Below are 72,089 nucleotides of genomic sequence, written 5' to 3'. Positions count from 1 at the left end.
ACAGAAGGTTATTCCTGGTTAGGTGATAAATCAAAATATAATTTACAATAAGCTTGTGACATGGTGTACAGAAACATATATAGAGAACTCTGTGTGGTACAGAAGGCCACAATGAGTTATGCAGTTAAATCCTTATGAATTTAAGAGGTCCCCCATAGACTTCTGCAAAATGCCATGCTGTCCTTCACAATTTGCATGAGAGGTCACTGGATCAAGCTACATGGAGAGATAATATTTGACATCATAGTTACAGAGCTGTTGCCCAGTTGTAGCTCCCCACCATTTCAGGCCCCACAAAGTTACAGAAAGAGGTGTTCTCAGTGACTACTTCTTAACTTTGGAGATTTCTCCCCCTGGCTGGTTGCCAAAAGCCAGAGCGCTTGACGCCATAGACACCAAGATGTTGCCCAGTTGTAACTTAAACCAAACTGAGCCCCACAAGGGCTTGCAGAGAGGTGTTCTCAGCCGCTGCCTCTTAACTTAATAGATTTCTTCCCTAGCTGCTTGCCAAAGCCAGAGATTGCTCTGGAATTAAATATGTTCATTTAAACAAATTGTGATGGCTAGAGAAAAGTTAGAAGAGAAGTAGCCAACCTGACACTCCACAAATGATATTTTGACTGCGATTCTCAACATCGTTTACTACTGAATATGTTGGCATGGGCGGGTGGAAAATATAAATCAACAATATTTGCCTCCCACTGGAGTAAATTAGTATAATTACCACATCCCAGATCTTTGGGATCTAATCTCTAATCTAATCCACCCCACACATCACTCTTCATGTCCTTGGGGACTAGGGGAGAAGGGAGTTTGTCACAGTAGGACAGGAAGACTCCCAGGATTCTTCTGCAGCCTCTTGCCCCCTCTCTGCTTCAGCATCTGAGTCTGAATTGCTCTCTGTCACAGGCTCTCCCTGCTCACTAAATCCTGTTGCCCCTACAGCATCCAACAACTCCTCCCACTCTTCTCCCTCTGACCTCTCCTCGGTGTCCCACCACCAATCCCCAGTTTCTGAGACTTCCTCCTCTGGTGTTTCCCTTGGGGGTTCCCTGGCTGGTCCCCTCCCATCATCCAGTTGGTCCCTGAAATCACCTCAGATGAATCTTGTGCATTTCAGGATAATTTCTTTTTACAAAAAGGCAAGCCAATAAATTCAGGACTCCGACTTACCTGAACATAATCCAAAGCAGAAATTGATAAAGAGTCTGTATCCATAGGTTCTTATCAAGTGTGAGAGACCCAATAGTACATAACAAATAATGTACAAAATGTCAGCTATCATCAAAGCACCTTTCCTGAAAAAAAACAGGCGGGGTTGAGGGAGAAGATGCCAATGAATATAAGATGCTATCAAAAGAGGAAGAGGGGAGTTATGGAGCTTCCTAGTTCAATTGTTTGGACTGAATTTGGGATGTCACATCACTCATTCCATCTCTCAAATCAGGAGAACTCTACTGATATTTTGAGAGTAAATGACTGGGATGCACGAAACATCTCAAGCATGGCTAAACAGGGTTTCCCTTCTTTTTATATTGGACCTGGAACCATTAGAAACTACCCAAATATTAAAAGCATCATAATAAAAAGTAAGGAACATCTGGCTAACTTAAATGCTGATTATGACATGGTCCTGATGCTAGCAGATGCTTTAGACACACCACCTTATTTACACCAGGAACTGAATGGACATAACAGGGCTGAAATAAATTAATCAAAATCAATTTTAAGGGTTTTCAACATCCCACCCAAGATTCAGATTCTAATTCCAATGGTACTTAAGAGTCCCACGTAGATATAAAAGCTTCCAATATTTGGAAGTTTGGGGAACCATGAGCCTAAAGAAACTATTTCTAGAAGGGCTCCTATAATCTCTGGACAGCTTTGTCCTACTGGTTAAAAATAATAATAATGAAAAGTGATTTTGAAAGGTTGTCTTCCTTTGATCTTGCCACACTGAGAAAAATGTTTCTGTAAAAAAAAATCTTGTTGTTACATTCAGTGGCGTAGCGTGGGTTGTCAGCACCCGGGGCAAGGCAAGTAATTTGCGCCCCCTAACCCGCGGATTTGCGTCCCCTAACCTGTGGATTTGCCCTAACCCCAGATGTTGCGCCCGGTGTGGCCGGCCCCCCCTGCACCCCCCATGCTACGCCACTGGTTACATTGCCTAAGTTGTAGCTTTTCCAAGTTCTTCCCGTGGATATATCACCCTAAATTTTGGCTGCTTGGCAAAAACTTTTTGAAACATTTATATTTGAATCTAAAGAGGCTTGGGTGAAGAAATTTTACCTATACAGAACAGTTTAAAAAGTGCTTGGATAAATTAAACTATATTATGAAGCTAACCAGTCAAAAGCAGGCTATACCCCTAATATCGAGTAACACAGCAAAAGCCTAGAAACAAACTGAACAAATGCACAATACGGGAAATTCAATGGATGTTGTTCTTTTAGTGGGGATCTGGTTAAAGAATTTAGATTGGGTAACTACCCTAAAGGTGACACTTAAGATATGCAAATCCAGGATGAAATGTTTACCCCTTCCGAAATCTCAGTTATCCAAATTGTGTGCAATCTACTTCCTTTTAATAATAAGAATACTTAAATATTGTTCTGTCTGTAGTGTTAGTGTAGTGAGAGATAAACCTACCAATGTGGTTTCAACTAATTTTGTGTCTATAGGATTATAATGCGTTTGGAGAGCATGTTCCCACCACCCTAAAACAAAGTTCAATTAGCTAGCTAAAAGTGATCAGATAAGATTCCAGGACACTGTCCCTCCCTGCCATACAACACTCCCTGAAATGTTTAGTGAAAGATAAAAATTAGCTGACATCCTCCCCTTTGCCTTTCTCTGAAATACCATTCCATTTGGTTGAATGCCTTGGGTAGGTGGAATGAAACTAACAAAGGTGACGACATTTTATCTTTTATTAGACGTTACTGGGGAATGTAGGTCAGCAGCAACGACCCATTCTCGCATCCCCTCAGCATGCTAGGAAATGCACTTCACCACTTAAAGGGTTATATCGATACCTGCCAAATCTATCCATCAGCCAAGCGACAGGAAAGGACCCACAGATAGCTCCGAATGGAAATAAAGCCACAGGGATAGTGGCCAGGATCCGCTTAGAATCTACTCTATTTCCAAGCTCTTCCAACATAGTTGTGTTATACAAGTCATGCAGGAACTAGGAGAGAAGCACATAACATTCAACATTAGGACCTTTCTGCAGAGTGTATGGCAGCAAAAGCCGAGAGGCTGAGACCTGGCTGAAAGCCTGGAGAGTCATGACTAGTTAGTGTGAACACTGAGGAAGCTTCCATCATCATTATCATCCTCATCAATATGCTGCCCATCTGACTGGGTTACCCCAGCCACTCTGGGCAGCATCCAACAAACTAAAGTAGAGTAAGACATCAAACACTAAAAACTTCCTGATACAGGGCTGCCTTCAGATGTCTTCTAAAAGTTGTATAGTCCTTTATCTCCTTGTCATCTGATGGGAGGGCGTTCCACAGGGAGGGCGCCTCTGCCAAGAAGGCCCTCTGCCTGGTTCCATGTAGCTTCACTTCTTGCAGTGAGGGAACTGCCAGAAGGCCCTCAGAGCTGAGTGATGGGGGGTGGAGACACTCCTTCAGGTATACACGGCCAAGGCCCCTGAAGGATTTAAAGGTCAGCACCAACACTTTGAATTGTGCTCGGAAACGTACTGGGAGCCAGTGTAGATCCTTTAAGACTTTTGTCCTATGTTTAAAAAACAAACAAAACAACAAATTCTTGCCAGGGAGCTGCAGCCAATGCTGGATGGACAGTGGGAATGTCGGGATGAGGAATGACTCTGCCTCATTCACAGTGAAAAAGTTAGTTTCTTGCACAAGGTGAGCATCTGCGATGTCCCAGAAATCACAAAAGCTGTCCCCACCTTTATGTCATTCTGTCATTTATCAAACTTCTCAATAATTCAGGCATGTTTGGGGTACCTGCTTGTGAAGCAGCTTGCATTAGTAACATAACAACCCCCTTTTGCAAAACTTAAGATTTTTTTTAAAAAAATGCTAAGACTCAAAATGGGTGTAGTTTCTGAATTATGGATCAGCTGCAAGACAAACAAATTCAGTGGTGTTTACAACCCAGCAAGATGGGTGGGGTATAAATGATAAAGTTGTTGTTGTTGTTACATTATTGTGCAGCAGTTAGAAAGGAAATGGGCTGAAGTGGAAGAGATGCTGTGCGTTCTCACTGTGCATCCATGTGTGTGCATATTCACATGCCACATGCGTGCCCAAGAGGGTCACGACTGATATGGAAATTTTGACATTAGATTCTTGCCTTAGATGTTCCATGTATTTTTCCAATAGTAATTAAAGAAGTCTATATAGGATTATATCTCAATGTGCCAATGAATAATTTGATTCTTGTGTTTCTGCATTTTGCAACGCTCATGCTACACTGTGTAAACACCGAATCATTGCATTCCATGCTTATCCGACCCTAAAAAGGCACAAATAACCAGCCTGGGAATTCATGAAGATTTTTAAACAGAAAATAAGCATCTTGCTACAGAAATGTGGGGGACCAAATTTAAGACTGGGGTGTGTGAGAAACCGAGAGAACCAAAACAGGCAGATCCTTCCATCCCTACTGCCAGTATGTGGCCCCCCTCAAATTACCCTAGGTGGAATGTGGCCCTCAACAGTGTAAAAGCCCTATAATAACTGCTGATTTAATAAGCCAGCTACACTGCAGCACCATCTTACCACATTTGGAGAGTAGAGTAGCCACATGTTGTAACCATCACACTGTGATAGGAGGCAGGAAGCAACTGAGACCCAAATAAGCAACTTTGACGACTCCTGCAGGAAGGATAAGCAGGTACTGTGATGAAACTGCACAAGGTCAGATACATGAGAGCAGCTGCTCATGTGTAGATGTTCCATGAGATCATGAGTGAACTTTCTGAGCAGTTCAGTTTCCTGACAGTGTATGTGCTTCTTTTCTGATGTCCACGCTCAGTGCATGGAAAGCAGGGTGACAGTGTGTCAAGGAGCTGTCAGGGAGCCAGGTCAACCACAGGGCAGGCACACACACAGAAGGCACACAGCAGAGCCCTCTGGTTTGCCTTAATCCAGCAAAGACATAGCTGAAACTGACCACTAGCTCTGTCCATCCCCCTCTAACCTATCAGTCTGGATCCCTTCCAAGCAGACAGAGGCTATGTAGAGAGGCTGAGCTCCTCCTCTGGGCCTGTCTGGCCTGTTGCTCAGCAATGTGCAGGACTTTCCTTGAGAGGAGTGTCAGAGTGGGAGGAGAGCCAGCAGGACTGGGACCGTCCTGCTGCTGTGGAGCAGGGTCAACCTCTGACTCCTCTCTGTCCAAGTCTGCTCACACACTGTGACTCTCAGCCTCTCCTCCTGTCCTGGAAGGGCCTCCTTCTCCTGTCCTTACTCCCCTTTGATCGCTCAAACCTCCTGCTTCTAGCACCTCCCAGCTCATCCCTTCTGCAGACTGCTCTTCAGTGTCACACCACCAGGATCCAGGATCTAAGTTGTCTTCTTCTGTGCCCTCCCTGGAGGGCATCTTGGGTGGTTGGCTCCCACCACTCTTCCTCATCCAGCTAGTGGGCAGAGCACACTAGCACTCCCTGCTGCAGCTGTGATGGATGTACTTCTAACTACTCCTGCCACATCTTCTCCATCTTAAGAAGGAGAGCACATTGTTTCTGGTGCCTTGTTGGAAGTAAACCAAGTCATGATCAGCATATTAACAATTAATTTCTAGTACCCATTTCATTCTGCAACCAATCCAAGAGTTGAGAAACTGGACTGTTACAGTCCAATCAGGAGATGAAAACCCATCACAGGCCCCAGGTGCAAGATATCACTGATTAGAAATGGATGAGTGTCATTAATAACTTCAGTACCAGCCTTGAAATGAGGGTTGTAAATCCCAGGGGCCCTGGAACTTCCCCCCAAACCCAGCTTACCAGTTTTGGCCCATCACACTGAAACAACTCAAAGGGGGGGGGGGAGGTTCAGTTTTGAACTTAATCCTCCCAAGAAATAAATTTATCCATCACAGGATTTTACTAAATCCGGACAACCAAATTCCTGGAAATATTCATAAATACAATGCGAATAAGGGCAAGATTCAGATCTAAACTGGGCAATGTTTAGGGAATAATCTTATGCAGATGAAGCATGCAGCTGCCTAAATCTGGCAGATGGAGAATGTGCCTTTAAAATAGTATTTTGTGCTAGGGAACCAGGTCGTGTAACTAAGTTTAACAGGCTTCAAACCCAGCTGGTATGCTAAATTATTTTATCAATTGTTTTTATTATACCAAACTAACATATTAATCATATAGATTTAGAACAACCCATAATATCTTTCCTTTCTACATTGGGACTACCCTAAGAATGCCTAATTCAAACCGAATGTATTATGGGTTGTTCTACCTATAAGAATCTGGAAAACATTTACACATCAGTTTGGATTGATAGGACTCACCTGTGTCTTGGGTGTTTCCTCCAAACTCACCTGGGTGTTGGTTGTTCCCTCCGAACTCACCCGGGTATTGGTTGTTTCCTCCGAACTTGCCCGGGTGTTGGTTGTTTCCTCCAATCTTACCCGGGTGTTGGTTGTTCCCTCCGATCTCACCCGGGTGTTGGTTGTTTCCTCCGAACTCACCCGGATGTTGGTTGTTTCCTCTGAACTCACCCGGATGTTGGTTGTTTCCTCCGAACTCACCCGGATGTTGGTTGTTTTCTCCGAACTCATCTGGGTGTTGATTGTTTCATTGTCTACCTCCTCTATTTCATCCATAGTTTCTTGTGTAGGAGCCCAGAAAGAAGGCTCACCTGTCAAGAAGTAAGAGAGTTCTTTTCATTTGGACCTACCATCTCTTTCACAGATACAGATCCATAAGTTTTGAGGCTCTTCCATTTAGTTAGTATGTCTAACAGTCATGCCTGGGATTTTATCCTACAGAGATCACCAGGATTGTAGAGGGACCGGAGGCACAGGGCATTGGAATTCAAGGATTTGTTTTCAGAGCAGGAGTGATTATGTCATCTGTTGGCGTGAGGCGGTAGCTAACTTGTGTGCTAGATTAGGCTAGCTAAAGTCCAAATATGGAAAATGATCAAGCAGAAGCTGGATACTTCCTTCTTTTTCTTTGATGGAATTCCATCTTCACCTTGGACTCCTAGATTGTGACACCATTTAAATAACCACTGAACTGGATAGATATGGAATCTAACTGTAGGCAGCCTCCTCATCTTATGCAGGACATGAATGGAGAGGATGAATAGGCAAAGAACACATGGACTTACTGTAGCTTTCTCTTACTGGCGAGGAGTGGAGTATTGAGTCAAGCCTTCTTTTATTCTGAAGTAAAGCTCTCAGAACTCTGTGTTGTGAGAGCCAATCAGAGGAAGGAGGCCAGAAGGTTCCAGGAAGCTGTTGACAATTGGGTTCTGAGATCATCCCTGCTTACAAGTCTGGTTTAGAATCACATTGTCACAGCAATTTAATATGGGTTGGTTGCTGGTTGGAGCTAGAATAGCATTGTGGCGAGCTGACTCAATAGGGAAGTCCCCTGCACAGAATTTCCATAGTGCAACCACATTCTTTTGCAGCCTTACTTCTTCCTTCTGCAACGTGAGGTTAACAACATTGACCTTTCTTGCAGGGTCGTCATTTGGACTCCAGTATAATTCCCAGGAAACATTTGAAAATGTTTTAGGCAAATGCTGTGTTTCATTTAGCTTCCAGCATTTCACATTTCAAAATAGCTGTTTTTAGAATGCTTCAGTTGTCATGCCAGACAATGTTCCATATTCCATGCTCCATGTTTCATATTCCAGCCCCCAATTGTTGAAGGCTCTTGGAACCACTCGCATATATTACAATGGTTTACTCTACAATAGTTTCTCCTTCACTGATTTAAAAGCCAATATGGTTTGTGTGTGTTTAAAAAGAATAATTAATCTTTCAATTTTTGAATACATGCATATATCCTTACAAACAAAACAATATCAAGAGTTTCCTGCGAGATTTTTTTTAAAAAGTTATGTGCTTTAAATGTCCTGTAATTAGTAAAAGGCACTCCTGGCTACCGAGGGCATCTTCACCTCCAGTGACAGAGCTGGACCCAAGAACACCCAAAAGTTAAGTACCTGCTCCTCTAGGAAAACCTCAACCCCATCCAAGGCAGGCAACTTACTGTCTTTCTAGATCCTGGAACAACTCACCCACACAGCTTCTGTCTTGCCAGACCCTATTTATTTATCCATTCATCCAGACCACCACTGCACCCAGAGTACAGACCAGTGTCTTCCTGGTTATTCCCAATTCAGATGTTACTGAGAAACTTGGGTATCATCAGTATGCTGAAGACACCTTACTCCAAAACTCACAATGGCTTCATACAGATATTTGATAGCATCTGAGACAAAATAGTTCCCCACAGCACCCCATAGTTCAAGAACCAGCAAGCCAAGAAGTCATGCAATACTACCTTCTAGAATCACTGCAGAACATTGCTCCCTGATACCCACCCACCCCCTACATAGTCCAGGAATATATAACGGTCAATGGTGTAAAAAACTGGTAAGAGATCAAGAAATAGAACAAGGGACACACACCCCTTGTCCCACTCTCTGCAAAGGTCATCCACCAGGGCAACCAAGACAGTCTTAATCCCATTCCCAGCTCTGAGCCCAGATCACAATCGGTTTAAATAATATTATGCAGGCCCATTTCCATTTAGGTTCAGACATGGGTTCAGGACTGAATAGTCCTTGGTTGCCCTGATAAATGGCCTCTATCAGGAGATAGATGGGTGAGTGAAACATGTTGCTCTTTCTAGATCTTTCGTTGGCTTTGGATACCATTCACCTCAGGTGAATGAGAATTGGAGACACTGTTTCAACCCTACATTTGGGACCACGTCCAGACAGTAGGATTGAGAAGTTGCCTTTCAGTCCTTTGGTGGCAAGGTTATCACCAATGCTATTTAATTTATATATGAAGCGGCTGGGAGCAGTCATTAGGAGTTTGCAGGCAAGGTGCTGTCTGCATGCAGATGACACACAGCTCTGTTCCTCCATGACGGAATGAGGAGAGGCCATGCAATACCTTGGGCAGTGCTTGGGTGCAGCAATGGGATGGATGAAGAAGAACAAATTGAACTGGAATCCTGGCAAGGCAGAGGCATTGTGGGCGAGTAGTCCTCATGTCTGAGAAATTGATCAGTTGCCTACCCTGGATGAGGCTGGACTTCCCCTGAAGGAGCAGTTTGACAGTCTGGGTGTGCTTCTGGATCCAGCTGTGTCCCTGGAGGCTCAGATAGCATTTGAGGATAGAAGGGCCTTTTATCAAGTGCAGTTCATAGGCCAGCTCCAGGGGTTCCAACTTGAATAAAATATTGCGTGGACAGGCGGAGCCCCCAGATCCCGAGTGGCCCCCCGTCATGTGGAATAACGAGTCAAGACAACGTGCTATGGGGTTAAATTGGCCACAACTTTATTAAATTTCAAATATGGGTAGACCTTGGCTCAGGCATTGGGCATTCTCCCTTCCCAGTCCCCAGCTGGGGACCTAGGGAGCATCAGGGTTATCCAGTGTGTGTGGTGGGGGGCGGATAGGCCGGCTCTGGAGAACATATGTTCAAGCAGAGATAGCCGCCCCCCCGTTATGCCGCCACCGCAGGGGAGAGCAATGACGACCTTTCGGCATACGGTCAAAGCCTCCCTTCAGAAACCCCTTTAACGGGGAACCCTGGTATCGCTGCTGCAAAGAGGAAGATTCCTCTAAAGGATTCCGGCCAAGGCCTGATACCGCCAAAGTTGTGACGTTTTGCTACGGGAAAGGCGAAACCTGCCAATGCAGGGAAATTCCTTTCCGGGCCTTTAACAGCAACCTTGACGTAGCAGCGCCCACATAGCTGTGAAGAAAAGTTAAACTGCAAAACCTGTGAAGAAAAGTTAACCTGCAAAACAAGACATTAACTGAGGGTGGGTAGGGTGGGAGAAGCTCTGGAGCCAAGTGAGGATTCCCAGGTAAGATCCTCCCTCTATTGTGTGGGCAGGTAGTCCCTCCCCTACCTGGCCTGGTCTCCTTGGCAATGCTTCCCCCAGGCAGGATTGGACAGCTGACTGAGGTAGGCGGAGACCTCCAGGTATCCCACCTTGAGGGAAGGCGAAGCCAAGCCTATGCTGATGGAGCCGCTCCAGATCCAGGGGCTGCGCGCGTCCACGCAAAGGGTGCCCCCCGTTTTTATGCGGGGAGCGGTCATTGGGGAAACCCAGGTAAGACCCACCCCACATAATCAATCACAAGATGTGGTGTGTGTTGGGATTCGCAGGATACTGGATAAGTCTGCAGGCTTCAACAGGATGATGCAATACTCTGCTGGGTCAGAGTGACTCAGCAGGAGTGTGATTAGTGTGATTGGCTATCACCTGTTTTAAAAGGAAAGCCTGTTTAACAGTGGGTGTGGTGGTTGTGCTGTAGTGTGGTGGTGCTGTGGTGGAGAGTATTCGTTTGTAAGTACTCTGTATGGACTGTTTCTTTTGTAAATGCCTGTATATAACTCACATTAAAAGGACTGCACTGAAAAACCTGGAACTCTTAGTGCTTCGCTGAAAACGCCGCGTGGAATACGCGACAGGGTTATGGGCCCAGCACGCTTCCGCTGCGCAAGAGTACAGGTGGCAGTTATCTAGCCGTGGGTGCTGGAGGTGAGCTGCAGGGATGGAGCAGTCCAGAACTGGCGTGTTGCTGGAGAAGCTAACGGCCACGAACTACAGCATCTGGTCGGTCCGCATGCAACACTTCCTCAAGCGTGAGGGCCTGTGGAAAGTGGTAGAAGATCCACCGCAGCCCCCAGAGGAGGAGTGGGAGGACGACGATGAAGAGCTGGCACTAGCAGAGGCCCAGCTTGAAAAGGATGAGAAAGCCTTGGCTACGATCATCCTTGGAGTGGACGACAGCCAGCTAGTCTACGTAGCTGATAAGGTGACGGCAAGTGAGGCGTGGAATGCGCTCAAGGCTGTCCATGTGCGAGAGACAGCTGGCTCACTGATAACACTGACCAGGAGACTGTACCGGTGTCGGAAGAAACCGGGGGACTCCCTGGTAAACCACCTAAAATTCCTAACAGGCTGTTTCCAAGAGCTAGCCTTAAGAGGGAGGCCTGTGGGGGAAGAGGACAAAGTCTTTATAGTCCTGAGTTCCCTTGATGACAGCTATGATATGCTGGTCAACTCCCTCGAGTCTGTAGAGACTGATAAGCTGACTCTGGAATACGTTACCGGACGGTTGTATGCAGAGGAGGACAGGCGTGCAGAGCGAAAGATGACCTCAGCCCAGCTGTTGGAGCATCCCAGAGGGAACAACAGCCGGGAAGAGCAGGGGTGTCGGGAGCCGGAGAAACAGCCAGGAGGAGCTGCTGCAGACCAGTCGGTGGTCAACAAAGTAAAAAGGTGTTTTTGCTGCAAGTCCAGTGGACACCTGCTGCGGGACTGCCCAAGAAAACAACAAAAACAGCAGAAGCACAAGAGGCAGCAGAGGGAGTCTACCGCTTGGGTGTCTGCAAATGGTCAAGAAAATGAAGAGCTGTGGGTTCTGGACAGTGGAGCTTCTCAAACCTTTTGTAAAAGAAAAGGACTGCTAACTGATGCTAGGGCTTCAAACAAAAAACATGTAAGTCTTGCTACGGGCCAGAAAGCTAATGTGGTTTGTGAGGGGGAGGTTGTGTTCCCACAGCTGGGACACACATTCAGGAATGTGTTGTGTGTGCCTAGTTTGCAAAACAATCTCCTGAGCATTCCTGACTTGGCAAAAGCAGGCTTTGAAGTAAACTTTGTGGGAGATCAGTGCCAGATAAAGCAAAATGGGGCAGTGTTGGCAAATGCTAACCTTAGAGCTAATATGTATGTACTGCAGTGTGAGTCTAAGGTTGCGAATGTGCAAAATGTCCCAACCCATGATATGTGTATTCATCTCCTGCACAGGCGTCTGGCTCATGCAAGCTATAAGGTGCTGAACAAAACATTGGAGTTGTGTGGGGGGATGAAAAAAATTAAAAGTTGTGATAATTACTTAGACTGCAATATCTGCAAGGAGGTTAAAAGCAGGGCTTGCCCAGTAGCAAGAGCAAGCCAGAGAGAAACCAAAAAACCACTGGAGTTGATTCATGCTGATGTAACTGGTCCTTTTCCACCAAGTGTCTCCCACAACAAGTACTGTTTGATTCTAGTGGATGACTATTCTAGATTTGGCTGGGTCTATCCATTAAAGCAAAAGTCTGACGTTGCCCAAACTTTGAAGTTCTGGGTAAGAAGGGTAGAAAGGCAACTTGGCAAAAAGGTGTGCTCTATTCAGACAGACAGGGGAGGAGAGTTTATGGCAAGCTCCCTAAGAAACTGGTTGCGTTCCCAAGGGATTAAACATAGGCTTACCAATGTGGCGACGCCTCAGGAGAATGGAGTAGCAGAGCGTAGGGGAGGTGTCTTGCAGACACAAATGAAAGCATTGTTAGCAGATGCAAATCTTCCAATTAAGTACTGGGCTGAGAGTATTAAGACCGCAAATTATATTGGGAATCGCTTGTGGTCAAGGGTACTAGATGACATACCCTATAAAATTCTCTATAACAAAAGTCCCAGTTTGCAACATTTGAGAATCTTTGGGACAAAGGCATGGGTTGACATACCTGTAAAGAACCGAAGAAAAGGTGGGAAAAGGGCACAGCAGTTGCTATTTCTTGGGTATGAAAGTGGTACGAAAGCCTATAGGTTTGAAGATGATAAAAATCTTTTGAGTTATAGTCGATCAGCCAGCTTTAATGAGCATAGAAATTGGCCCAAGATACATGCAAACCTGCTGCCAGAAAAAGTTTTACTACCGAGCATACCTGATAAGGCAGTTGAAACAAAGCTAAGAATTGGCAGCTCTCCCAGAGAAACTGAAAGGGAGGAGGTGAAGGTTGAGCATTTTTCTCCAGCTGCTAGCATGGAGCAGGGGAGAGAAGAAAGTGCAACAGGGACAGGAGGAGGTAGATCTACAGAGTCAATCCACCCCAAAAGCAGTCCTGAAGGTAGCCCAGGGGGTGAGATTAATGAACCAAGGAGGTCTGCAAGAAGTAATAAAGGTCAACCTCCAGACCGTTATGGGTTCCCAGCCACCATAAACCAGGTTTGTGTAACTGAGCCAGAAAACTTTGAAGACGTGCAAGAGTTACCTACTCTAGAGAAAGAGGCGTGGTTAAAGGCAATGCAGGCAGAGTATAACTCTCTGCTAAACAACAATGTGTTTGTACCTACAGAATTGCCTAAAGGTAAAAAGCCCATAAGCTGTAAGTGGGTTTTTAAAGTGAAAAAGCTGGCTGATGGTAGTTGTCAGAGGAAAGCCAGGTTGGTTGCAAGGGGCTTTACACAAAGGAAAATGATACATTATGATGAAGTGTTTGCCCCAACAGCAAAGGCTGAAACAGTAAAATCAGTTTTAGCAATGGCAAGTCTGAGAGGGTTAAAAGTTAATCATTTTGATGTTGCCTCAGCATATTTAAATGCTCCTATTGACGCCGAGGTGTATTTACAGCAAATACCAGGTTATGAGCTGGAAAAAGACAGCATGGTGTTAAAACTGCAAAGGGCACTATACGGTTTACACCAAAGTGCACGTCTATGGCATGAATGCATAGACACAACTTTGAAAAAGATGGGATTCAAACAAAGCCTGGCTGATTCCTGTTTATATTCAGCAATGGTGCAAGGAAGTGTTTGTTATTTACTTTTGTACGTTGATGATATCTGTCTAATAACAACTGCACAAAAGCAAGTGTCTTGGTTTATAAACAGCCTAGGTAACAAATACAAACTGAAGTATTTGGGAGAGATTCAGAATTACTTAGGAGTAGAGGTTCAGAAGGAAAAAAATCGAAAAGTTGCTGAAGACGTATGGAATGGAGAGGGCAAATGAGGTTGACACTCCCATAACTACCCAGTACAAAAATGAACCAGAAGGGCAAAAATGTGAGAATGCAACAGCGTTTCATTCTCTGTTGGGTTCTCTGTTATATTTAAGTTGTTGGACAAGACCCGACATAACATTGGCAGTGCACATGTTAAGCCAAAGAAGTGCAGACCCGGCTCAGAGAGATTGGGTAGCACTTAAAAGAATCCTAAGGTATCTGAAAGGCACAAAAGATTACAAACTGGTGCTGGATACAGGATATGATCAGCAAGTGTATGCATACGCTGATGCCAGCTGGGGGGACAGAGAAAATGGAAAGTCTACCACTGGCTATGCCATATATATTGGAAATGCCCTGGTTCAGTGGAAATCCCAGAAACAAACATTTGTTGCCACAAGTACTTGTGAAGCAGAGTACTCAGCCATAAGCGAATGTGTATCACAAATAGAGTGGTTTGCTTGCCTAACAAAAGAGCTTGGAATACCTTCTGAAATGCCAATCACTGTGCTAAGTGACAACATGGCTGCACAACAGCTCGCCAACCAACAGAACTTTAAAAGCAAGAGTAAACATATTGCTATAAGATACAGAAATGTGAAAAATGCTTTGGAAAGAAATGTGTTAAAGGTACAGCACTGTAACACAAAATGCAATGTGGCAGATTTGTATACAAAATGTTTGGATGCTCCTAAATTTCGAGACTTAAGAGAATTATTAGGTCTCAAGCCTTTGACTTAAGGAGGAGTGTTGGGATTCGCAGGATACTGGATAAGTCTGCAGGCTTCAACAGGATGATGCAATACTCTGCTGGGTCAGAGTGACTCAGCAGGAGTGTGATTAGTGTGATTGGCTATCACCTGTTTTAAAAGGAAAGCCTGTTTAACAGTGGGTGTGGTGGTTGTGCTGTAGTGTGGTGGTGCTGTGGTGGAGAGTATTCGTTTGTAAGTACTCTGTATGGACTGTTTCTTTTGTAAATGCCTGTATATAGCTCACATTAAAAGGACTGCACTGAAAAACCTGGAACTCTTAGTGCTTCGCTGAAAACGCCGCGTGGAATACGCGACAGTGTGCACACACCATTTGAATGCCCATCATTTTTTTGGGGGGGGGGGCTGGCCTCCTCAAATATTTTATTGGGGGAGCCAAAGGGACCTCAGCCACTAGGAGTTGGCACCTATAGCTAGCTATGACCATTCCTGAAGCAGAAAAGGTTGGCCACAGTAGTTCATATGTTGGTTACTTCCAGACTGGATTACTGCAATGTGGATTTATTTGAGACTTTGTTTGACCACATTGAACATTTGCTGATGGGAGTTAGACCTAGTCTGCTGTGCTTTTCCTTGTGCTCAGAGATTTGCATTGGTTGCTGATTTTCTACTGGGTGCTACTATTAGCATATAAAACCCGTAACAACTTGGGACCTGTTTATTTGTGAGACCACCTTACCCCATATATGCCCACTCAATATGTGGACAAATATAAAATGTGAAATGCCAATGGGTGTTTTAATCTCCTTTTAGTTTATTGCTGAGTTTTCTTTTAAAAAAATAATAGTTTAACTCTTTTTACTGATGCCGTTTTGCTTTATTCTATTTGTAAACTGCTTTGAGGCTTTATTTACTGTCAAGCAGTATATAAATGTCACAAAATAAATATGAAATAAATGTATGATAATATCAACCAATTTCCTCTAGGAGTGTCTGCAGCTACGTCACCGTGACCTCGTAAGTTTCGTTGACATCCATCTGTCTCACGAGACAATGGAAGAGTGCACCTTTTGGAGTGAAGTCCAACCACTGGAGAGTTACAGCGTCTGCTGTGGCTGTAGAGACTGATACAGGAGAGAAACGTTTTATTGCACCTGGGGCAGATGAAAGTGTACGGTTGTGCTGATGCGGGTGTACCATGGTGTTTTTTCTTTCTGCGCTCCTCCCAGTGGTGACCTCTCCTCTGGTACTCTCAGAAGTACTTGCCCATAAAATGGGATGCTTGAGACAGGGCTGTAATCATTAAGTGCCATCAGGTACAAGGTGGGCTTTTTGAGGAGTGGCTGCGTTATCTCCTTTTTCAAGGTATCTGGTGCCATCCCTTCATGCAGAGACCTGTTCACCACACCATGAACCCACCCATTTTATGCCCCTCCTCCTGCTAGCATTACTCAGCAATGATGGACAAGGATCCCAAAAGCACATTAGTAAAGGTAAAGGGACCCCTGACCATTAGGTCCAGTCGTGGCCGACTCTGGGGTTGCGGCGCTCATCTCACTTTATTGGCTGAGGGAGCTGGCGTACAGCTTCTGGGTCATGTGGCCAGCATGACTAAGCCACTTCTGGTGAACCAGAGCAGTGCACAGAAACGCTGTTTACCTTCCTGCCGGAGCGGTACCTATTTATCAACTTGCACTTTGATGTGCTTTCAAACTGCTAGGTTGGCAGGAGCAGGGACTGAGCAAAGGGAGCTCACCCCGTCATGGGGATCAGCAAGTCCTAGTCTCTGTGGTTTAACCCACAGCACCACCCGCATCCCTAGTAAAAGCACATTATTGAGCACTTATTCACAAGCACCTTCTCAAAGTTTGAAGGGCTTTCACTCAGAAGATGGATTAAGCTTGTTTTCAGCTGTTTCAGACGGTAGAACCTTATCCAATGGATTCAAGTAACAAGAAAGGAGATTCCAACTAAACATTTAGGAAGAACTTTCTGACAGTAAGAAATATTTGACAGAGGAATGGACTAATTTGGAAGGTGGTGGGTTCTCCTTCATTGGAGGTTTTCAAGTAGATTTCAGATGCCCATCTGTCAGATAACTGTGATTCCTGCATTGCAGGGGACTAAGGCATGATGACCCTTCGAGTTGCTTCCAGTTCTAGGATCCCATGAAAGCCATAAGACTGCAAAACCTTAAACTGATCCCACGACGCATGGCTTGATGGAACATTGGAAGTCTCACTCTTGATGCATCTATTGTGACATCTCTGTCATTACAGAAACAAATGGATTTGTCCTTAAGGTACCTAGGAGGTCTCTAAGGTATCCCAGGTTCCATCTGTCAAGATAGGTGTTAACAGCCAATGGACTGCCTTCATGAGCTGATTTCATGGGGACATGATAGAAGCAGCAAAGTAGACCCCCTCTTCACTGCTTTCACCACCATGCAATGGGCACCATGATGTGCTCTAAGCTTGTGTTTTTTCATCTTTGCAGCAATTGTTATGCCGCCTGTGCCCCAGCTGTTGTCTGGACTATTCCATGTAGGCTATACCAATATACCAGGGAGTCAAATGTGCTCCACTATCCTTAAGGATTACACTCAGAAGCTATCATATCTATGGCCTTATGGTCACCATCCTATAGTGAGATGAGGGCCTAAGTTCTACCCACTGGAAAGATCAACCAGCGCATTAGATCTTCAGGGGTAGACTATCCTCATGGATATGGGAAGGTCTGAGGGCTCCCTAACTGTTGCTGTTTGTCCTCCTCCTCCTCCTCCTCCTCCAAACTTTGTCCACTGCCATAATACCACAGAACCAACCCTCAATCCCTGATCACTGTCATGTAGGCTTGCCAAATACCCTCAGTAGGAATCCAACTACTGATCCGGTTTACTAGACATTTTCAATCAATATGTCCCTTTCATAGACACCTCTGTGATGATGATGGCATTGAAATTAAATTGAAAAGGAGGAAAAAGGAGTTGTCTCTTACTGGTTTTCTAATGTAATTGAAGGTTCCTATGAGCAACTAGCTAGAAGTGGGTCTCCCTGCCACAGCATGCATGGAAATCAATGAAATAAATCCCTCTGGGAATGACAGGTCTTAAAGACAGCATTAGCTTTCCAAGGGATTAATATGGGCATCGGGTCGTTTATGTACCGCTTCTGGAACTGGAGCTATTTCATTTGGCATACTGTGGGTGATCACCCCTTGGAGAAATATGGGAATGGGGGCATCCTGCCCTAGAGGAGACTTCAGTGCTGTTAAAAGTAGCAGCTAGGTGCTGGGATGATAAACAGGCAATTTTTCACCCCAAGGTGGTGCTGTGGTGATGAACGAAGTGGTGATCATAGCCTATGTGATGGGCTGTCATTCAGGATGAATTACGGGCCTCTACAGTAAATTCAGGGTGGCGCTGTGGGTTAAACCACAGAGCCTAGGGCTTGCCAATCAGAAGGTAGGCAGTTCGAATCCCCACGACGGGGTGAGCTCCCATTGCTCGGGCCCTGCTCCTGCCAACCTAGCAGTTCGAAAGCACATCAAAGTGCAAGTAAATAAATAGGTACCACTCCGGCGGGAAGGTAAACGGCGTTTCCATGCGCTGCTCTGGTTCGCCAGAAGTGGCTTAGTCATGCTGGCCACATGACCTGGAAGCTGTACGCTGGCTCCCTCGGCCAATAAAGCAAGATGAGCGCAGCAACCCCAGAGTCAGCCATGACTGGACCTAATGGTCAGGGGTCCCTTTACCTTTACCTTACAGTAACTACATGTCTGTAGTAAATAAGTAAAGGCAACAAAGATGTAGCCTGCTCTGGAGTGGAATCTAATTTGGCCCAGCCAAAATACTGTTCACAAGACATTCACAAAAATAAAATAAAATACTAAGACCTGGAAGGGGGGGCAGCTGCTGAGGTATTTGTCTGTTGCCTTCCTGAAATTTGGACACTTTCATGGCACGGAAAAGCCTGAAAATGGTGTGGAGTGTTCAGACAAAAAGGAAAACTGCAACATCATCATTGTCATTATTCAGTTTAAGAGTAACCACAAGAAATTTCTTGGAATATGTTTTTTTATTTCTTTTTTAAAAAACCCTATTTAATAAATGAACAAACTGCATATACTGCTTAACAAGTTTCTACTTGGGCGATGGCATCTTGAAATGTACCCTCCTGGGATTCCGGGTGTTCACTTTCCCCCTGATTTCCACAAAGGTTCTGTTTCTGGTTTCTGGAATGAACTTGAATATATAAACAAAGATGGCGAAACCAAGTGGACAGAAAAAGAGTAAGCTATAGGACCCAATATGTTTCTAGAGATGGGGAAAATGGGGGCAGGGAAGGAGAGAAAGAGGCAGACATGAGTATAATGTAGAGCTCTATCTATCATCTATCCATCCATCCATCCATCCATAACACCCATATATCCTTCTTGGCTCCACCCAGCTCCCCTCATTATTTTGGGGGGGAATAATGGTTGTAAGGAGCAAAGTCTGCACTCCTCATCAAAATTACCTTCAAAATCACTCACCTCTATGAAAAGGAAAATCAGTCCTACGAGGAAGCTTAGGAGCCAATGCAAAAATTGTGCAATCACAATAGCTGAAGATCGTGATGACTGAAGGAAGAGCTCCACCACTAGCACAGATGGAAGTGGACCTTTGGTGGATAGAAAGGATTCCAGGAATTTAATACTCCCCACCCTTGAAAATTGATCTTTCCTAGTTATTGATTTACTTGATTCAGTTTATTACTGCTTCCAGTGAGACATCTCAGATCAGTTTCACAGTAAAAGCAGCCACAATAAAAACAACTAAAGACAATCCCGTAATTTCAAAACCAATACAGGTGCAGATTAGGATGAAGATCTCCACTTAAAGGGCTTGGTGAAAAAGGAAGGTCTTCAAAAGGTGCCGAAAACACAACCAAGATATGGTGCCTTGCTGATGAGTGATGGGAGAGGATGCCAAAGGCAAGGTGGCACCACACTTAAGGTCAGATTTGGACATCATATGGAACAGATCTCCTGATGAGATGGTATTTGCAATAGGTCCCTGTGGCATTTGCCCTCCTATGTGTGTGACAACATACTGGGTTCATAGGGAAAGAGTTAACTAATTGTAAAATGGCTAACCAATGGGAACCCAGGGGGCAGAGTTAGCTGTGTATAAGGTTTAAGCACAGAGGGTTTTTTAGAGTGAGTTAGAATTAGAGTTGTTGAAAAGACAGTCTGGAGTTAGGAGAAACAGAGAAGATAAGTCTGTGGGTTGGGTTGGGTTGGGCTAGTCTGGTGTGAGAGAGGGAGAGAATTTGTTAAGAGGAGTCAGTCAAACAGTTGAGATAATCAGTCAGAAGGTATTAGGAAGGTATAGGCCAGTGAAGAAACTAAAGCTAAGATTGTTGTTGTTTAGTCGTTTAGTAGTGTCCGACTCTTCGTGACCCCATGGACCAGAGCACGCCAGGCACCTCTGTCCTCCACTACCTCCCACAGTTTGGTCAAACTCATGCGGGTAACCTCGAAAACACTATCCAACCATCTCGTCCTCTGTCGCCCCCTTCTCCTTGTGCCCTCCATCTTTCCCAGCATCAGTGTCTTCTCCAGGGAGTCTTCTCTTCTCATGAGGTGGCCAAAGTACTGGAGCCTCAGCTTCACGATCTGTCCTTCCAGTGAGCACTCAGGGCTGATTTCCTTAAGAATGGATGTGTTTGATCTTCTTGCAGTCCATGGGACTCTCAAGAGTCTTCTCCAGCACCATAATTCAAAAGCATCAATTCTTCGGCGATCAGCCTTCTTTATGGTCCAGCTCTCACTTCCATACATCACTACTGGGAAAACCATGGCTTTAACTATACGGACCTTTGTTGGCAAGGTGACGTCTCTACATCTCAAGATGCTGTCTAGGCCTGTCATTGCCCTTCTCCCAAGAAGCAGGCGTCTTTTAATTTCGTGGCTGCTGTCACCATCAGCAGTGATCATGGAGCCCAAGAAAGTAAAATCTCTCACTGCCTCCATTTCTTCCCCTTCTATTTGCCAGGAGGTGATGGGGCCAGTGGCCATGATCTTCGTTGTTTTTTTATGTTGAGCTTCAGACCATATTTTGTGCTCTCCTCTTTCACCCTCATTAAAAGGTTCTTTAATTCCTCCTCACTTTCTGCCATCAAGGTTGTGTCATCTGCATATCTGAGGTTGTTGATATTACTTCCGGCAATCTTCTTTCCAGCTTGGGATCACTTCATGGATCACTGCCTTGCCGTGGCGAAGGGGCTTGAAGAACTCAGAGAAGCTATGAACTACGGCGAGTAGGGCACACAAGATGAACAGGTCATAGTGGAGAGTTTTGACCAAACGTGATCCACCTGGAGGAGGAACCGGCAAGCCACTCCAGTATCCTTGCCAAGAAAACTCCATGGACAAAGACAACAGGCATATAAAGTTAAGATACTGACAGGTATATTATCTGAGAAACCATAAACTTGGGGTTTTTTTGTTCACTTTTAACAACTGACTGGACTCAATGTTTTACCAGAGAGTAACTGGTTGGTGGCAGCAGTAAAGAGAGCACAGTGGTGGCACAGGAATCAATAGACCATTAGACTTCCGGGTTAGCGCCATCGGCGAATGGCGGAGTTCCTCCGATTGGAGGAACAGGCTCCATGGAAATTGGGGCTTCCTGCCGCGGTGAAGGCGGGGGCCCGCTAGAAATCCCAGGCGGAGGAAGCCTGGGAACGTGGGGTTCGGCAGAGCACCAAGAGCGCCTCCCCTACTCACGAGGAAACCCATTTTGGGGGCTCCGGAGTGAAGTGGGGTGAGGAGCGCGGTGCATCGAACCGATCACTATTTCCATGGAGGGAAGCCACGCAGCCATCGCCGGAGAGCGCTGACTTTTTCCTGATGACATTTGGACTCAAATCAAGTACCCGTGAGTAAAAACGGAGAATCGGATTAAGAACTTGCAAATTTTATGAATTAGGCATGAAGCGGGAAGGTGTAAACAGGAAGTCCGCCTCCCGTTCTTGTATACAGATTGAAGCAAAGACCTTGCAACCTAATAGCTTAAAAAGTCTTTTTAAAGTTGGAAATTTCCTGCACCCATAATCAACAAAAACCCCCTTGGAAGCAGGAGAAAAGGGGGGGGGGGAGTTTGACTGTTTAATCCTGCAGGAAGTGAGAGAAGGAATATAAGTTTCTACCGTCCCAAACCTGGGGACGGGGTATCGGGACAGAATCTGCTTGAGACGTCCATCGATGAAAGTGGAGTACTTTGACAGATAGAAAAAAGAAAAGAAAAGGGAAACAAACTAACTTCAATGCCACCTTCTGCATTTCTGCTCTTTAAAGAAACAAAGTATTTGAAATTGAAAGGACTTTGAAATCGAAAGTAACTCTCTTTGTTTGATACTTTCCTGAAAAATGGATACAAATAGAAATTGTGTCCCCTAGAGGGAGCCTGTCAGTTTGCAGTTTCAGCTTACATAGGTGAGGTTTGCACCGTGGGAACAGCCGTTTGACCTTGTTTTTGAACAGAAATGTCTTGGCAGGAAGGCTTGGTGTCTGCCCTTGACAGGACTAATGCTTTGCTGGTGCAGCTGTCCGTGAAAATGAGCCTGATGAATGAAAAATTGGACTTTATGAGTGCTGTGGCCAGTGAATATGATCTAACAGGGAACAAGGATAAAGAAGCTACACTGCGATCAACTCAGGAATCCGGTTTGACAAGGCAAGTTCAAGGGCAGATGGAGAAGGAAGAGGTAGTAGCTATTCCCTACACAACACAAATGATAAGATCCAAAATTCTACAGGAACAAAAGCTATTGCCTTGGAAGATTGAATCTGGAGAGTGCTGGGAAGTATTTGAAGTCAAGGAAGCTTTTTACTCTAGTGGGACTGTGAAACAGGTGAACAACTATTTGGACAAATACTTTTTGGATCGGGAGTGGAACTGGGGGGAAGGGGACAATCAGATGAAGAAAAATGGAAATTATTACTGAATGGAACCCTCCGGAGACCCACTCCCCCAGAAACTAACAATAGACAAGGAACTGCGTAAGTACAAACAAGAACAAAAAAATCTGCAGAAGGGGCCTAGAAGAGACTTAAGGGCCTCCGACATTAGAACACCAGATTGATGGACTAAGTAATGGACAGAGAGGACTGATATGACCCAAAACCAGGAAGAAGGGACGTTGGATGAAAATTAGAAATATGAAGGGAATTTTTTATGTCAACTTTGGTATTAGTGTAATATTATTGAAATTTGAGGGATTTTGTCGGAAAGGAACTAAATTGGCTTTAGTAGAAATGTTTTTAAGGAGAAATGCATGAATGTGATGTGTTTGTGAAATTTTAAGATTTTTAACATAAGATAAGGTTATCTTATAGGTTTGAATTATGGTGCTGGAGGAGACTCTTGAGAGTCCCATGGACTGCAAGAAGATCAAACGCATCCATTCTTAAGGAAATCAGACCTGAGTGCTCACTGGAAGGACAGATCATGAAGTTGAGGCTCCAATACTTTGGCCACCTCATGAGAAGAGAAGACTCCCTGGAAAAGACCCTAATGTTGGGAAAGATGGAGGGCACAAGGAGAAGGGGACGACAGAGGATCAGATGGTTGGATAGTGTTCTCGAAGCTACAAACATGAGCCTGACCAAACTGCGGGAGGCGGTGGAAGACAGGAGTGCCTGGCGTGCTCTGGTCCATGGGGTCACGAAGAGTCGGACACGACTAAACGACTAAACAACAACAAGGTTAAATGGAGTAAGGTAAATTGAATAATAGATTATATTGAAAGAGGGAAAGGTTATGTTGATCAATAAATAGGATAGAGTGTGAAGAGTAACTATTTAAACTAAAATAGAGAAATATGGGAAGAATTTGCTGAAATAACGAACTAAACTAGAATACAAAAAGGGAGGTGTGAGGACGTTCAAGAATTAAGCAAATGAAAAACTGTAATTTGAGATTTGAATTTTCTCTTTTTATTTTTTCATTTTTTTTCTGTTTTCCTTTTTGGGTTAGGGCTGGGGGTTTTTATATGTATTGATGAAATTCTGAATAAATATCATTTGAAAAAAATAAAAAAATAAGGAATCAATAGACCATTAAACGTCCGGCGACCCTGTGTGATCGCCATAGTCCCTACCTTCAGAGCACAGTCGTTAATGGGTATATAAGGAGTGAGATGATCTCTTAGGCATTCTTATCTCAAGCTGTATGGGACTTTGCACACCAGGACCAATACCTTGAACTTAGCTTTGTAGCTAAACAACAGCCAGTGTAATCCCTTTAGTAGCAGTGTAACAGGGTAGTGAAAGACTGCGCCAGTGACCAGTTGGGGCATTACTTATTGTGCTAGTTGTAGGTTCCAGCCCAACCTCATCTGTACGCTGGGAAAGAAGGCATTGCAGTAATCCATCCTAGAGGTTTTCAGAAAATGGATGGCATGGCCCACAATATTTGGCAGGGTTCAAACTCAGTTTGCTGATCCTTATCCAGACCTCTACTGAGTCAAGGTGCCAGTGCAGGGTTTTGCAGACTTCTCCTGATACAGATGTTACAGAGAAATGGAAATTGGGTATCATTACTGCACTGATGACAGCTCTTCCCAAATCTGCTAATGACTATTCCCATAATGGCTTCATAGGGAAACAGCATGGAGGAAAATACGGTACCCTGCAGGATGTCAGAGCACAATTGGCAGGGGACCAAGAGGTAATCACCCAGGGCTCTGAAATAGGAGGAGTAGAACCACTGTAAAAGAATGTCTCCAATGCACACCACCGTCAATGGTATCAAATGCTACCAAAATATCAAGTGAAAATAACCACATGCTCTTACTTTCCTCTGTGTCACTGCCTTGTCTTTACTTCTCTGGTATACCAAAGTGTAGAATGGCATCTTCTGCACCGGAGAGGGCAGGGTGGAGGGTACTATCTCCTCTGCCTGATGCCAGGTGCTGGCTCTCATGGCTAGCTCCAAGATGGATGGGTGTCCTATGAATCACAGCAACTCCTCCCTCTCCATCACCCCCCAACACCTGCAGCCTGTCTCATGCTACATCGTGTATCTTGACAGGCACATCTGGATGTGATTAGGTTCTCCTAGGTCACCCACCCAGGTCTCAGCAACACATCTCACATGAACAACCTTCTCCATGTTCAAGTTAGATCTAACTCAGGTTGCCACAGCACACACAGCAGACAGGCAGCCAGGAATCTCTCTATGTGAGGAGTGCAACATTAATAGTAACTCACTAGCCTTCTATGGTGAATTACCAACTCCCCATAGCTGTGTGTCTTTCTACCATGATCACTTACATTGACCACTTATTCATCTCTCCCCCATCATCTAAAGAGCTCAATGCATCATCTAAGCACTTACCTGGCCCAATGCCATATGCAAAAAGGAATATGCAGATTAAGATTACGATGAAATACCCCATATCTGAGATGACATTCTGTTGGAGAAAGTAGACTGTATTTCAGTTATGTACTTGTGATCTTGTCAGGTGCCCTTTATTTCATGAAAGTTATATACTGCTTGATTATTTTTTGATATACCTCAAAGTGCATAAAAAGGTAAAGGACCCCTGGACAGTTAAGTCCAGTCAAAGGCGACTATGGGGTGCAGCGCTCACCTCGCTTCAGGCCGAGGGAGCTGGTATTTATCCAGACAGCTTTCCAGGTCATGTGGCCAGCATGACATAGAATTATGCTGCGAGACTATAATTCACATAATCCCTAACCATTGATCATATTGGTTGGGGCTGCCGGGAGTTGGGTCCAAGAGCAAAACTCATCTTTCCATTTGCTATCCCTTATTCCTTAAAATTCTGGCCCACAGAATGCAGTAGGTAGTGCAAAACAGCAAGAACTGAGCCCCTGTGAAATCTGTCATCTTAGAATGCAGCATCCATGTACAGCGGTACCTCTGGTTAAAAACGGAATCCGTTCCGGAGGTCCGTTCGTAATCGGAAACCACCCGTAACATGAGGCGCACTTTCACTAATGGCGCCTCCCGCCACCTGTGTCCCTCCGGCGCGCAATTTCCGCTTGCATCCTGGGGCAAAGTTCGCAACCAGGAGCGGCTACTAACGGGTTAGCAGAGCTTGTAACTCGGAGCATGCACAACCAGAGGTACCACTGTAATGTTCACAGGGTGGAGACTATGCTCATTCTTACCCATTCATAGAAACATAGGAGGCTGAATTATACCTGCCAACATTTGAACTTGAGCCCCCATGACTGGAAGTTTTTAAGCAGAGTTGAGATGGTGAATTGTCATGGATGCTTTAGCATCCATGTGCCGGGCTCCCGCGCCTTGCGGAGAGCTGCGCGAAGCCTGGGCGTGCTGAGCTCAGCGCGCCCAGCCTTTGGCATGCAGGCAACTCTTCGCAAGCCGTGGGAGCCCAGCGCAGGGCTCCCGTGCCTTGCAGAGAGCCGCGCGAAGTCTGGAGCGCGAGAGGGGTCGGTGCGCACCGACCCCTCTCGCTCTCCAGGCTTCAGCGAATGCCTGCATTCGCCCCATAGGATGCACACACATTTTCCGTTCATTTTTGGAGGGGGAAAAGTGCTTACTATGGGGCGAAAAATACGGTACATAGTGCATGTTATAGGGGAAGTGGGCTAGAGGAAAGCCCATTTAGCGATTCTCAGCTCTAAATGCCACCAGTTACAAACCTGCTGTTCCATGGCCAGAGTTAACAGGACACAGATGAAACAGCTCGCCCCAAAGCCAATGAGAAGCGAAAACCTGCGCCCCTTATAATCAGTAATAAAAATCTAAAGAATATAAAGACAAAGATAAAATCACTAAGCATATAGAGGAATAAGACATGCTGAAGAGGTATCAATTTGGCTTCTCTAAAGGTACGTCCTGCTATACTAGCATTTTAGAGTTTCTTCTTATTTTTTTAGTGAATGTCTTCCAGTAGCACCTTAAAGGTAAAGGTAAAGGTACCCCTGCCCGTACGGGCCAGTCTTGCCAGACTCTAGGGTTGTGCGCTCATCTCACTCAAGAGGCCGGGAGCCAGCGCTGTCCGCAGACACTTCCGGGTCACGTGGCCAGCGTGACAAGCTGCATCTGGTGAGCCAGCGCAGCACACGGAACGCTGTTTACCTTCCCGCTGGTAAGCGGTCCCTATTTATCTACTTGCACCCGGGGGTGCTTTCGAACTGCTAGGTTGGCAGGCGCTGGGACCGAGCAACGGGAGCGCACCCCGCTGCAGGGATTCGAACCGCCGACCTTTCGATTGGCAAGTCCTAGGCGCTGAGGCTTTAACCAACAGCGCCACCCGCGTCCCAGTAGCACCTTAGAGACCAACTAAATTTGTTATTGGTATGAGTTTTCGTGTGCATGCACACTTTTTCAGATACACTGAAACAGAAGTCACCAGACCCTTATATATAGTGAGAGGGTGGGGAAGGGTATTACTTAGAAGGGTGGTGGGAATGGGTGATTGGCTGATAGGTGTGGTAAACCTGTTGAAGACTGTTAAGGACTGCAATTGGTCTTACAGGATAAAGCAGGGGGTGAGATGGCTAAAAATAGCTTTATCTTGTATAATGAGATAAGAATCCAATGTCTCTATTCAGACCAGGTCTCTCCATGGTTTGAAGTTTGGTAATAAGTTACAATTCAGCAACTTCCCTTTCCAGTCTATTTCTGAAATTATTTTGTAATAAGACAGCTACTTTGAGATCTTGTATAGAATGTCCTGGGAGATTGAAATGTTCTGCTGGTTTCTCTGTCTTGTGATTCCTGATTCGACTACGGCAGACCAACATGGCTACCTACCTGTGATTAGTGAATGTTTGTGCAAGAAAGTTATGAATTGCAGGGGCTGGTCTGGATGATATTCTGTGCTCATTCCAAACCTATGATTCTATGATGGGGGAAGGGGAGCGGAATCATAATTACAGATCAAAATGTAGAGAGCACGTGGCAACACAGAAACATATTGGGATATTTTAAAAAACACACACAAAAAGATCAGGGCAACTCTTTAGGTTCACATACAAGCTTACATTAAGCAAGAATCCATGTAAAAACAACAGAGGAAGGAGGGTTTGCCACAACTGTGTGTATACATGAGTGTCAAGGATCTTAAATAAGAAGGAGTTGAATGAAAGCCTGTAAATACCTACTCAAACAAATCAGGACTTAACAGTAAAGTAAGTGTGCAGAGATGGTTTAGCTTCCAGATGTTGTTGGACTACAACTCTTATCAGCCTCAGTCAGAATGTTCAGTTATTGGGAATGATGGGAGTTATAATCTAACAAATTAAGGAGAGCACCATGTTAACTATCCTGGGTGTATAGATTGCAGTCTTTTGGACATAGCTATACAACAGTCCTAAACTGGTGTAGCACTGATTTCCTTTTTTCATATTTGGAAAGTATAAATTCTGTGGTAGTAGGACAGAAATAAGGCACATTCTCCTTAGAAAACAAAAGGCACAAACGTAAGAGTCCTTGCTCTCACCAACTCAAATTTTAGTTAAACAAAAAATTCAAATTCTAAACTAATTTGCAAATTGATTTTTAAAAAACCCCTTCGGACAGCTTCCAAGAAGCCAGGTAGTATATGCTAATATGTAGGACTGCTCTTCAAAATAATACTCAGACAACACATGTAAAACTATAATTCTTGTGGTTTTTATGAAAGGGGGGCACTTAAATTGGCGCAAAATAGTTATAAAATGTTGCATGCATTTCCAAGATCTAGAAGGTTAGTGAGAAAGAGGTAGAAGATGCTTACCCCAAATACCATTGAGATACATAAAAAAGTGGTGGCTGCTATTGTCGCAAATCGGGATGAATATATCCCCATATGTATATTTCTGAGGTTTGTCTCTGCATAAGAGTATGCCTGAAAAGAAGATGCATACCATTACAAGTCTTATCTGAATGGAAGAAAAAGAATGTTGACAAAGATACATAACCGACCTGATTCTGCAGGACTTTCTTCGTATTTCGCACTGAACCTTGGATATCAGCTGCCCCTAATCTAGCATGATCTCTATAATTGTCTCGACTCTTTAAGTAACATATCCTATGCTTCAGAGCTGCAATTGTCCTGGCATCCTCCTCCATTTCCACATTTTCCTCAGTCTGCTGGACATGTAACTTGGCATGAAAATTCACATCTCCCTACAGCTTTTCTACACATTAGAGCAGAGCTTTCCAAACTTTCCATGTTGGTGACACACTTTTTAGCCATGCACCTTTTTGTGACACACCAATTTCAGTTTCACTAGCAAACTGGTGGGTTGCCTGTTCCCTTTCCAGCCCCAGGAGGAGTGTGGGGCACATTGGCGCAACGCACCTACACACTGCAGCCGACACACTAATGCGTCGTGACACACAGTTTGGAAAGCTCTGCATTAGAGGATCCAAGTTGGAAATGAAGAGAGCTATTCCCTAGAAACAGGCCCTTCTAAGATAAGGGAGAGTTGACTTGGATCTCTTCCTTGCAAAATCAGGTCCTACTGCCACCAGGTCTATGTCTGATAAAAATTGGTGCAGAAGTTCTAATGTATGTACTTTGGCATGTGATTGATCAAACAATTTCATGTAGCTGGATTATTTTGTGGAATGCAGTCTTGCTTTTCTCTGATAATTGAGAAAGCTTTTGGGGGGGAATCATCTCCTTCAATGGAATAGCATAAATATCCCTTTCTTAGAGCATCTTCCCCAATTCCATTTGAGAGCATGCATGCAACCTTTTGCATGTGTCCAAGCCTTGCTGATTCAGGTAATTATTATTTAATAAGGGTATTTCAGCTCTGCATCAGTATTACAGGTTGGTAACGTTAGCTTGTAGTATGTAATGTTCTTATGCTATATATAACGTTTTTAACCTTCTTTTATTTGTATCTGCAAGCTGCCTTGAGTTTCATAAGGGAAAAAGGCAGGGTATAAATGGACACCTCCACCAAAAATTTGTTGCACCATCCAAAAGATTAGCTCCACCACTTGGCTTGGATTTTGGAATTATTGAAAGGTTAACGAGAATACAATTCACATTTAAGAAACAATGTCAGTCAATAACCCTACATGACTCGCCATTCAGGTTTACCCCAATGACTTCAGCGCTCTGTACTTCTGGAACCTTTAAAGGTAAAGGTAAAGGGAAAGGGACTCCTGACCATTAGGTCCAGTCGTGGCCGACTCTGGGGTTGCGGCACTTATCTTGCTTTATTGGCCAAGGGAGCTGGTGTATGGTGTGGCCAGCATGACTAAGCCGCTTCTGGCGAACCAGAGCAGTGCACAGAAATGCCGTTTACCTTCCTGCCAGAGTGGTACCTATTTATCTACTTGCACTTTGACGTGCTTTCAAACTGCTAGGTTGGCAAGAGCAGGGACCGAGCAAAGGGAGCTCACCCCGTCGTGGGGATTCGAACCGCCAACCTTCTGATCGGCAAGTCCTAGGCTCTGTGGTTTAACCCACAGCACCACCCCGTCCCTCTGGAACCTTTACCCCTCAGCAATGTCATCTTTCCTGTAGAGCAAGACCATTTACTTGGGCAGCAGTGGGAAATCTGCAGCCCACCATGTGTTTTTGGACAAGAACTCCCATTATCCCTGACCACTGGCCATATTGGCTTCGCCAATGAGAGCTGGAGTCCCAACAATACCCACAAGCCTACAGTTTTCCTCTCCTTGTGTTACAGAGTTTGATATTTCTAACACTTGGAGAAGCATCTGAAAAACAGAACAGGGGCAAAGAATGCGGCCATCCATAGAGACAAACAGTGGTAGATCGTATGACAGAGACTCTCCTCCTGGAAGAGAGGGGAGTGGTTGTGGGCGGGAGCCGAGCTCCGCCTCTAGCAGGGGGCATTGCCCCCTGCCTCCCACTCACCTGGCTGGCACCCACACCCATCAGCCGGCACCTAACCAGGTGCCTCCGAGGGGGCATGTACAGCAGCCTAAATGCTGCTGCACCAGCCCCTCCTCGGCCTCACTCTTCGTCATCCCGTCACGAGTCACCCACCCTCCACTCCCTTTGAGCTCAGGGTCTTAGTTTTCTTTGGCCTTGCTATGGACCTTAGGTTGGTTGCCCTGGTTGTCTGGGGGGCCTGGTAGGAATTTTTCCATTTGGCATTAGGCTTTTTGGTTTTTTCGCCTACCTCGTAGCAATCGTCACAACTTTCGTGGTATTGGTGGGTAGGTTAGGCATTGGAATAATGTGTTGTGGAGTGTCGAAGGGCTAGGTGTGGCCATCGCCTATGCCTTCAATTTTTGGGTATTCCGTTAAAGGAATCTGGCGGTTGTGTATTCTGTCTGATGCCTGCTTGGCAGGAGGCCATGGCACGACCCTCGGTGACATCAGGGGAGAGCCTATAGTTGGATTAGCATCAACAGGCTCCACCTACTGGTGAATAAACCCCCCCCTTTGTTTTAGACTCCCCCCTCTCTGAGGGGGTGGAGTCATAGCTGACGTAATCCAATGCCTAAGCCAATACCTTTTCACTTGCTGTAATCAATAAAGTTGTGGCCTTTTCTTGCCCATTAACCTTATAACACGTGTCCTTGTGTATTCATTCCATTTTGCGGGGATCGGGTCCTCGAACCACAACCTCTAAATTGTATGTACAACAGGGGCCTTCATTTTGCCAAGCTCAGCCTTCCTTACCACACTGATGCCACTGAATTGTTGTCCAACCATCACGACAATTATGGCAATGACTTGCCTTCGCAGTTTTTTGGCACATAGCAGTTTAAGAGGTTTCATGTTCTTTTCTGAATTTTCAACAATGTCCTCCTGATGGAGCTCTTCAATCTCATCCTCCACATCATTTCTGTTCCTTAGTTTCTTCAGTGCTATGTTAAGAATAGAGGCAGAGAGGATCAGACTTCAATAGAGGTACTTTCTAAAAGAAGAAGAAAAAAGGAAGAGGCTGGTAACAAAGGAAAAGTTGGATGAAGGAAGTCAAGAGGGTGAAATCTTTCCAGAATGCTTGGGAGCCATTGAATGCCATAAATACAGAAGTCAGAATGCTCACTGCAGAGCAGTAAATATACCACCAAGGTCAAGTGGATGCCTCTATCGTGAATGAATACAATAAAGGAAGCATTTCAAGGTAAAAGAAAAAGGGGGGGGGGGAGTTTGTTTTGGAAAATAGAAGTCATGTCCAAATAAGAAAAACAAAAGCAGAGCAGAAGCTTTAGCAAAAGAAAGGCAGGGAGGCATAAACAGAATCTGAGGAGCACATTACTAAAAAAAAATTAAGAATGATAGAAAATTATGGGGGAAAGAGGTCATCACTCCAAGGGACAGGAAGTATATCCCTTAGAAGTGGTCCATTCCTTCATGAACTGATATGTTTTTTGCTGAATAAACACATTCATAATCCGAATACAATTAAATTGTTAGGCAACAAAGATAGCTAATGATTTGCCCACCCAGTGCAAAGGCTGCAGAAGACAGCATCTGGAATGCCTGGTAGACAGTGCTGAGGAGGGGCATTGGTCATAGTGCATGTTATCATCAAATATATTATTTCCTTTACTTGGAAACATGGGATTTGTGGATCAACATGAGGGAGGCGTGACTGCTCTGGAGTCCTTGCCCTCTTGCTAGGTCAACAAAAATGATGAAATCTCTAGTTACCTTGAGGCCAAAAAGTTTTGTCAGCTGAGGATTCCTTCATGTCTGAGTAGTGGAAATCCTCATACAAAACTTAAAACCCAGGCTAATACTGCCTTGATGACTATGTGGGTATAAAGTGCCTTTATAAAGTCCTACAAAATCCAAAGCATTCGGGCCATCACTCTAAAGGCCCCATTTCTTGCAGAAATTTTATCTTGCTCTCCATGTTGTTGGATTGTGAAAAGGAGCCAGATTTGAAAAGTGCTACATTCATTTATATTGCGCTGTGGGTAAAAGCCTCAGCGCCTAGGGTTTGCCGATCGAAAGGTCGGCGGTTCAAATCCGTTGTTTGGTCCCAGCGCCTGCCAACCTAGCAGTTTGAAAGCACTCCTGGGTGCAAGTAGATAAATAGGGACCGCTTACTAGCGGGAAGGTAAATGGTGTTTCCATGTGCTCATATGTGAGCTCATATATCTTCTGAAATGGATGTTAGTGGGCTCTTATGACTGACCGCGTAGGAATAACAAGGATGCTAGAATGGCGAGACCTTATGTGACAAGCCAATAGTGGGTGACATTGCACAGCTATGTAGGGTGCTCACACTTAGAGGTCCCAGTGCAATTCAACATATCGTACCTTTCCTTGAGCTCTCTTCATCCTTCTTCTGAATGAGTAGGTACCGAGGGCTTTCAGGTAAGAAGGGCAGTAGAGGCAACTGAAGAAATGGCATAACACAAAAAAGTTTTATCAGAGTTGGGAATCCTGTGGAAGAAGATAGTATGAAGATAAGGTGAAGAAACAGCAGTGCTCCATCTGATGCTATCTACCATATGTTTGAGAAAGGGGCTTGTTGGTTGGTTGGTCATTCTGTTCTCTGTGGGTTTGGATGCCTTTCAAGACATAATCAGCAAACTCAGCATGAGGGTTTCAAAGTTGGGGGACCTTAGTCAACATGTGGATGCCAGATGTCATTTTGAATCAAGATGGCAGGCCAAAAAGTCCTTCCTCATTTTGGGGAAATTAATGTTGCAGTACCGGCACCTTTGCCTCCCACATGTTAAAAGTGTGGCACTTATTGTAACAACATCATGGTGAGTACCAGAAACTTACTTACTTACTCACTTACTTATTTTAAAAGCAAGCACATCCAAAAACCATTGTGGTTTTTAAATGGATAGTGTTATCTACAAAACTGGTTTCCACAAATTCCTGGGCAGCACTCCCCTCTGCTATACTATAAGGCAAAGAATTAATGCCACTGAATTACCTTTTCCCGTCCCCAAGACTTCTTGAAGACAAAGTATCTGAGCCACGAGGAAACCAAACAAATAAAACAGTTGGTACATCATGATAATGCCTCCCCTCAGGCTTCTAGGGGAGATCTCGCCAAGATAGAGAGGACCAACACAGAAGCATATTCCTGATTAGATAGAAATTCAAATGGTAATACACGACATGCATGTGACATGATTTATTTATTAAGGCTTGTATTCAACAAATTACTATGCAAATCATCCCATAAGCACAATGTGCACAACTGAACATTGTCCAATTCTCTCCCCCCCCCATGTTGTTGTCAACATGCAGAGGGCCGAGAGGCCAGCGGGCAAGGCCCAGCTCGGATGTCTCCTTCCATCGGCCCGTGCTCCAATGTAGATCAGTGACCTGGGCTTCAAAGCCAGGGCATGCTATCAGCAGAGAGAACTGCGCACACAGAATAGGCGTGAGGCTTGTGCAAGCATACTACAACTACAGATTTATTAATCATAAATCAGGACAAAGAAACATGTCATCTCTCTCTCTCATGTCATCTCAGAGAGAACGGGAAAAGCAAAAAGCTATACACAACGGAAGTTCCCAGCATACTGTGCTGGAATGTAAACAGACATGTGGCATGCAACAGTTCCACATGTCTGCTCCTTAAGGTGGAATAGAAATGTCAACAGATGCCCCGGAAAATATTTTCCTATAGTTTTTTTTTCAATCCTCCAGAATAGATTTGGGAATGCTGTGTGTTGCACATAGTGGGAGGAAATTGGGGGAGGTCCCTTTGCACCCATGGGGGTGACTCTTGGAAGGAATTAAAGGGCAAAAAGGGATGCTTGGAATAATGGTAATCATCTCTTCATTGAGAAGGCATCAACTTCTTATCTTTGGTTTCAGCTAGGACTTGCTCCAGGGCAACATCTCCGAAAGGTTTAGTGCCTACAAAGGTCATAGAGGAACCTGTACACAAGGAAGCATCCACCTCCCTGTCAGTTAGCCAGAGGTGTCTCCTTGTGACCATTCCAGCAGCCATTGCATGAGAGGAGGACTGGGCAGAGTCCACAGGTGAGTCAGAGATGAATGCAAGGACATGGGAAGGTTTTAGAAGTGGTTTCTGGATTCTGTCAGGGTCCTGAGTTGGATAGCCTAGAACATCTTCAATTGAAAATAGTACTGCCTTGGAAAAAACAGAGGTGGAGACTGAGGCTCTAATAGCTAAAGGTAGAAGCTTCTTGTACACATTTGAGAGCAGAGTCAGATTGACACTGATTGGCATCTTTCATTTTATATTCCCATATCTGGAAAGTGGGGCAATCAATCGAAGAGGGCAGATACGGGTTGCTCAGCGATTGAAGGCATAAGCACCTGAGTACCCTTGTCAAACTCTGTGGCAAAATCTGGTGAAGTTGCCTCCTTAACCTGCTGTAGCCAAGTTGAGAGCATATTGCTATAAAATGACTTGCTGAGAAGGAGAGAAATTATCATAGTGGGCTAAATGAATGGGATGTAAAAGGAATTGTTGCTGAGGAGAAACCAACTGGGGCACTGAAGCAGCAAACCAGGAGGGGAGCATGGTGGCCATAAATAAACTGTGCATGTGTAGGGGGCTGTCTAATGGATCCCACAGCAGTGGTACAGGCAGTCATAGACTCCTGGGAAAACTGCTTCATGAAAGGATCCCTCTCACCCACAACAGCACAGAGGGTGCAAGGACCTATTCTCCTGCTCTTTTTCAGGTGCCAAATTTCAGTGTTCCTGATCTAATCAGCTTAATGGCACAAATTGCAGGCTGACTTCTGACCAGGTGTCCTTAACTTTTTTTAAAATATAAGGCACTAAATCCTGACTCACCTGTGCTTATTCCAGAGCAGAGACGTGAAAAGATGATGTATCCGTGATTATGCATTGAAAGTGAGAATATCATCACAACATAAAATATAATTGCTGAAAGGTTAGTTATGAACAGTGCAACTTTCCTGAAAAGATAGTGAAATGGAGCAGTGAGGTAGGGAATATATCGTACCATCTAAAGAGCAAAGGAGGGGAGGTACTATGGAACTGCAAGGGAGTCCTCAGGGTTGTTGTTTTGGTTTTGGGTTTTTTTGGGACAATTGCTTTTGGTTGTCATAGTTTGCAGAAGGGAGAAAGAACTACACGATGCACCAAAACTCCTACTGCCAAATCAGATATCTCAAAGATTGCAGGACACACTGAATTTCCACAAGGGCTAGAAAACTAATATTTGTCACTATGCTAGGCAAGTTTTGTTAGTTGGGAAAACTGGTGGGAGAGTCTGGGATCTTCTTAATGGAGGCATGTGCTCTACTACTGACCTTGAAAAATCTTTAGGTGCCTGCCCTAGGTACATAATTGAACAAAACCACATTGAAAGGGTGATCTTGAATTCAGAAGGAATGTACCCACCTCCTAAAAACAAAGCTTCATTAGCTACCATTAGGTCTCCAGGGCCCTAACTAGATCCTATTGTGTTTCTGGCTGCTACATATCCCTCCATGAAATGTCTAACAATTGTTAAATGTCATCTGACAAATACGTGTGCATTTTTCTATCTCTGAAATCCCACCCTATTGCTTGAATGAACAAGAGGAATGATAATGTTATTGTAGCTTCATAAGATGTTATAAAGGGGTTTAGGGGGGCTGTAGTCAGCAACATTCTCCCATCACCACACCCTGCCATACTAGGACATGTAGATCACAAGTCTCAAGTTTATCTCTATACCTGCCAAATCTATCTAACAACCAACCAGCAGGAATGGTTGCAAAGGAGGCTCCGAGTGGAAACATAGTCACGGTGATAGACAGAAGGGTAATCTGAAAATCTGCTTCTTCAGGTCTTGTTATGTTATAGAAGCTAGGCAGGAGCTAGGACATAAGCACATAATGATTAGAACCTCACCACAGATCACATGGCAAAAAACCTGGAGAGCTTGGGACTTAGCTGAAATCCAGAAGGGCCATGGCCAGTCAGTGCATACAATGAGCTACATGGCCTATCTCCAACAATAATAACAATAATAGTTTTATTATTTATACCCTGCCTATCTGGTTTCCCCAGCAACTCTGAGCAGTGTCCAGCACATATAAAAACATAATAAAAAGTCAAACATTAAAAACTTCCTGATACAGGGTGACTTTAGATGTATTTTAAAAGTTGTGTAGTTCTTTATTTCCTTGACATCTGACTGGAAGGTGCCACTGCCGAGAAGGCCCTTTGCCTGGTTCCCTGCAGCTTCACTTCTTGCAATGAGGGAACCACCAGAAGGACCTTGGAACTGGACCTCAGTGTCTGGGCTGAACGATGGGGGTGGAGATGCTCCTTCTAGTATACTGGACTGAGACCCTTGCTTTTTGAAGGGCCAAAAGCCTTTGCTTTTTGAAGCCATCTTTGCTGTAGCGCCATCTTACCCCAACAGTGTTGTAGAGTACCCGCAGATTGTAGCCATGCTGCATAGGTATGAGACAGGAAGCAACCGTTACCAGAATCAGCACCATGGACAGCTCCTACAGGAAGGCGCAGCAAATACTGGGATGAGACTGCACATTGTTAAGTGTACTGTACACTTACCACTAATAAGATCCTAAATGGAAAGACAGAATAAATATATAGGTCTGACACCTGGACATTGCTTCATAAATGCATTCTTTTTGTACCAAGTGTTAGCTGAGTTCTCTGGGTGGTTTCCAACCTCATTAAAATTCAAACTACTACAAAATTAGAAACAAAGAAAAATATTAAATCTAAACAACACAAACAGCCATAATGTAGACACCGCCTGGAGACTTTCTCTAGGGAGAACATTTCAAGAAGGGGACTCCACCTTTTAAAAAGCCCTTTCTCTCATCACTTGCCTCTGAAGGGCCAGTTAGCATAGCAAGGAGCAGGTGGGTACCTATGGGAGTGGGAGAAGGCAATATTATATACCAAACCTTTTCCTTTCCTTTTAATGGACTAGTTCTATTTCACCACAATGCTAAACTGAGTCCTGCTTATTTTCAATTATCAGTAGTCCTTTATTGCTAGGCACCACACGCTTAATAGATATGTTACATATGCAATACAGCTATCCGATGGTATCCTTTATTGTGATTAATTCAAGCTACACCCCTATCTTGAAGATCTATGACTTTCTATGACAGAGGAGTCGACCTAATGTCCAGAGTTGCCTATTCTTTGGAATAGATATATGGAGTCCGTGCGGCTGAAGCTACCATTCTACATTAAAAATGCTCAACTGGTAATCAAAAGCACCTACATAGAAGGATAGAATTGGAAGGGATATTGAAGATAATCTTGTCCAACCCCCTGTCAGTGTTCAACTGTCATAGGCATATGACTGCATGAGGCAGGTGTGTTGAACTGTAGCTGGCTGAACTGATGCTGGAGTAAGTCCTCAAAAATGGTATTCTGGGGTGGGGTGGGGGAGGTGGAATCAGAATGGATTTGGGTTTGATCTTAAGGATGTTAAGCTTGGTCATGTGATATGGGAACACAGCATAGAACACTATTTTAAAGTTTTGTTTTACCTCTGCCAGGCTTAAGCAGAGCAGCACTACTAGCCCCACTGATTAATGGAGTCTGGTTCTGATGTAAATTTATGCTCGCTTAACTTAAATCAACTTGCTCATTGTGCATAGGATTGCTCCTTTAGTGACTAATGGATCAGTTGTATCCTTTTTATTCATGGTTTTTAGGGAGTGGATTGGACGAAGCACTCCACTCTCACTCACCCGTTTCTTGGTTGCTGTGTTGCCTACATTCCTCTTGTTATTCCTGGCTTCTTGAAAAGTGGATTGGACAAAACTCTCTGAGTTCACCTCTCTCTCCATTTCTGCACCGGCTTTCTCATCTCCTTGGTTCATGCTTTCTTGTGTAAGAGTCAGAAAACACACTCACCTGTTGGGGAATAAGAAAGTTACCCTATTGGACTTACCCTATTTCCCAGCACCTAGCTCCAGAGTGATAACTTGAAGTTCTTCCTTTGAGCCCAAATCATTAAAAGCAACAAAACAATAACAACCTAACCTAACCTAAGGGCCATCACCTGTGGTGTAATGGAGGAGGACGACAGGGGATTGCAGCTCTGGGACTTCTTCAGAGCAGAAGTGTTTGTGTCATCTGGCAAATGCACCAGGATAACTGATGAAACCTCCTTGCTTTGTCAAGTGAATGAGGTGAAGTTTGCGATCTTAGAGAAAATCGGTATATGGAAAATAATAATGGGGGAAATTATGGAAAACTGACTTAAAATTTACAGATTGTTCCCTATTGAAGGAGAATTACATGAAGATGGTGTACAGGTGGTACACAACACCAGTGCAGTTAGGGAAAATGGACAAAACTAGTTCAAATATATGTTGGAAGTGTAAGGAAAAGGAGGGGACATTTTATCATATGTGGTGGGGTTGTAAGGTAATTAATTTTTTTTTGGAAATGATATACAACGAATTGAAGAAAATGTTCCATTTAACTTTTGTTAAAAAACCTGAAGCATTTTTATTAAGGGTTGTAGGGAAAGATCTGCCAAAAAAGCTGAAAACATCTTCATGTATGCGACAACGGCCGCAAAAGTTTTAATAGCACAAGGATGGAAGACTGAAGAAACCCCAACTAAAGAATCATGGCAAGAAAAATTGATGGATTATGTAGAACTGGCAAAACTGACATACAAGCTACGGGACAAGGATAACTGTGACTTTAAAGATGAATGGGAACGCTTTACAAAGTATTTGAAGACACAACAAAGCGAACTGGACTCCTTGGCTGGTTTTGAATAAACATTCACAAACTTTTTATTGATAATAATCAGCTAAATAGTTTGAGGATCTATACAACAGTGTAACATGCAGAAAACAGCATTTTTAGAGAAATCAAAGACTGGAACTGAGGAAAGTCGGGGTGGGGGTGGGTGGGTTCTGTGGGGGAGGGAGGAAAAATGGGGGGGAAATAAGGATGATATGTCTGGATAATATGTTTTGTTTTAATTCTGAACAAAAAGTTATTTAAAAAAAGAAAAAGAAAATAATCAAGTGGATGTAGAGTACTTTGATAAGGTTTCGTCATCAGATAGCACTCTACATTTTAACACTTCTTTGCAAGCTTGTTTACATTTATAATGAAAAACTAAAATTTGCACTTTTTGTGGTTGAATGTATTTTGAATGAGCTCAGTGAGTTGTAGAAGCTGAATATCCATTGGAGTGCTATCACGCAGCTCTTAATAAATTGAGTACTGCAAGCTGCATTTTTTGGAGTCTCCTTGGGGACATGAGTATGGATCTGCCATGATGAGCATCTGTGCTTCAAAATTTACCACTATACTGGTCATCATCAAATCATCAAAGTACTGACCATGGGAGAGAACTTCTTTAGTCCTTGAACATTTGGCTCCTTCAACATATACAGTTGTACCTTGGAAGTTGAACAGAAGTCCGTTCAACTTCCAAAACATTCCTTTGAAAACCAAGGTACGACTGTATTGACATGATCTCAGACAGAAGCTGGAGAAAGTACAGGACAGGAGCTGCCCATGTCATTGATTGTATAAACAACAAGGTACAGATGGAATCTCTTTATGGGCAGTCTCCCCACCCAATGCAGAGTATTCACCATGGAAGGATTCAAGGACAAATAGGCAAGAATCCACAAATGTGTATGCACAAGCATCACCAACCCACACTGTCTGCTATGTGCAGAAAGCAAGACAACTACTTCCTTGGGTCAAATAAGGCCACAGCTTTATTGATTATTGACGTAAGAGGTTTGACATGGGAATTGGATATAACCATTTTCATCCAGCCTACCTGCTGGATGTGTTGATTATTGGAGTCAACCCTAAAGTGATGATGTCCTATGACTTATATCAAGTAGGAACATCCCTGTTGGATCACCATGTTGAGGATTGCCTCACCTGGGTGTCTGTATAGAAGCAGTTCTTCCTGGTTCCATTTATCAGGATACTCCTTACCCTTTGCAGGGACAGGCAGAAGATACAGCCTCCCATCAACCATGACTAAGGCTTACCCAATGCTTAAACCACTAAAGTTTTGATGATTGCTATGAGGTAGGTAAGACCCACTAGACAAGGCTAATTGGTCCAAGGGGAGATTCCTGCCCAGCCCTAAATATGGCGGTCAACAATGTCCACAACAAGGTCAAATGCACCACAATACCGACAACAACATAAAGTGTGTGAGTGAGTGAGTGAGTGAGTGAGTGAGTGAGTGAGAGATCCGACAAGGAAACTGTGTGCAGGAGCAAGGGTAGGCCATTTTAAATACTGGACAAGTGAACCCAAGTGAAACCTGCTGGCCTCAGTTGGTCCCAGGAAGAGTCCACCCCACAGGCCTGCCTGCAATAGGCCAATTCAGCAGGCACACCTAGAATCTGACCTCCTAGCTAGCATGGAGGACCAACTGGCTCCTCAATGGCCATGAGACGCCCACATGTAGACACTCCATGCTGGATCACACCAGGCAGGGTTCTGCAGGCCTGCAAGGCCACCATACCAATAGTTGGGTTAGTGGAATTAGGTGCACAAATGTTGCCACCCCCTGCTGCCCAAAATGTGGAGAAGAAATAGACAAAACAAATACTTCTTACCACAGTGGTCCCAGACTGGTGAGGAGGGAGGAACAGAGTCAATTCCTATTTTAATTTTTTTTTAAGCACTCAGAACTCTATTGGTGTTGCGAGAGCCTATCAGGGAGATGGATGTCAGAAGGTTCCAATAAGCTGTTGACAGTTGGGAGCTGAGATGACCCAAGCTTTCTCCTGACAAAGGAGACTGCTCTATGGTTGTATTCTAACAATAATTTAACTTGGAACAGTTGCTGGGGCGATAGAACTAGAATTCTGTTTCCTGCTGAATCAGAAAAAAAAGTCACTTGTTGTTGTTCTTTTGTAGGCACTAATAGGATGGTTCTGTTTAGACCTTCTGGCTTCTGGTGTTATGATTCCAACGGTTGTAGATAAAATGAAGAAAGAAAGAAAAAGAGTTTCCCAGCTCTTTCCTCTCCTCCTTTGGTATTACTGGTTTATTTTGGGCTGTTCTGTATTAACATAGCTCTTCCCCAGGCCTATAGGACCCCCCATTACTGTTGTGATTCAACTTACATGTCCCTGCCTTCTCTAAGTGGTAGGCTGAGTCCATCACTATCTGGACTGGAGGGAAGAACATTCATAGTCACCACCCCCCCCCCAAAAAAAAAAAAAGCTGTGGAGCTGTGATTTACCCCACAGGTCTAATTTCCAGCACCCTTAAGAAACCACAGTTCCCCAGATTCTTTGGGCTCTTTTGGAGGGGTGTCTTTAAAGTGATGGATCATTTTCTCTCCTCACACTAAGAAGAAGAAGAGTTTGGATTTGATATCTCACTTTATCACTATCCGAAGGAGTCTCAAAGCGGCTAACATTCTCCTTTCCCTTCCTCCCCCACAACAAACACTCTGTGAGGTGAATGGGGCTGAGAGACTTCAGAGAAGTGTGACTGGCCCAAGGTCACCCAGCAGCTGCATGTGGAGGAGCGAGGAAGCGAACCCGGTTCCCCAGATTACGAGTCTATTGCACTTAACCACTACACCACACTGGCTCTCACTAGGGATTTATGCATATGCTTCAGTCCGAACCACTATTCTTTCACACTTTCACCTGACATTTCCTGTTATTCTGCTACTGGTTTACTTTACACAATTCCGTGTTCTGCTTTATCATCTACCGATGCAGAAACATTCATTTATCTTTCACGTAGCACAATATAGGCACACGTATCCACCATCAGATATTGTCAACAGGAAGGGAACATTTGGGTGAAATTCTCGTAGAGATGTTCCTACAGTTTCCTTACCTTTGAAATGGCTAAATACATTTGCAAGTGCTCTTTCATTCTACAAAATATCTCACCAGTGGTTTGCACCATGTAGCCTTCCCAGTTTGCCCATGCTTGAATTAACTCCCAGGGGAAGACATCATGAGGTAACTGCCACGTTGTCTTCTCACATCAGAAAGCTTGGGTTGAACAGCAACAATAAGGTATGCTTAAAAAGAAAGAAAAGAAAACCAAACACCCACAAAAATTCTGGATAAATGCTTAAGTGCCATGAGAATGGAAGAAAAAATAACACTCTGGAGAAATTGGAGGACATCTTTCAAAACATAAGGCATGGCATGGGTTCCCTTTGTGGCCCCCAAAAATGTGATAGTGCAATTAAAAGGAACTTATAGGAGCCTATTGCTTTAAGAAACTGCTAAGAAACTGCTGAGGAAGCTTCTCACTATGCAAGCAGCCCCCCCATAAAAGAGAGAAGTGAAAATCACAATCCACGCAGGTTCACAGCATACACAATACAAAGCGCAATAGATGCACAATAGCTTTTGCTACAAAATGTATCTAAGTTATGCTTGTGCACAGTAGATGCTGAGCTACGAATATGCTTATGTTAGAAGCACAGGCACACTAAAATGAAATGTAACTAAATAAGTTCTGGCTAACAACAGCTTGTATGCTTTTTTTTTGAATGAGGTAATCGGGTGGCGCTGTGGGTTAAACCACAGAACCTAGGACTTGCCGATCAGAAGGTCGGCGGTTCAAATCCTCGCGATGGGGTGAGCTCCCATTGCTCGGTCCCTGCTCCTGCCACCTAGCAGTTCGAAAGCACATCAAAGTGCAAGTAGATAAATAGGTACCACTCCGGCAGGAAGGTAAACGGCATTTCCGTGTGCTGCTCTGGTTCGCCAGAAGCGGCTTAGTCATGCTGGCCACATGACCCAGAAGCTGTTCACCGGCTCCCTCGGCCAATAAAGCGAGATGAGCGCTGCAACCCCAGAGTCGGCCACGACTGGACCTAATGGTCAGGGGGTCCCTTTACCTTTACCTAATGAGAAAGCATATGATTGGAGAAAATTTGTGATGTTTTGTGGCAAAAGCTTATAAATAACCCCCATCCCTCACCTCTGAGTGGGGGTTCCAGCCTTTGTGGAGTGATCCCACTGAAACACTTTACTGCAGTAAATAAACTTTCTGGATTCTCTCTTCAACCTGACTCATGAGTAGTTAATGGTACTAGTGAGACAGCAGATTTGCACTGCAACACCTTCTTTTCCTCTCATAACACCCACCAACAATTCCCAAGAAATCGCTGGCTGTTGAAGCATTGTAATTAAAGAATTTTAAGTGGACTGGTGACCTTTTCCTTCAAAATTATACGGAGGGTTTCATATGCCAGTTTACCATTTCCTTCATTTAGTGCAGGTATTTTAGTTTCAGTATAAACAGGACTCTGTTTTCACACCTACACACACACACACACACACACACACACACACACACACACACACACCACTTTTAATTGTTCTACAAGACATGGAGGGAAAGAAAGAAGAAAACTAAGACATTCCATGATCAAATGAAAAACTGGGATGACTTCTGTAATTCTGGGACTGTCCCTGTAAAATTGGGACATGGAGGGTATGGATCTGTTCCATGCTACCTAAGTCCCAAAGCTTATCAGTGCTGACTACTTGAGGAGATTCTTGGTGCAATGAATAACTGGAAGTTCAGAACATAGAATGAGCAGGAAGTTCTTTCCCCTTTGAATTTATAAATGTCTAGTTGCTGGCCCCATAAATCCCCAGCTCTCCCAATCTACCAGATCTATCATTTTGTTACTTATCCCTGGTAAATCATTCTCCCTGTCAGAAATGATTTCTTAAATGTGTGTTGGTGTCATCATTCTTTCAGGTTTAACTGCTTCCAAAGCGTATCTAGAAGTCAGACATGGAAGTCCCCCATGAGCATGGCTGTACAGAGATACACATGAACACTGAAACATTGTGCCATACACATGCAGCCATTCACACATACCACAACTGCTGAAATGTTGAGAACATTTTTAAACCATTGATTGACTAGCTAAACCATATAGGTAAAGGTAAAAGGGACCCCTGACAACTAGGTCCAGTTGTGACCGACTCTGGGGTTGCGGTGCTCATCTCGTTTTATTGGCTGAGGGAGCCGGCGTACAGCTTCCGGGTCATGTAACCAGCATGACTAAGCCGCTTCTGGCGAACTAGAGCAGTGCACGGAAATGCCATTTACCGTATTTTGCGCCCCATAGGACGCTCTGGCCCATAGGACGCACCTAGTTTTTTGGGGGGGAAATAAAGGAAAAACAAATTATTTCCCCCCCAGGTGCGGGGCTGGAAGATCCAGGTCGGGGAACAGCAGGAAGGCGCGCTCTGCCTCCCCACTGTCCCCCAAGCTTGTGGGGCTGGCGATGGGGAGAAGTGCGCTGAGCCTGGGACTGCAGGCAGCTCTGCACAGCCACCGGGAGCGGGGCGGGACTTCGTGCCCAGCTCCCGGTGGCCGCGCAGAGCTGCGCTGAGCCCGGGACTGCAGGCAGCTCTGCGCAACCCTCGGAGCCAGTCTCCCGAGGGTTGTGCAGAGCTTCCTGAAGCCTGGAGAGCGAGAGGGGTCGGTGCGCACCGACCTCTCTCGCTCTCCAGGCTTCAGCGAAAGCCTGCATTCGCCCCATAGGACGCACACACATTTCCCCTTCATTTTTGGAGGGGGAAAAGTGTGTCCTATAGGGCGAAAAATACGGTACCTTCCCGCTGGAGTGGTACCTATTTATCTACTTGCACTTTGACGTGCTTTTGAACTGCTAGGTTGGCAGGAGGAGGGACCGAGCAATGGGAGCTCACCCCGTTGCGAGGATTCAAACCGCTGACCTTCTGATCTACAAGTCCTAGGCTCTGTGATTTAACCCACAGCACCACCCGCGTCCCCCTAGCTAAACCTAGCTAAACCTGCGTCCCCCTAGCTAAACCATATATTGCCCTCGAAATATTGAAAGGAATGCAAAATGAGGGGGAAATCGCAGCTCAGGACATAATATGCATACAGGAACTGGTGTTGTTATCATTGTTCTCTGTTGTTAATGAGAATTTGAAGCATAAGGACTTGATCAAAATATTATAAGAAGAATTAAGGTGGGCATTTCTAAATACTGGGATGATACAAAAGGGGATGAATAAAAAAAGGGTGGATTGTGGGATCCAGTGATGGATCGAAAGAGCTTGACAAATAACTTTTATTTAGTGGAGTAACATGGGCACAAGCATAGAGAACAAAACACAAAAGATGACTTAGAAAAGTCAGGTGTATTTGTGCCAATATGGCTTCCATTTATTGAATAAGCAAATACTGATACTTCTCTGCCCAGATCCCCTTCTTCTCAATCAATATGCAGGAATAATGCCTTGCAATAGGCAATCCTATCAATACAGATTTTCAATTAGTATTTCAAAGAAATTCATCCCAGCATAAGAACTGAACTATTCTCAAAAGAGCTCCATAGTTTTAAATGTGAAATGTTCAATGGTCCATAAGATATAGTATTTGAATACAGCACTTCCAGGTGTGTTCCTGAGATTATACTGCGAGTCTAACAATGACATTGGAAGATCAGTCATTATTATCCCCATGAAGGAGTTAAGGCAGAGGTCAGGGTGGGGAGGCTGAGTGAACATTAAGGCCACCTAGTATTATTCAGGTATAGCTCGATGAGATCTGAATGGGTGCCTTCCTTATCCACCACTCACTCATTTTGCCACTATGCTATTCTTGCTTTGTCACACCAGTAATTAATCCACATTAAATGATTGTGAGAGTATGATTCTAAACCAGTCTCCTTTGTACACAGTGATTATGCATCATCTTGGTTCTCAACTGTCAACAGTTTCTTCTAGAACCTTCCAACATCCTCCCCCAATTGGCTCCCGCAGCACTGCTAAGAGTTCCATTTGGCTTATTTCAAAAGAATTTAGGGTGTGGCTCAATTATTCTTCAACTCGCTGGTAATAGAAAACAACAGTAAGTTTGAGTGTTTTTTGCCTGCTCGCTCTCAAATATTTCTATCAAAACTCCCCTGCAGAGGTTGGGGTGACTACTACCAGACAGATTTCAACTCTACCCATTTCTGTGGGTCTTTATATTTTGAAGCCTGTCCCAAGAGGTCTGGATGTAGGATATGACCACACTGTGTGTATGTCAGCGACTGGGCAGAGGAGGAATGGTGGAGACCGCCTCCTCGTCCTGACCGTTTCAGGTAGGAGGAACAGGAAGACAGTATAGATTTACAACAGGGGTTTGAGGGAGGTCGCAGCTCAGAGGCAGATGAGGGGGAAAGCTGTGAAATCATAGGAGAGCTGGAACAACACCCAACTGGCACATTGTCATTAGAAAGCATTCCAGACCCTCCATCTCCCAGAACCTGGCGAGCCTTAAAAGTAGGAGAGCAAAGAGCTCAAAGACAGAGATCATGTAGCAGCACCTGTAGAAGTGACGAATGAGGAAGCGGGATAGAGGGGTTCAACGCCATTAACCAAGATGCTGGTTTTTACAGCCTCTCTCTGTAAAGATTGAAATAAAAAAGGACGGTAATAAACTTTTCCTTGTATTTATGCTTTGCTGGGCCACCAGCCTTGAGCTGCGGACAGCATCTTGACAATGTAGCTTCATTATACATGGGGGAGAGGTTTTGGGTGGAAGCTATTTAAACCTACCCTTCCCACTTTCTGAACACTTTGCATTCTGGAGCATTTATTAGTATTCTCCTCCCTCCACCCCCAGTAGGCAGAAGAATGTGTCTGCCATGAATTGAGCATGGTTTCTATGTCCCCCCCCTTTTCATTTCTGCTTGGTATTTTGGATTTGCCATTTGTTAATTTGGGGTTTTCTGGGATATTTAAGATTTCTAGGATGGCATACCCTCCAACTTCTTAGGTCCCAAAATAGATTCCAGCTGTTAAGGAGGGTGCCATCCCATTTGGTGAGATGTTCAACTCTTTGAGAATACATATCCAAGATATGAAGAAAATTATGTAGAGGGGAGAATGCATAAAGGCCTTTCTTCACCCAGGCCTTTGGCTAATTAAACAATCTACGGATGTAATCAAGAACACTGGCAATAGCAGAACATGAACTTTCTACAGCTTCGGGCTTTGTTGAAATGTTCAAATAATCAAGGACCAAAGCAATTCCTTCCCACAATATTTCAACTAAAAAAAGATGTGGTGATGGCCACTGGGGTAGTGGCAAATCAGTGTAGGAGACCCCCATAACCACCCTCCTAGGCATGTCCAAAAATGTAGGCTTCTCCACTTCCCTTCCACTATACCATTGAGAGAGGGGTGTGTGGGGATTAGGAAGCTCATGGAGGAGACCAGGTCTATCAGTGACTGCTAGCCTTAATGCATAAATGGAAAAACTTTAGAGCAGGGGAATTTTGCAAGACACAAACAAAAACAGAGCCAGTCTTACACTTCCATGCCTTGATTGTAACCTTTGTGCAGATATCTGGCAGGCTGCTGCTGGAATTGCAATGCTGGTCTGATGCTCTTCTGTACTTCTGAAGTAAGTTGAAATAGTTACTTATGTTCTGTCAACAGCACTCTCTTATTCTCTGACAGGTCAGCCATTTTCCCCGACTCTAAAAAAGAAACCATGAAGAAAACGCAGGAAGCATCCAAAGCATCAAGAAAGCCCAAAGCACCCAGAGACAACAAGGCACACAAAACACACAAAGCACACAAAACACACAAACCACCCAATGAACCCAGTGCACCCAGTGAATCTAGTGAACCCAATGAACCCAATGAATCCAATGAACCCAGTGAACTCAGTGAACTCAGTGCACCCATTGCACCCATTGCAGCAACCAGTCATGAGGTGAGCTTGAAGAATCTGTAGAATCCACTGAGTTTATAAAAACTGAAAACCCATGTTGTTATGTAATTGTTTCCCAAGGTTCAGACAGGGATGTAAACCAATTGTACGATATAGCATACAGTACTTTAGGTGGCGTTCAGACTTCTGGAGCAATCCAAACCCAAGCAGAGTAGCAGTAGGGCAAGATGAAGCTGCCTAGTTCCTCCATCATTGCTGGCTGGATCAGAAGGCTGGGGGGAGGAAAAAGCCTGCTCCGCGTTACCCCACCCTCAGGGCCGGATTTAGATTCAGTGAGGCCCTAAGCTACTGAAGGTAATGGGGCCCTTTATATGTCCAGCTGTCCTTTGTCAACAACAAACTGCGGCTGTTTTTTGTGTTGAATATATGCTATATGGTAATTTATGGACCTAATAGGTATCTAAAGCCATTTGCACATAACAAAATATGTATTTTATCCAAGTAATTGTTGAACTGAAATACAATTAGGCAGAAATATAATTATAATATTTATATATAGTATTATAGTAGTAAGTGAGGGTAATAGGGAACTGTACTAGGTAAAGGTAAAGGTACCCCTGCCCGTACGGGCCAGTCATGACCGACTCTGGGGTTGCGCGCCCATCTCGCTTAAGAGGCCGGGGGCCAGCGCTGTCCGAAGACACTTCCAGGTTACGTGGCCAGCGTGACAAAGCTGCTCTGGCGAGCCTGCACCAGCGCAGCACACGGAAACGCCATTTACCTTCCCGCTATAAAGCAGTACCTATTTATCTACTTGCACTTAAGGGTGCTTTCGAACTGCTAGGTGGGCAGGAGCTGGAACCGAAAGACGGGAGCTCACCCTGCCAAGGGAATTCGAACCGCCGACCATACGATCGGCAAGTCCTAGGCACCGAGGTTTTACCCACAGCGCCACCCGCGTCCCTAGGGAACTGTACTAGTAAATAATAATATAGGCCTACTAGATAATAAAGATGAATATTTTTCTAAAGTAATTTTATAATGGGATCAAAATAAATAAATTATGTATTACATGAAATCAATCAGTAGGCATAAGACTCATACCCTTAGTCTATGCTGCCTGATCATCAGTCTACAAGCACTCTTTAATATTAGATAACAGGTACAACAGCTTGATCTACATTCAACTGTGCTGCACTGCAGTCTGCAGCTGCATACTACCTGTTGCCATGCGACCAGTCCCTGCAGAATGTAGGCACCCTATATATAGACATGAGCAAACTGGTGATATTTTAGGGAGCAGGCGAGCAGGCGGGGCTCATTACTTACATCATAGGAGCTTACACAACACAAAACACTGTTGCTGTATGTAGGTTTTGTTTTATTTGTCCCCCCCCTTATATTTTGGAAATGTACATCCAGTTGTTTTTCCCTTTACATTTTTTTGGGGGGGGGGCCCAAAAGAGTGGGGCCCTAAGCTATAGCTTGTTTAGCTTATACATAAATCTGGCACTACCCACCCTGGAAATAACTTGGCATTTGGGCATAGATGAGGCCAGATGCCATGAAGCAACAGCAGTAGGGCCAGCATGGGATTCAGTGGGTGCTGAACCATCTCATCCCCTCCTCACCTACACTCAGCAAGGATCCCACCAATTTTGCTTCCACCTGGCCACAGTGAATGGAACGGAAAGCTGTGCAGCAGCAGGGCGAGGCTTGCAGAGAGTCATTCTGGGCTATGGGGGTGGAGGGAGATGTGAGCTCCATCTGTTTCTCCACCATGGAGGACCTTGCAAGGTTGGGTTGTAGCCTTCCTCATGCTTAGAGTAATCCGATGGGTAGACTGCAAGTATAACCAAACTTTGATTCAGTTTACTATATTTAAATGTAATAAACACAAATAAATAAAATAAAATAAAATAAAATAGTAGATAATAACCATCATGACTAGCAGGAGATGGTGTGGCAATGATGATCATGTTCAGCTGGAGTAGCCAAAGTATACAAATGTTGCCATTATAAAATAATGTCTTAATGTTTCACTCTATCTTTCAGTCTACAAATGTTTTAGTGATAACTGTAGTTAATCAATGGTTACTTAATATAAGTATTCTGCCCTGTACATTCTCATCACGTTTCTTCTTCTTCTTCTTCTTCTTCTTCTTCTTCTTCTTCTTCTTCTTCTTCTTCTTCTTCTTCTTCTTCTTCTTTTTCTTCTTCTTCTTCTTCTTCTTCTTCTTCTTCTTCTTCTTCTTCTTCTTCTTCTTCTTCTTCTTCTTCTTCTTCCCATTCCTGCAGGATGTCCCAATGAGGCTTATTTGGATTTCAATGGCTGCCTGCTTAATTAGTGTACAATATGGATACAATATGTGGTTACTCTACACCCCTTTTGTGGTAAGATAGCCCTGTGTTTCACGTGGCTTCTTAAAGCAGAGGTTATTGTTGACCTGGGAGACCTTTTCTCTGTTGAGCATCACATTTCTTCTGGGATACATTGACAGGGAACATAGGCTGGCACAGGTGTAGCCAGATCCCAAAGTAGGTAGGACACTGCTGCAAATCTCTCTCTCTCTCTCTCTCTCTCTCTCTCTCTCTCTCTCTCTCACACACACACACACACACACACACACACACACACAGAGAGAGAGAGAGAGAGACAGAGACAGAGAGAGAGAGAGAGAGAGAGAGACTCATACAAGCTTCCTTCTTAAGTTTTCCAAACAGAAAAGAGAGGGGATAGTCATAGTCAATTTCCCAATGCATCCTGTTTTAAAAGCCAGTACATGGCAAGTTACTGCTCAGTAAATAAAAGTAGAATATAGAAGGCAAAAAGGAGAGTGCTCCTTTCTCTTTGAGTCTAGATATTTAAAAAAGGGACATATTTTCCTATTTTCACTTGTGAAAGTGTGGACAAAACTTTTGTGATATTTCCTAGCAGGGGTGTCAACTTGAATACAATACGGTGTGGCAGGTAAGTCCCACCCCACATCATTGATCACAAGATGCAGTGCACACATACTGTTTGAATGGCAATGCCTATTAACTTGGGGAGGGGGTTCTGACCCCCTTAAATAGTCTATGGGAGGAGGGAAAGGGACCTCAGCCCCAAGGAGTTGGACCCTATGCCTCCTAGCTCTCAATGTGAGTGGGAGAGACATGCACACACTTTCTCTGGGCACCCCAGAATTGCCTGCAGATCCTTGGCCATCATTCAGTTGGTCCCAGGCTCTCGCATTCTGCTGCCACATGATCTCATGCCACATGAGCAGTCCTAATCTCAAGCATTTATTGTGCTTCTCCCTCAGCTCCTGCATGACTTGTTCAACATAACAACCTTTGAAGAGATGGAAGATCCAGGTTCTCAGATGTATATTGTGGCTATCACCATTGCTTTATTTCCACTTGGAGCCATTTTTGGGACCATTCCTATTGGTTTTCTAGCCAATAGATTTGGCAGGTATCGAGATGAATTTGTGACTGCTCAACGACAAGGAGAGGGAGTGGCAGGGAGAGACACAGTGAGATCCATTTAGGTCCATGGAATCATACCTGAAAACCTTTTGTCATCTGATAAAGCTTTGTTTGAAGGTAGTCAGAACATGCCTACCAATTGCAAGATAATCCCACCAGTGCTGTTTTGATCAATTTGGTACTTAAGACATCATCTAACATACACCAGCAGATTTTCTAATATACAGCTGTGGAAGAACCCAGAAGTTAGTGGTAGAACACATGTTTACATTCAGAAGATCCCATTTTCTCTCATCATCATCCCTCAATTAAGAGATTTTATCTAGCACAGCAGAAGGTTTCTAGCTCTGGTGGAAATATATGAGCAATGCCTCCTGATATTTATTAAGATAAAGAAAGTGTGTGAGTAATTTTACAGTGCTTGGGTATAGACGTTTCAGGGCATTCCATGGGTCCTTGTTTCCTCCCATTCCTCCCCGAGGGCCTTCTGGCATTGCGAGAAGCAAAGCTACAGGGAACCAGGCAGAGGGCCTTCTCGTTAGTGGCACCCACCCTGTGGAACGCCCTCCCATCAGATGTCAAAGTGATAAATAACTACCTGACATTCAGAAGACATCTTAAGGCAGCCCTGTTCAAGTTTTTAATCTGTGATATTTTAGTGTATTTTTGGTTTCTATGAAAGCTGCCCAGAGTGGCTGGGCGAACCCAGAACCCAGCCAGATGGGCGGGGTACAAATAATAAATTATTATTATTATTATTATTATTATTATTATTATTATTATTATTAGATTAGGAGATTCCTCTAATCCTATAGCTGCTCTCCCCCCTTTGCTGCTTTGATGGTATCATATATTGGCATCTTCCCACCTCACCGCCCCCTTTCACTGTCTTTTCAGGAGAGGTGCTGTGAAGATAACGACCTTTTTGAGTCTGATCCCTCCTGTCCTATTGGCTGTTGGTGATACCGTAGATATCCATGAATTCACAATTGCTGTACGTTTCTACACTGGGATATGCACAGGTGAGTCAAGGTCCCAGGATTAGTAGTTTGGCATAGAATTCATGTTGTTAGTTTGAGCCGAGCAGAGACACTGAGCAATAGTTTGTTTCCACAAAAGAGGGAGGATGGGCTGCCAAAGAACCAAGTAAAGCAGTATCAGTGTGTCCCATTTTCACAAACATCTCCCTAATTGACTTTGGAAACCAGTGTTGTGGCTCAGATAGGCCACCAAGGATGAAGAAACTGGTAGAGGTGGCATTGAAACTCTATAGGACTGTGAGTTGGAAAATGGATTTTTGTAAAATACGAAAAGAGGAATCGCTGTGCAGAATTATTATTATTTAAATATAAGTATGGGATGTCCCAAGGCCTTGGGTTAATTGGTATACTAATTATTGTACCAACAAATACACCACCATGGAGGTTGTTTGACCGTAGTTTCCATCCATCGCAGCCAATAGCTATTCCATGGCAACTAGACAGAGAATTGTACATGAATTGTAGTCCACTACTATCAGTTTGGCTTGTCCTGCTACCTTAATAGTGGCCAACACTATTAGTTTGAATTAAATGATTTAATGCCATTTCTCAGAGATATACAGGCTCTGGGCAAGTTCCAACAAAAGAAAATTCCCAAGTTGAGAGGCAGCTACTGAGAACACCAGTCCGTACGCCCTTGTGGGGGCCGGTTTGGTTCAGAGCTACAAGTGGATGGTGTTGCCATATCTATGGTGTGAGATGTGAAATGTCGGTGACATTTTGCAGAATTCTACAAAAGAACAGCTTGGCAACATGAGATATGACTTGCACGGCCTACTGGAGCCTCAGGGTTGTTCATACATTTTGCACATATCACATGTTCATTGTGATTTGTCTGCTTATTTATCAACTAAATAGGACTAATCTCCGTTGTTGTTCCTCTGTATCTTGGAGAGATCGCCCCTGGAAGCGTGAGGGGAGCTATCGTCATGATGCCCCAGCTATTTTATGCTTTGGGCATCTTTGCGGGTCAGCTACTTGTTTTTGAAGAATTATTTAAGATGCGAGAAGGTAATTAAGAGAAATTAATCCTTTGGCTTATACGAGATCAGACACATGGCCACAGTTTCTCCACATTGTCGTCACTCTATCTTCTTGCACAGGTTACGTGATTGTGATGGGCATTTCTGGGGTCATGCCAATTTTTCAGATCATACTACTACCCTTCTTTCCTGAAAGTCCGAGGTATCTGCTCATTCAGAGGAAGAATGTAGAGAGTGCAAGGGAAGGTACGATACTCTGAATTGTATTGAGATTTCTAGTTGTGAGCATCATACATAGCCATGAGAATGCATCTGGCTGAAGAGACATCACCCACCATTGGCCAGAATAATGACCTCTCCCCATTCTAGCATTTTGAAATAATTGCTTATATTCCCATGTTATTAATTTAGAACCAACCACATCCATGTCATTACAATGTGCACACATATGAAATATTAGTGTAAATGGTTATACACATGTTTATGGCCACTGGGCTTCCAATGGCTCCTAGTAATGACGGTGATACATTACCTCTACTATTAGAGGCTGTTGTTTTGTTTTAGTTTTTATAGTCTTGCTGTTCAGCAGGTGCTGGATGTTTGGAAAATATACAATAAAGCTGCAATGAGACAACTAATTCATAAAATGTATATAAATCACCAATAAAAATATTTAAGTAGGAACTGAGTAAAATACTGCTTCAATCAGCAATGTCACTGCCCACCCCCAACCCCACCTCAAAAGAAGTCTGGACAAGGAAATGGTGTCTGCATGACATACATAGCCATGAGAACCCATCAGGCTGAAGAGTTGTTTTTTTTCCAAGTTGATGGAGTTGCAAACAGATTTTTTTCTGGAAGCAGTTGACATGGAAATGAATGCTAACCTTCTGCTAGATATCCAGAAGAGACCTTTAAGTTGTGGGAAGGATCACATTAATTGTGGAAATTATCAGTTAAATAAATGCCTGGAAGTGGAATAAAGTACAGTCTGAATGCAGCCGAATGTGCAAAATGATTGCTGACTCCTCCCCACTACTGCCTACTGGGTTCCCCCACTCTCCAAGTTTTAGTTTCATTTGTAGGTGACTTCCATTTTCTGAAAAAAGTCCCTTTTTTCTCTTTTCTTTGAATAGCTTCCTTAACTCCGTTCATTCACCACAGTGACATCTCCTTGGCCCTGTTAGATATTATTACCAATCAGAGTTGTATATTCTAGCTGAACATTTATGCTGACCATTTTAAATAACTTCCAGACATTCTAAAGAGATTTGACCCTCTGGACTTCCCCTTTCCCGCTTCCTTCTTAACAATATCCTCATTCTTCTGAGACTCTTATTCTACTGAATTCAAATACTTTCTGCCTCTGTTCCCATGCAGAACTGAAGGTGCTGAGAGGCAAGGATGATGTGGAGAATGAAATAGACGAACTCCGTCAGGAGGACCTCTTTGAGAAAGCAGAAAAGAACATGACTGCTGTTAAACTGCTATCATCCCCAAACCTGAGATTTCAGGTCATCACCACAGTTCTCTTGACAAGTGGTGCACAGCTTGATGGCATTGGTGCGGTAAGTAAGGCAATGCCCCCCTTAAAAAAAAATGTTTGGAGGTGGAGTCAGGTAAATGAGGGCTCATAATGTTTAATGGCTGTGGCACCAATTATCACTGCTTGTCTCTAGGCACAGCAGATTATTTCTACTCAGTGAACTACTCTGTGGGTTTTGTTGGGACTTCAATGTCCATCAGTCATAGCTAGGAGCTGCTGTTCAATAGGACCTGGAGAACCACAAGTTCTCCATCCATGCACAAGTTATAGTCAGGCTCTAGGGGAAATATGGTATTGCCTGGGAGTAAAGGTTTGACTGCTACAGAGCACTAAGATCAGTTTGGTTTAAACTTGAATCATGCAGTGGAAAAGATTATCACTGGGCTTTCTGAAATTTTGAGTGTACGACATTATTTGTGTGCCAAGACCCCATGACCTTGCAGTTCCTTAAGGGTGATTAATCAGACAAGACAACAGCATATGGTTTTATGGGATCAAATAGGCCACAACTTTTACTGGTTACAGATGTGAGTGGTTTGACATAGGCATTGGGTGAAACCAAACTATATTATATTATATCATGCCAGCCCAACTGCTGGGAGTGTGTCTAAAGAGAAACCACTATTAGGGGAAGACCTATGACCTACATCAAACAGGGGTACCCCCCCGAGTGTGGTATCCCCCCCCCCAAGTGTGGAGGAGTAGGAGTGGTGTGGCCCTAGACCTCATCTGGGCTTCATACAGAAGCCACTCCACCTCGGCTTACCCAGAGTTCTCCTTAGCATTTACAGTTGGGGCTGAGATAAGCTTCAACCCTTACAAGCATCAACCATTCACTGTAAGCAGTAACTGAGCTCTAAGTAGACCAAGAGCTGTATATGCCAACTTTCTATGATTGGGATGTTGGAAAACTTGCCCCCTTGGGAGAGGCTGGCCCCTCTCCCAGGCTCCCAGGGTTTGTTTGCCGGTGATCTACCCTGACTGACATCCCCGCAGTCCAGGGAGATCTTGATAGGCGACATCTCCCTGTGTAGAAGATGCACACACCCCCTTCTTCCTTGCATACCATCAGGAGAAAGAAGATAGTCAGAAAGTCTATTACATCTCATTTATTTCTGACTGTACAAAAGAACAAAAAAACATGTCCGTTCTCTCAGACTCCACCAAGCAACAGACTGAGACTTCCTTTACACAAGCAACAGGAAGGTCTCATATTACACTGAGAACAAATCCCTGTGAATCCTGTGAACTGCCGTGTACATCCTGTTCCACGGTCAGGCACATCATGTGATGTAAACATCGAGCTGCTTGTTTGCAGCTGCGTAGTACTCATATTTCAATATCCTCCCCCATATGAATCGACTTTAGCTGCGAACAAAGCTTTATCCAGAGAAGAAAACAAACAGTTGTTATACACGTAACAATCCCCTGTTGTTTCAGTTCCAGTTTTGGAACTACCTGCCACTGGTTTCACCAGTGTAACTCTCTGGTTGTCTGTTTTCCAAGGAATGAGAGCTTCCGCATTACCTTGGCTAAGGAAGGTAGTGTTACGCTTACAGCAGGCACTGTAACTGTTCAGCGGTTTGGCTTCACTCACCTACCCACCCCAAGGCATATGTGAGACAGATGGATGCCAACTATTGCATCGTGGACTGGGGCTCAGAGCTACTGTGTAGATGCCCAAGTTTTGGTGCCTTCTGCAGTAGTGATGTATGGAAGTGAGAGCTGGACCATAAAGAAGGCTGATCACCAAAGAATTGATGCTTTTGAATTATGGTGCTGGAGGAGACTCTTGAGAGTCCCATGGACTGCAAGAAGATCAAACCTATCCATTCTGAAGGAAATCAGTCCTGAGTGCTCACTGGAAGGACAGATCCTGAAGCTGAGGCTCCAGTACTTTGGCCACCTCAGGAGAAGAGGAGACTCCCTGGAAAAGACCCTGATATTGGGAAAGATGGAGGGCACAAGGAGAAGGGGATGACAGAGGACAAGATGGTTGGACAGTGTTCTCGAAGCTACCAGCATGAGTTTGACTAAACTGCGGGAGTCAGTGGAAGACAGGAGTGCATGGCGTGCTCTGGTCCATGAGGTCACGAAGAGTCAGACACGACTAAATGATGAAACAACAACAAAGTCCAGCATCTTGTTCCCCACATTCGCCAACCAGATGCCTAAGGAAACCCTAAACAGGATTCTTCAGTTCCTCAATATCTTGAGTCACCACCAGTTGCTCCTTCATTTCATATTAGACTATTATTTAGATATAATCTGGATGTCTGACAGTTGACAGTTAAGTCCAGTCACGAACGAATATAGGGTTGTGGTGCTCATCTCGCTTTACTGGCCAAGGAAGCCGGCGTTTGTTCGCATACAGCTGTCAGGTCATGTGAGCAGCATGACTAAGCCACTTATGGTGAAACCAGAGCAGCACTCAGAAACATTTTTTACCTGCCCACCGGAGCGGTACCTATTTATCTACTTGCACTTTGACATGCTTTCGAACTGCTAGGTTGGCAGGAGCTGGGACCAAACAACGGGAGCTCACCCCGTTGTGGGAATTCGAGCAACCAACCTTCTGATTGGCAAGCCCTAGACTCTGTGGTTTAGACCACAGCGCCACTCGCGTCCCTTACCATATATATACCACTGGTATATTTCTTTGGTTTTAACTTGGTTGTATTATGGATTTTAATATGGTGGTAAGCTGTTCAAAGGCCCAAGTTAATGGTTGGTATGCTGATAATTTAATAATATGCTGGATCAGGCTGGTGGCCTAGCAGAGAGCCAGTGTGGTGTAGTGGTTAAGAGCGATAGACTCGTAATCTGGGGAACCGGGTTTGCGTCTCCGCTCCTCCACCTGCAGCTGCTGGGTGACCTTGGTCTAGTCACACTTCTCTGAAGTCTCTCAGCCCCACTCACCTCACAGAGTGTTTGTTGTGGGGGAGGAAGGGAAAGGAAAGGACTAGGGAAAGGTTGACCAAGACTAGACTATTGATTATTTTTTTCTGATTTCAGGTGTACTATTTTGTAGATATAATCTGGATGTCTGCAGGGGGGCAAGAAAAAATGCTCCGGTACCTTCGTATGGTATTAATTGCTGCTGGCACAATCGCACTCTTGATCACGGTAAGCCTTTTCTACTTCTTTGTCTCTTTCCTTTTGAATCTTAAAACTCACTGTTCTTCAAAGGAAATAAATTTAAGTTTCACAGTCTCCCCCCGTCCACAACAGCCCCATGAAAAATAAACATTTTTTTAATTATAGTATTATGAGTGTTCTCTGAGCATTCTTTGTCAGAGAGCCATAGTTATTTACACACAGTACCTGTATTCTAGTATGCATTGGAAGTTATCCAAAGGGGTAAAAAAATGAGCTTGAACATTCTGTTTTTGCATCAAAAATAATTTTGCTTATTTGTTTCTTTCATTTTGGAGGATACATTCCTATTCACTAAGTGAAACACTTGTTTTCATTCCATTAGTGAATTTATGTGGAGGGGTAATAAGATAAAAAGTATCGAGACAATTGAATTTCAAATCTAGACTAACTGTAAGGAGAAGCCCCTACTGCAGAAGAACCAAAGTTCTCAAAATTCCCTTAAGAAAGTCCAATTAAATTTAAATTGTCTGTGGTAAAGATATACCCTATAAGCTGCAATTCTATACAACAGGGGAAACCAATCTGTTGTTCTTCAGATACTGCGACTTTTTGAACAACTGAACTTTATTACTTAATTTATTTATTACTGACTTACTGAACTTTCTCTACACCTTTTCCTCATCCAGCTGGCTGGAGCTGATGGGAGTCCTTAAGATTTAGGGAGTACCATGTTGGCTAAATGTGAAAACGCAAAGCCACACAATGCTTCAATAGCTGTTGTTTATATGTGGATTCCTCCATAGTGAAGAGTATCTTCATTCAGATATGACCGAGAACTATAATTCCTTAGGGACACGTATTTTTAGCAGAATGCTGGTATCATCAGTCAACATCACACATGGCAGTAGCACAGTTTGATATCATTTACTACCACTACAAACTACAAACGATAAACAACATTATACAGCATTACTTCAACACGAAAACACAACTATCCTGTCTTAGATGCCTACAGAAAACTTTTTATTATTATTTCAGAAAGTCTGCTTTATTTGAAAATTTTGCTGATTTTATCTGTGCTCTGTTGATCATTATTTTATATTTTTAATGTACACCATTTAGATATTTTAATTTTGATTAAGAATAATAATGTAAATTAAATTAAATACTACAGTGATTTCACTTGTGCACTTGATGAGAATTGCTCATAAAAAAACGTTCTCCAAGGCAGGATTGTCCTGAGAAGTGTAGGAATAAAATACATCTGGTCCTTTTAAGTACTTGGGGTTTTCCTCTCTTCCCTTTGTCTACTATAGTTTCGCCCCTCACTCCTGGTTTTGTGGTCTGTTTCTACCAGAGTCCAACCCACACCACATAACACCACTGGCTTTTAAAATTTTATTAGCATTTTTATCCCACCCTTCTTCCAAGGAGCATGGGGCATTCTCATTTTATACTCCAAACAATCGAGTCTAACACTACTTACTACACACCTCATTGCTCTCATAACAGGAACATTGAAAGATTCTTGTTGGAGACTCTAGAAGAGAAAAAGGCCCATCTAGTCCAGAATCCTGTTCTCAGAGGGTGTGAAGTTATGTTGAAAAATATCCCCCAAATACATAATTAGGTTACACAGTGGTACGTCCAGTTACAGACGCTTCAGGTAACAGACGTGTCAGGTTACAGACTCCGCTAACCCAGAAATAGTACCTCGGGTTAAGAACTTTGCTTCAGGATGAGAACAGAAATTGTGCGGCGGCAGCGAGAGGCCCCATTAGCTAAAGCGGTACCTCAGGTTAAGAACGGACCTCCAGAACGAATTAAGTTCTTAACCAGAGGTACCACTGTACAGCATTAGCTTGCTTACACTGACACTATCAATGAACTCTTAAAAGGTATCTGAAGAAGTGTGCATGCACACGAAAGCTCATACCAAGAACTAACTTAGTTGGTCTTTAAGGTGCTACTGGAAGGAATTTTTTTTGTCTTAAAAGGTTAGTTAGTCAGGACTTGCCTATAGAGAAGCCACACTGATATGTTCATCCATATGCTTCCTAATATTAGCTTTAATAATGCTTTCTACCAGTTTTACAGGAACCAATATAAGCTAACTTATGTTGAATTGTATTTTCCTGTATCTCCTTTCCTCCTCTTTATATTGTCTAGATGTATCTCGCTGATTCTAAGGGACATAGGTATCTGCTTCTGATTGGCTTTGCGATGTGCAGCATCGTCTGTGTTCTGTTAACCTTGGCCCTGGAACTGGAGGTTTGTAATTGAGAGTTGAGAATCACCAAATGGCCTGTCATTTAGCCCCATTCTTGCTCCCCCTATACTCCGTGCTATGTAATAGCAATAAAGTGGAAGTTGACTGTATATGCTGATGGGTACATATGTAGAAGGAGACTTGAGAGAAAAGTTATTTTGGTTTATACAATTCATTTGGATTTTGTGCAAAGGCTTGAAGGGAATGGCTAAGAATGGACATAGTCTCCCATCTGTGAAAGTCATATGGATGTTGCAAGACAACTCAGAGAGATGGAGATCTTGGTGTTCTGTCTCACCTGCTGTTTTCAATTGGCCAGCAATTCTAGCCAAAGTGGTTGCTGTCCCATTGATGTTAAGAGTCCAACTCCCATCAGGCCCAACTAACATGGAAAGTGGTGAGGGATGATGTGAACCGTAGTCTAGCAACATTGACTATCCCGGCACTAGATAAGGGGCACCTGTTAATATCATATGTACATAACTAAAATGCAACCTACTTTCTCTAACAGGACACCATTGACGAGATGGCGTATGTCAACCTATTTTTAGTGCAAGTATTTGTCATAGCACACGCCATTGGGCCAGGTAATTGCTCACATTATGTTCTGATCCCCTTAAGTGATATGCAAGATATTAATTGGATAAAGGAATATTTGAGTTCTATGGTGAAACTGTGATCCATGTCATGAACCCTTTCTTTCCACCAAGGTCCACTTCCAAATGTAATTGTGGTGGCAATGTTCCTTCAGTCGTCACGGGCCTCAGCCTTTGTGATTGCGGGATTTGTGCAGTGGTTCACACACTTTCTTATGATGATGGTGTTCCTTCAAATTGTGGTGAGTGATATTGATAGTCAGCTTGATGCAGGGAGCAAGGTTTGCGTCAGTGAGCTACATCCATCTCTGTTCCTCACCATTATCCACCCACCCAGCCCTCGGGTAAAACCCAAGATATGAAGCCATAACCTCAGATGGATGGATTTGTCAGCATTCTTGTCTTGTGCTTTGTTCAATGTGAATATTAAGGCATCTTGAAGATGTGCATATTTTCTAATAATGTTCAAACAATCTGAACAATATTCAAATGCCCAGTTGGCCATGAAAACCACTGCTTAGCCTTGAGCATATTGCTCTTGCTTTCAGGAAAGGAGCCATAGTTTTGTATGCAGAAAGTCCCAGACCTGATCTCTGGTATCTCCTGGAAAAGACCTCTCTCTAAGGACCTGCTGCCAGGCAGTGTTCTGAACTGGTTGGACAAGTTGTCTGACTCCGTACAAAGCAGTTTCATGTGTTCATCTTTGTCTGCTGTCAGGTGGTCTGAGCCTTAACCAGGAACTGCTTTAGCCAAAGGGTCAGAGCTACTGTAGACTGTATGTGCTCAAGCCCACTACAGATATGGAAGGGAATAAGGAGTATGTAACTTCAGCTTCTGTCAGTGGCATAGCGTGGGTTGCTGGTGCCCAGGACGGGGCAAGTGTTGCAACTCTCTGAACTGGGCATTGGTCAGTCTCTTTGCTGGCCAGCATCTAATCAAGGGATCTAATCAATCTCTCCTTGCAAAGTAGTCCCAACTTGGGTGTAGAGATAAGGCAGAGAAATGCAAAGCCAAGAGCACCGCTGTGTTGCCTTGCCCTCCTGTCCTTGGAAAAAGGTGTTCTGGGCAACAAACGTGGCTCCATAATTGCCTTTCCCCCTTCCTCTTCCTCCCTCCCTCCTTGGTGGGCTCACTAAAACCGCCCTTCCCCTCTCCTTCTCGGTCAGCCCAGGGGTGGGGCATGTGGGGGTATCCCTTCACCAGCCGTGAGGAGAAGAAGACGCTGCTGTCGATGCGCCCCATAACCCCAGCCTGGGTGTGGCTTGCCTCCCCACAGCTCCCGCCTTGAGGTGGGAGCCTGTTGTGGCAGCGCCTGGTTGCTCTCCTTCAGAAATTTTCTCCAGGACCATGCACCACCTGCCCCCACACTATGCCACTGGCTGCTGGGATTGGTAGAATGTGTGAAGCCTCTGAGTTTACTACTCTACATAAGAAATCTTCCAGCCTACTGCACACATCTCAATCCTCTACTTCCAGTAGTTGAGTGGGTTGCAGGATACACACTTCTTATATCATCAAACCTTGTGCTTGTGTACCCTAAGCTCAAAAGAACAGCTGCTGTTGGAGGAAGTAGCAATATACAGTCATCACTTGGTTTCCCCACTCTCTAGCAGTAGTGAGGCAAGCAAGCTGACCCCTGCTGCTACGATCCATCTTACCTGTAGAAGGGCTCTTTTTGTAGAGCATGAAGAAGTAGCCAGCAGTTCACCACTGAAAACTCCTCTGGTCAAAGCTAAAGGGTTTGGGGATGGCTGTTTGTTGAATGTAGTGGAGAAGACCATCCTTGAGGAGGTACTCACTCTTAGGTATAGGTGAGATGATCACATTTAACAATGGTCCTGATAGCTCCTCCAAGCAAGACAGGAGCAGCATTTTGGACGGTGGCATGGGCAGGGGCTCGTGATCCCCCCCTGCAATATCCTCCAGCTTATCCTATGCCAGAAACTCAGGCTGAGGATAGAGAGTCAGAAGGAGCCTCAATGAAGTGTCAGCAGAGCACCGTGTAGAACACGTGTTTCCCAACCTTTTTTTGGCCATGCCCCACCTAAGCATCTGTAAAATCCTGATGCTCCCCCCACTTGACATATTACTCTTATTATTCTAAAAGTGAAGTCATATTCACATGTTAAAATAGTTAATATCTATTCACTGTTAATAATTCATTCTAAAATTGCCCCCCCCCCTAAAATTCAAATTGCCTCCCTGTCGGGTGTGTGCCCCATGATGGGAACTACAAGTCTAGAAGCACTTTGAGCTCCTGGGTGGGGGGAGGATCCCAGAATGATATGTGTGCAAAATATGGATGAATACAATTCTCTATTATGCTCAAGTCTGTCCTTTTCATCTCCAGGTAAAAATCGGGACCTACAGCTTCCTTATGTTCTTCCCTTTCTGTGGAGGCCTGTTTTTTTTCCTCTTCAAGAATTTCCCAGAAACCAAGAATAGGACCTTTGTGGATATTAGAAGAATCATAGCACTCCAGAAGCTTAGGAAGACCAAACTTAAGAAACCGACAGAAAAGTAGAAACTTGGGAAGCAACCCATGCAGTTTATTTATTAAATTGTGTTTAATAATGATTCAAGAGAGCCCTTCTTGCTATCCTTTACTTGTCTTAGCCCAGTTGACATACTTATAATAGCAGTTTCCCTCCTGGTTTGAAGGCACAGCCTTTATTTTAATGTTTATCTCCCCCCTCCCTCTATATCCAGGCTATTCTGTGAACGTAGGTAGATTTCAACAAAGCAGAAGATCTAAACCTCACTAGCTACCACCCTTCCAGGTCTTAGTAGCTGTTTGTGAACATTGTGTGAACAATATTCTGGGTGGTCTGAAGCACATACAGCTCTGGGACAGACTGCAGCTCAATGGCTGCAATTGCAGCTTGGGAATGTGAAAGAGGCTTTGCAAGTCTGATTGGAAACCTGTGAGGAGAGAGAGGGAGATGCTTAACTCATACTGAAGAAGCCTTAAATCAGAGATGAGGAAACAAGTGACCCTCTAGAGATGTTATTAGACTGAAGGTCCATCATCCCAAGCCAGCAAGGCCAGTAGTCATGTATGATGGGACTTGGGGTCCAAGAGGCTCCCCAATCTTGGCTTAACTCAGGCTGCCCATATATACCAAGGGTGTACATCCACTTTGAATGAAGTCTCAATCTGGAGCTAAAGCAGCCTGCTTTGGGCATATTCAGACTGCTTCTAAAGTGAAGCCACTGCAGTCTAAAGCAAATCAGCCTGATTCCAAAGCTTCAGAGCTCTGAAGAGCAGTTAGAAGCAATTGTTGTTTCACCTCTGGCAGCAAAATATTTTGAGACGGTCCTGCCTGCTGTCATTGCTGAAAAGCCTGCATTGGAACAGAAACAGTCATTTTGCCACTATGCTATTCTTACTTTCTCACACCAGTAATTAATCCACATTAAATGATTGTGAGAGTACGATTCTAAACCAGTCTCCTTTGTACACAGTGATTATGCATCATCTTGGTTCTCAACTGTCAACTGTTTCTTCTAGAACCTTCCAACATCCTCCCCCAATTGGCTCCTGCAACACTGCTAAGAGTTCCATTTGGCTTATTTCAAAAGAATTTAGGGTGTGGCTCAATTATTCTTCAACTTGCCGGTAATAGAAAACGACTGTAAGTTTGAGTGCTTTTTGCCTGCTCACCCTCAAATATTTCTATCAAAACTCCCCTACAGAGGTTGGGGTGGCCACCTCCTCATCCTGACCCTTCCAGGGAGGAAGAAGAGGAAGACAGTATAGATTTACAACAGGGGTTTGAGGGAGGTCGCAGCTCAGAGGTAGATGAGGGGGAAAGCTGTGAAATCATAGGAGAGCTGGAACACCACCCAGCTGACACGGCTTTAGAAAGCATCCCAGACCCTCCATCTCCCAGAACCTGGCGAGCCTTAAAAGTAGGAGAGCAAAGAGCTCAAAGACACAGGGCACGTAGCAGCACCTATAGAGGAGATGATGAGAATGACAATTGAGGAAGTGGTAGGGGGGTGGAGATTCATTCGGGACAACGCCATTATCCAAGAAGCTGGGTTCTATAGCCTCTCTCTGTGAAGATTGAAATAAAGAAGGACGGTAAGAAATGTTTCCTTGTCTTTATGATTTCCTGGGCAACCAGCCGGGAACTGTGGACAGCATCCTGACATTGTAGCTTCATTATCTCTGGGGGAGAGGCTCTGGGTGGAAGCTATTTAAACCTACCCTGCCCACTTTCTGAACACTTTGCATTCTGGAGCATTTATTGGTGTTTCCTGTTTTTGTCCCCCTCCCCCCAGCAGACAGAGGAGTGTGTCTGCCATGGATTCAGCTTGGTTTCTATGTCCCCCCCCCTTTCATTTCCGCTTGGTATTTTGGACTTGCCATTTGTTAATTTGGGGTTTTCTATGGTATTTAAAATTTCTAGGATGGCATACCCTCCAACATGCTGGGTCCCAAAAGTTGGGCGTGACTAGTTTGAGATCTTGGAGCCCCAAAGACATGTTTTTTTCAGGGCCGTACTCTGGCAGCACAACACGGCAGCCAGAAACCCATGTTTTGGGGCACTGCACAAGATCACAGCCCCATTTTTATTGGGGTGAGATCCCAGCGCCAAAAATGGCTGCACGAAAAAATGGGATGTGCTGGTGGGACAAATGTGGAAAGACTAGTGTAGTCCCAGAAGTCATGGGGAAAACATGAAAAGCAGCTGACACACAGAGAGAGATGAAGAAGGACCACAGAATGTTTGCAGTCTTTGCATAGCCTCAGTAATGAAAAAGGCAGCTAGTGGAAAAACCTCAAGCTAAGAGGTCTGAGATTAAGAGTGCAAAGCACGAGCTACAAATTGAATCTTGACTTGATGTTTCAGTTCATTCAGCTGCAGCTGAACCAATAAGGTTGCCCTAGAAGCAGCTGTTTCTGATGTGATACTGGTGGATACGGCACTGGAGACCCAACAGGACCTCACTGTGGCTGTGAACCCTAGTCCAGGTGAGTACACAACCTAAGCAACTACATAGTAATGACCTGGTTGACCGCCATCACCCTGCCCAGAAGTGGGGAACAGTCAGTATAGGTCTTATACAATACCACAAGGATTCTCCAGGTGATGAGTGGGAAATAAGAAACAATAGAGCTCCCTTTAGAGGCTACTTGTAAGTAGGTTTGGAGGAATGCTACAGGCCTGGCTGCCACGTGAACTGAGGTAGGAGACAATTCATCTGACCTTGATCCTTCAGCAGCTGTTAAGAAGGGTGCCATCCCATTTGGTGAGATGTTCAACTCTTTGAGAGTACATATCCAAGAAAATGATGTAGAGGAGAGAATGCATAAAGGCCTTTCTTCACCTAGGCCTTTGGCTAATTAAACAATCTATGGACGTAATCAAGGCAATAGCAGCACATGAACTCTCTACAGCTTCGGGCTTTGTTGAAATGTTCAAATAATCAGTGTTCAAGGACCAAAGCAATTGCTTCCCACAATATTTCAACTCAAAAAAGATGTGGTGATGGCCACTGGGGTAGTGGCAAATCAGTGTAGGAGACCCCCATAACCACCCTCCTAGGCATGGCCAAAAATGTAGGCTTCTTCATTGTCCTAAATTTCCCTTCCACTGTACCACTGGTGGTAACCCTTAGATTAGAGGACCTTTTGAGAGTGGAGGTGGGGATTAAGGAGCTCATGGAGGAGGCCAGGTCTTTCAGTGACTGCTAGCCCTAATGCATAAATGGAACAACTTCAGAGGCTGTAGAGCAGGGACATGTTGCAAGACACAAAATAAAACAAAAGCACAGCCAGTCACACTTCCATGCCTTGATTGTAACCTTCGTGCAGATATCTGGCAGGCTGCTGCTGGAATTGCAATGCTGGTCTGATCCTGTTCTGTACTTATGTTCTGTCAACAGCACTCTCCTATTCTCTAACAGGTCAGCCATTTCCCCCGACTCTCAAAAAGAAACCATGAAGAAAACACAGGTGGCATCCAAAGCACCCAGAACACCCAAAGCACCTGCTGCACCCGCTGCACCCGCTGCACCCACTTCACCCACTTCACCCAGGAAACCCAGTGCACCAAGTAAACCCAGTAAACCCAGTAAACCAAGTGCACCCAATGAAGCCAGTGAACCCAGTGAACCCAGTGAACTCAGTACACCCATTGCACCCATTGCAGCAACCAGTCGTGAGGTGAGCTTGAAGAATCTATAGAATCCACTGAGTTTATAAAAACTGAAAACCCATGTTGTTATGTAATTGTTTCCCAAGGTTCAGACAGGGATGTAAACCAATTGTACGATATAGCATACAGTACTTTAGGTGGCATTCAGACTTCTGGAGCAATCCAAACCCAAGCAGAGTAGCAGTAGGGCAAGATGAAGCTGCCTAGTTCCTCCATCATTGCTGGCTGGATCAGAAGGCTGGGGGGAGGAAAAAGCCTGCTCTGTATTACCTCACCCTGGAGATAACCTGGCATTTGGGCATAGATGAGGCCAGATGCCATCAAGCGACAGCAGTAGGGCCAGCATGGGATTCAGTGGATGCTGAACTATCTCATCCAATCCTCACCTACACTAAGCAAGGATCCCATCAATTTTGCTTCCACCTGACCACAGTGAATGGAACGGAAAGCTGTGCAGCAGCAGGGCGAGAGAGCCATTATGGGGTGTGGGGGTGGAGGGAGATGTGAGCTCCACCTGTTTCTCCACCACGGAGGACCACGGAGGGTTGGGTTGCAGGCTTACTCATGCTTAGAGTAATCCGATGGGTAGACTGCATGTATAACCAAACCTGGATTCAATTTACTATATTTAAAAGTTTATGACCATCTGCAAATATCAAGGATGGACAGCAGATCATATGCCTCAATGCACATAATTGGTGCTTTCTTTTGTCCTTTTGTCCTTTTGTCCTTTTTTCATTTTTTGTTTTGTTTAATAAGGAACTTGTCAGGGGAATGCCCTTCCCACAGAGAGTCCCCTTTTAGGCAGCAAGTTAATATCTCTGTATTCTTCCGGGCTCTTAAATTTAAAATCAAACAAGCCTGTCTATTTGAACTACAGTCAATTCCCTATCATGGTTTTAGGGTGCAGTTAAGTTGACTTTAAGTTGTTCGGTTTGCTCTGACTTTTGGATGCTTTTACCTTGCATTTGTGCTGTTTACCACTGGTAAGCACTTTTTACCTTAAAGGTAAAGGTAAAGGTAAAGGGACCCCTGACCTAATGGACGACTCTGGGGTTTCGGTGCTCATCTCGCTTTACTGGCCGAGAGAGCCGGCGTACAGCTTCTGGGTCATGTGGCCAGCATGACTAAACCGCTTCTGGTGAACCAGAGCAGCACACGGAAACGCTGTTTACCTTCCCCCCGGAGCGGTACCTATTTATCTACTTGCACTTTGACATGCTTTCGAACTGCTAGGTTGGCAGGAGCTGGGACCAAATAACAGGAGTTCACCCCATTGCGGGGATTCGAACCGCCGACCTTCTGATCTGCAAGCCCTAGGCTCTGTGGTTTAGACCACAGCACCACCCGTGTCCCTTACCATATATATACCTCTGGTATATTTCTTTGTTTTTAACTTGGTTGTATTATGGATTTTAATATGGTGGTAAGCCGTTCAAAGGCCCAAGTTAATGGTTGTTATGCTGATAATAAGAACCTGCTGGATCAGGCCAGCATCCCATTCTCACTGAACCAACCAGATTCTGATGAGGAGCCCCCAAGCAAGACCTGAGTGCAACACTCTCCCCTCCTATGGTTTCCAGAAACTGGTATTCTCTGACTCCAAAAGTGTAGAGCCATTGTGGCGTAATGGTTAGAGTGTTGGGGTAGCACCCTAGGAGAGGAGGGTTCAAAACCCCACTCAGCCTTGACCTAGGGCCAGCCACCATCTCTTAGGCCAACCTACCTCACAGGGTTGTCGTGCTGATTTAATGAAGAGGAGAACCATGCAGCACTACTTTAAGATCCTTGGGAGATAAAGGTGGTCTATAAATGTACTAAACACAAATAAATAAATAAATAAATAAGTAGATAATAACCATCATGACTAGCAGGAAATGGTGTGGCAATGATGATTATGTTCAGCTGGAGTAGCCAAAGTATGCAAATTATAAACATTATAGACATTATAAAATAATGTCTTAATGTTTCACTCTATCTTTCAGTCTACAAACGTTTTAGTGATAACTGTAGTTAATCAAGAGTTATTTAATATAAGTATTCTGCCCTGTACATTCTCATGTTGTTGTTTCTTCTTCTTCTTCTTCTTCTTCTTCTTCTTCTTCTTCTTCTTCTTCTTCTTCTTCTTCTTCTTCTTCCTCCTCCTCCTCCTCCTCCTCCTCCTCCTCCTCCTCCTCCTCCTCCTGCAGGATGTCCCAATGAGGCTTATTTGGATTTCAATGGCTGCCTGCTTAATTACTGTACAATATGGATACAATATGTGGTTACTCTACACCCCTTTTGTGGTAAGATAGCCCTGCGTAGCACGTGGCTTCTTAAAGCAGGGGTTATTGTTGACCTGGGAGACATTTTCTCTGTTGAGCACCACATTCCTTTTGGGATAAATTGATGGGGATCATAGGCTGGCACTGGTGTAGCCAGATCCCAGAGAGGATAGTTATAGTCAATTTCCTAATGCATCCTGCTTTAGAAGCCAGTACATGACAAGTTACTGCTGAATACACAAATGTAGAGTGCTCCTTGCTCTTTTGAGTCTAGATATTTAAAAAGGCAAATATTTGTCTATTTTCCCTGGTGAAAGTGTGGACAAAACTTTTGTGACATACAATATGGTGTGGCAGGTAAGTCCCACCCCACATAATTGATCACCAAGATGCAGTGCACACACACTGTTTGAATGGCAATGCCTATTAACTTGGGGAGCGGGTGCTGGCCCACTTAGATAGTCTATGGGAGGAGGGAAAGGGACCTCAGCCCCAAGGAGTTGGACCCTATGCCTCCTAGCTCTCAATGTGAGTGGGAGAGACATGCACACACTTTCTCTGGGCATCCCAGAATTGCCTGCAGATCCTTGGCCATCATTCAGTTGGTCCCAGGCTCTCACGTTCTGCTGCCACATGATCTCATGCCACATGAGCAGTCCTAATCTCAAGCATTTATTGTGCTTCTCCCTCAGCTCCTGCATGACTTGTTCAACATAACAACCTATGAAGAGATGGAAGATCCAGGTTCTCAGATGTACATTGTGGCTATCACCCTTGCTTTATTTCCACTTGGAGCCATTTTTGGGTCCATTCCTGTTGGTTATCTGGCCAATAGATTTGGCAGGTATCGGGATAAATTTGTAACTGGTGAATGCCATGCCCTAGGATGGTGGGGAAGGGGAACAGATAGGTGCTGCTGATCTGCATGCCCCCAGTAACAGCTAATCAAATATGCAATATCATCACTTTAGCTGGATGGGATGTTAGGAAAGGACAAAGACACATCAAGAAGGGGTGTGTGGCAGGGAGAGACACAGTCAGATCCATTTAGGTCCATGGAATCATACGTGAAAACCTTTGTCAGCTGATAAAGTTTGTTTGAAGGTAGTCAGAATATGCCTACCAATTGCAAGATTGATCAATTGCAAAACCAATGCAGTTTTGATCAATTTGGTTCTTAAGACATCATCTAACATACACCAGCAGATTTTCTAATATACAGCTGTGGAAGAAGTGAGAAGTTATTGGTAGAACACATGTTTACATCCAGAAGATCCTATCTTCTGTCATCAGCACCCCTCGATTAAGAGATCTTATATAGCATGGCAGCAGGTTGCTAGCTCTGGTGGAAATGTGTGAGCAATGCCTCCTGAAGTGAGAAGTGAGAGCTGGACCATAAAGAAGGCTGATTGCCGAAGAATTGATGCTTTTGAATTATGGTGTTGGGGGAGACTCTTGAGAGTCCCATGGACTGCAAGAAGATGAAACCTATCCATTCTTAAGGAAATCAGCCCTGAGTGCTCACTGGAAGGACAGATCCTGAAGCTGAGGCTGCAATACTTTGGCCACCTCATGAGAAGAGAAGACCCTTGGAAAAGACCCTGATGTTGGGAAAGATGGAGGGCACAAGGAGAAGGGGACGACAGAGGGCGAGATGTTTGGACAGTGTTCTCGAAGCTTTCAACATGAGTTTGACCAAACTGTGGGAGGCAGTGGAAGACAGGAGTGCCTGGCGTGCTTTGGTCCATGGGGTCACAAAGAGTGGGACACGACTAAACAACACTAGCTAACCCAGAACAAATTATCTATAAAAGGATTAGGAGATTCCTGTATTTCTATAGCTCCTCTCCCCCCTTTGCTGCTTTGATGATATCATATATTGACATCTTCCCACCTCGCTGCCCCCTTTCACTGTCTTTTCAGGAAAGGTGCTGTGAAGATAACTACCTTTTTGAGTCTGATCCCTCCTGTCCTATTGGCTGTTGGTAATAAAGTAAATGTCTATGAATTCACAATTGCTGTACGTTTCTACACTGGGGTATGCACAGGTGAGTCAAGGTCCCAGGTTTAGTAGTTTGGCATAGAATTCATCTTGTTAGTCTGTGCTGAGCAGAGACACTAAGCAATAGTTTGTTTTCACAATAGAGGGAGGGTGGGCTGCCAAAGAACCAAGTAAAGCAGTATCAGTGTGTCTCATTTCCACACACATCTCCCTAACTGACTTTGGAAACCAGTGCTGTGGCTCAGGTCACCAAGGATGGAGTAACTAGTAGAGGTGGCATTGAAACTCTTTAGGACTGTGAGTTGGAAAATGGATTTTTGTGAAATATGAAAAGAGGAATCACTGTGTAGAATTATTATTATTTAAATATAAAATATGTTTTATCCCAA

General features: G+C 44.2%; 2 protein-coding genes and 2 long non-coding RNA genes across 4 annotated transcripts in view; 3 read left to right on the top strand and 1 right to left on the bottom strand.

The window, feature by feature from the left end:
• Window positions 1-18,832: 18,832 nt before the first annotated feature.
• Window positions 18,833-38,440, bottom strand: LOC114601301 (solute carrier family 2, facilitated glucose transporter member 5-like). The gene is made up of 12 exons (XM_077933619.1): window positions 38,309-38,440; window positions 36,986-37,081; window positions 36,300-36,442; window positions 35,409-35,533; window positions 33,559-33,711; window positions 32,928-33,053; window positions 31,335-31,522; window positions 28,643-28,807; window positions 26,374-26,475; window positions 25,076-25,151; window positions 19,225-19,352; window positions 18,833-19,006 (listed from the first exon to the last, which is right to left on the bottom strand). The coding sequence occupies exons 1-12, from the start codon at window positions 38,438-38,440 to the stop codon at window positions 18,833-18,835; spliced, it is 1,608 nt and encodes a 535-aa protein (XP_077789745.1).
• Window positions 38,441-52,651: 14,211 nt separating this feature from the next.
• LOC114601346 (uncharacterized) lies at window positions 52,652-53,997 on the top strand. Its single transcript, XR_013394085.1, has 3 exons — window positions 52,652-52,756; window positions 53,633-53,785; window positions 53,878-53,997. It is a non-coding gene; the product is annotated as an uncharacterized LOC114601346 (long non-coding RNA).
• Window positions 53,998-64,759: 10,762 nt separating this feature from the next.
• Window positions 64,760-67,429, top strand: LOC114600330 (uncharacterized). The gene is made up of 3 exons (XR_003707514.2): window positions 64,760-64,902; window positions 66,127-66,248; window positions 67,184-67,429. It is a non-coding gene; the product is annotated as an uncharacterized LOC114600330 (long non-coding RNA).
• Window positions 67,430-70,043: 2,614 nt separating this feature from the next.
• Window positions 70,044-72,089, top strand: part of LOC114601300 (solute carrier family 2, facilitated glucose transporter member 5-like) — a 14,866-nt gene continuing 12,820 nt past the window's right edge. The window contains exons 1-3 of the mRNA XM_077933618.1: window positions 70,044-70,055; window positions 70,391-70,542; window positions 71,622-71,746. Of these exons, the coding sequence (XP_077789744.1) occupies window positions 70,044-70,055; window positions 70,391-70,542; window positions 71,622-71,746 (289 nt within the window). The remainder of the gene's footprint in view (window positions 70,056-70,390; window positions 70,543-71,621; window positions 71,747-72,089) is intronic.

This window comes from Podarcis muralis, chromosome 8 (genome assembly GCF_964188315.1).
Source record: "Podarcis muralis chromosome 8, rPodMur119.hap1.1, whole genome shotgun sequence".
Classification (NCBI taxonomy): Eukaryota; Metazoa; Chordata; class Lepidosauria; order Squamata; family Lacertidae; genus Podarcis; species Podarcis muralis.
The sequence above is the reverse complement of the archived record's forward strand: the minus strand, read 5'-3'. Positions and strand labels throughout refer to the sequence as shown.

Bases quoted from the DNA above. Each gene is read 5' to 3' on its own strand.
- LOC114601301 (XM_077933619.1), bottom strand. From the start codon at position 38,440: ATGAACCAAGGAGATGAGAAAGCCGGTGCAGAAATGGAGAGAGAGGTG. The intron at 36,443-36,985 runs GTAAGATGGCGC...CTTATGTCCTAG, and splicing joins TACTCTACAACACTGTTGGG to CTCCTGCCTAGCTTCTATAA. The intron at 31,523-32,927 runs GTACGATATGTT...TTCTTAACATAG, and splicing joins TGAAGAGAGCTCAAGGAAAG to CACTGAAGAAACTAAGGAAC.